We start from the raw sequence: 57,194 nt of genomic DNA, 5'->3' as shown, positions 1-57,194 counted from the left end.
CCTAACCCTAACCCTAACCCTAACCCTAACCCTAACCCTAACCCTAACCCTAACCCTAACCCTAACCCTAACCCTAACCCTAACCCTAACCCTAACCCTAACCTAACCCTAACCCTAACCCAAAAAATTTTATTAATTAATTAAATGCATTTTTTTTAATAAATGGGATTACCTTTTTAATTTTTCCGTTTTTTTTAATTTTTTTAATTTAATTTAATTAATTTAATTTAAAAGTTATTTAATTAATTAAAAAGCTTTAAAAATTAATTATATAAAATTAACCGTTTTTTTTTTTAAATTAAGTTTTAAATTTAATTTAAATTAAAAAATAAATTTTAAATTTAATTTAAATTAAAAAACAAGTTTTAAACTTAATTTAAATTAAAAAATAAATTTTAAATTTAATTTAAATTAAAAAATAAGTTTTAAATTTAATTTAAATTAAAAAATAAATTTTAAACTTAATTTAAATTAAAAAATAAATCTTAAATTTAACTTAAATTAAAAAATAAATTTTAAACTTAATTTAAATTAAAAAATAAATCTTAAACTTAACTTAAATTAAAAAATAAATCTTAAACTTAATTTAAATTAAAAAATAAATTTTAAACTTAATTTAAATTAAAAAATAAATTTTAAATTTAATTTATTTTATTTTATATTATATAATTAATTTAATATTTTTTAATTAATTAATTACTTTTTTAAAAATAATATTTAATTTATATAATATTTATTATAATTTAATTATAATTTAATTAAATTATAATTTTAATTATAAATTAATTATAATTTTAAAAATTTATTATATATAAATAAATTTTTTAAATTAATTTATTTATTATAATTATATATTTAATTAATGTTTAATTAATTTATTTTATTAAGTTTTTATTTTTAATAATTTATTTAAAAAACTTTTATATAACCACGTATTAACTTTATTTTAATTATTTTTAAATATTTTTTTAATATTTAACCGTGGTTTACGCGTAATTACTTATTTAAATTAATTTAAAAAACGTTAACTTAATTTTTTATATAATATATTTTTTAATTTTTAAACCTTTAAATAAATTTAAAAAATTTATTTTTAAATTAATTTAATAATTAATTTAATTATTAATAAATTAATTTTTAAAATAATTTTTTAATTAATTTAAAAATTAATTAAATAATTTTTTAATTAATCCTTAAATTAATTAAATAATCGGTTTAATAATTTTTAAATTAATTTAATAATTTATTAAATAATTTATAAATTAATTCTTAAATTAAATTTAAAATTTATTTTTAAATAAATTTTTTAATTAATTTTTAAATTAATTAAATAATTAATTAAATAATCCTTTAATTAAATAAATAATTAATTTAATAATTAATTTAATAATTAATTAAATAATTAATTTTAAAATTTTTACATTTAATAATTAAATTTATTTAAATATTTTATTTAATTAAATACGTATAATTACCCCCGTTAATTTTTAATATTAACCTTTAATTAATTATATTTTTTTTTTAATTTTATTAAATTTTTTTTTCCTTACTTATATTCGCTTTAATCCCACGTTAAATATTTAATTTATATTAATTATTTAATATTTTACGAATTATTAACTTTTTATTTAATTTAACCACGAATTTTTTAATTTAATTAATTATTTATTAATTACGTAATACGAACCATTTAAAAGTTTTAAATTATTAAAATAAAAAATTAATTATATAAAAAATTAATTTAATAATTTTTAAATTAAATCTTTAATTTAATTTATATTAAAAATTAAATCTTTAATTTAATTTATATTAAAAATTAAGTTTTTAATTTAATTTATATTAAAAATTAAATCTTTAATTTAATTTATATTAAAAATTATATTATATAATTAATTCATTATTTTTTAATTAATAAAACATTTTTTTAAAAAAAACGTAATACGTAAATAACATTTATTATAAATTAATTATAATTTAATTAAATTATAATTTTAATTATAAATTAATTATATTTAATTATAAAGTTTTTATTCGTAATAATTTATTTAATTAATTTTTATATAACTACGCATTAACCCCGTTTTAATTAATTATATTATATAATTATTATATAATTTTAATTATTTAATTATAAATTAATTTTAATTTAATTAAATTATAATTTTAATTATAAATTTATTATAATTTAATTAAATTATAAATTTAATATAAATTTAATTAAATTATAAATTTAATTAAATTATAAATTTAATTATAATTTAATTAAGTTATAATAAATTTATAATTAAAATTATAATTTAATTAAATTAACGGTAATTTTAATAAATTTTAAATTTAATATAAGTTTAACCGTAATTTAATTAATTAAAAATTAAATTTATATAAATTATTTTTTAAAACGTTAATTTTATTTAATTTAATTATGCACTTAATTAATAATTACGTAAAATAATTTGCCACGAATTTATTAAATTAAATTTTATTATTTTAAAATTATAATTAATTAAAACACCGGTTAATTTATATAATTAAACTTTTAAAAATTAATTTATTAAAAAATCCACCTTTTTTTATATTAATTATTTAAGCCACGCCCGTTCCGCGTTAACGTTTTAATTAATCGCTTTATTAATTATATAAACTTAAATTTTAAACTTTTAAAATAAAAAACTTATTTTTATATATTTAATTATCCTTAAATTAAAAACTTAATTTAATTTAAAAATTAAAAACTTAATTTAATTTAAAAATTAAAAACTTAATTTAATTTAAAAATTAAAAACTTAATTTAATTTAAAAGTTAAAAATTTAATTTAATTTAAAAATTAAAGATTTAATTTAACTTAAAAATTAAAAATTTAATTTAATTTAAAAATTAAAAATTTAATTTAATTTAAAAATTAAAAATTTAATTTAATTTAAAAATTAAAGTTATTATATTATAAAATTAATTAATTTTAATTTAATTAATTAATTAACTTTTAATATTATAAATAATTATTTATATTAATTATAATTTAATTAAATTATAAATTTAATTATAATTTAATTAAATTATAAATTTAATCGTAATTTAATTAAATTATAAATTTAATTATATTTTAATTAAATTATAAATTTAATCGCATTTTAATTAAATTATAAATTTAATCATAATTTAATTAAATTATAAATTTAATCGCATTTTAATTAAATTATAAATTTAATTATATTTTAATTAAATTATAAATTTAATCGTAATTTAATTAAATTATAAATTTAATTATATTTTAATTAAATTATAAATTTAATCGTATTTTAATTAAATTATAAATTAATTATTAATTAAAAATTATTTAATCGGATTATAAATTTAATTATAAATTAATTAATTTTAATTAATTAAAAACCGTTTTTACGTAAATTAATTTTTCGGAACGTTAATTTTATTAAAAAAAGTTATATATTTAATTAATAATTATATAAAATAATTTATTAAAATTTATTAAATTCGGTTTATTAAAAAAAATAATGCATTTAATTAACGGTAATTTATTAAAAATTCGTTGATTCGGGTTTATTAATCTACCTTTTATAATTAATTAACGTTTTTATAAATTAATTTATTAAAATTTTTTTAAATTAAATTAATTAATTTATTAAAATTTCGTTAAAATTTATATTACATAAGCCGGATTTTAACCGGATATATTTAAAGCTTTATTAAATTAAAGGTTTTAATTAATTAACCTTTTTTAATAAACCGTTATTTTAAAATTATTTATTTAAGTAATTTTTCGAAAAACTTCCTAAAGGAAAGAAAAAAATCAACGCCATAATAACCTTTCGTAAACTTAAAGCAAAGATGTTATATAACGCTACATTATCATCGACACACCTTACAACTCGTGGAACACTCTTATATGCTTATATCATTATTCCAACATCACCGATATCCATTTAACAATGACAGCGTGCTCCTAACGTCTTAAACTATCAATAACACGTTGTTCACTAACCATTAAAATACCCCCGGAACAATATACGACTTTGATGTTATTATAGCAGCGTCTACGTTTAGCAGAATCCATCTACACGTTTAACCATAGTTACAATGCTATATACCATCGCCGACATACCTCGTAAACGTCCTCGAGCTATCTCCATATTCCCGTACGATCTTTCTATAGTTCCAGCTTGGTTTAATGCCGATACTTATAATACCATGCCCACAAACGCTTAACAATACTTCTAGCTATGATCATAGACCTTATACCATTAATTGCATACCTTATAAACCCATGATAGCGGTTGTTGGACCATTTATGTGCTCCCGGGACAATGTCATACGCATCTAATAACGCCTAACATGACCACGTAGCACATAGCGTCGTATTTCTTCGCTAACATGCCTTATGACTCCATAACTATGTTTGCCCGACCATTTATGTGCCCCCGAGAAACACCATACGTTGCATCTGCGATTCCAATTTTGCTAATATCCTACAGCGATCAAACAGCGCTTAAAATACATTTGACCATCGTTACAAATGTCTACCACGATGCTCGCGGACTATTCCCGTGTTCCTGAAGCGATTAAATACGTTACTGCTGTTATTTAGCATTGCCTGTGTCCGACAACATCCAACAATGCCTTATGTGGTCTACGCAACACTGTTAGCTCTTGCAACTGTACAATGACGTCCTCAAGCCATTCTCATGTTCCGGTACAGTTCCTCTGCTGTTACGACTTCGTCTCTTCCTATTCGACAACGCCTATATTCAACAACGTCCCAAACCACCTCCAACGATACTTACATAGCTCATACAACGTCATATACCATCACCAACGTATATTATAACTCCATCACAACACTCTCAAGCCATTTGCCGTGCACTCCGCTCATATTCGACAGCGACTGTATCCAGCAACGCTCAACGATGCTTTCAGTCATAACTACATAGCTTATACCATCACCAACATACCATAACTCGTTGACAACGTTTCAAAGCCATTGTAATACGCTCCATATGCTCTCATCGTGGTTCTAGCACCTCTATCCAACTGTCCACATGCCCAATAGCGTCTAACGAGACATCTAAACGTAGTCATGTGGCCGACGCAACGTCTGATGTCATCTATAACAATGTCCACGTTCTCACTGAGGTATCTCATATGTTATTGTCATTATTATAGCGTCGCCGGTGCCCAACGATGCCTATGTTCAACAGCATCACACACTGCCATCACCATAACTACGTTCCCGAGCCGTTCCCCGTATGTTTCTGCACTTATCTGGCAGTCCCTATGCATAACAACGTCTATATCAGAGTGCTTTTCCATAGCAGAATTGGTGTCCGACAACGACTGTACCTAAAAGCTCTCAACAATGCGTCTGCTTGTAGTTACGTACCAAACCTTATACACTGTTTCCAGCATGCCGTATAACTCTATAAAACGTGGCTGAGTCACTTTATGTATGCTCCTCGTACGCTTCTATCGTTGTTCTGGCATCTGTTGCCAACAGTGCCTGTCCGACGGCGTTTATCCAACAGAATTTATGCTCGATGGCGTCCAGCAATGCGAATGACCACGGTTGCGCGACCCTCACGGCATTATGCACCGTAGCTGACGTGCGGGGATAACTCCACCGCTCCTGTGCGTCCCAAAAATGCGATACGTGGCCTGTCCGACTTCGTCTGTACCCTTCTGGGACACTAGAAGTGGTTAGCGACAGTGATGCGGCGTGATCCCTGATGATACGATTCGGTTTGACCCTTTATCTCCCTTGTGACGACATGCTGAGATCATTCTAACTATGCTGTGCCCATACGAACAAAATGTTTAAGAACGGTACGATGAGCGATGTGACGGGATTTCCGATGTTATTCGATTCATTTTAACCTATTATAACTCGCCAACGACGACAACATCACCAGATCATTGTGTCGTGCCCGTACACTCGCAGTGACCCGACAACATATGTCAAGACCATTATACACTTTCTCCATATGGTACATGCTTGTAGTCGTTGATAGTAACACGGCATGGCAATTGGAAACGCTGTTAGCGGGATTTTGATGCTATTTGACCTGATTTACACCTGATAGCTTGCCCAACGACGGGCAACAACTGCATAGCGTTGCGTATGGTACCGCTAATAAGCCAATCTTTATGTCTTGTCCTTCTTGCACTATATGCTGGTTGTTTGCGGTAGTTGTTACACGCGATAGCGAGCAGACATAATCTCGAAGCTGCTTGATTCGATCCGAGCCATTATATCTCACCCGAGAACATGCAACGACATAACAAGACCATTCTACGTCATACCCTGGCACTGCTAAGCTCCAGTGGCTGGTAGCACCGCGATACGGCGAGCGGAAATGGTTAAGGGGATTTAATGCTTTATAACTCGCCCTGCAACGTTGACAACGTCCAAGAGCTTCACAATGGCTGATTATATGTCTCCTATACGCCAACTGTAGTGGTTGGGGGTTCCAATGCTATTCAAGCCCTTACAAGTCACTCATCGATAATGTCGACCTGTGCCGATCCCACAGCATCCTATCTCGTACCCCCAGCGAGCCTGATTCCCCCCTATGCCTTATCTCGTACGCTGTCTGATCCTAGTGGTTGATAGCATCACGAAGTGTTGAGAAGATGGGTGATTCGGGACATTCCAGTGCTGTTTGAGCGAGAACGGGCCCCTACAACTCTCCCGACAGCGATGACGGCGGTTGACGACTCCATGGCGTCGTAACTACGGCGAACTTACCTCATTTTGCGTCTTATACCAGGTGTAACTTGTTCGTATTTATTAGAAGCATGATATATGAAGCTGCGACCTCGTTTTGGGGCCTGTGACGCTGATTAACTCACCTAGCAGTGACAACGACGTCCTATAATTTTATTGGACACTACCCACTACCTACAGAAAGTTCTATAACGTTTAATCTGACACTGTTTATCCGTGGAGATTAGTAGCACGATGTAATCAGCTAAAATATCATCATCAGGTATTATTCGACTTAATTCGCCGACTATAATAACGGTCTGTTTCCTAGTATCCTACATATCGTATATACTAGCTCTAGCGAGTTCACCACGCATTGTCCGGCACGTTTCTTGTTCGTAACAGTTAACAGCACGATGATACAAGCCGGGGCGTGGTTAGGGGTTTTCCGGTTCCATTCGATTCGATTCAAACCCCTACAACTCATCTAGCGACAACGGCAATGTGTAATAACTCCATGGCATCCCAGAGATCACCACCAGCAAGCTCAGTTGATTCCACACGCCGATCATAATGGTCTGGGGATTTCTAGCCTGCAGCTCATCCAATGACGATATGCGACAACTCCACAGCAACACCGTAAGCTACCGCCAATGAACTTCGTTAACTCGTGGCCTTGTTCTGTACACTGCTTCGCCGTAGTTTCTAGCGGTGGTTAGCAGCACAAGCGACCCAGAACGTCGCGAGGAGCCTACAACACTGTTCACCTCGATTTGGCGACCATATCGACGTGTCTGGCTAATTCTGCGGCGCTTGGGGCCGAAGGGGATGAGTACGGCGTTGTTTCGATCGCTTAGCATGCTATATGAGACTGTATGAGACGTTATTGTCCCTAATAACTAGATTATGGCACCCCTATGCATCCCTTGTCGTTTCTGTAACTGCTGCAGTGGTTTGGGAACTAAACGGCCTATGTACAGCACGGATGCGCCGACTTGTTTGACTGGATGTTCCCCAATCGTTCGGAACACGTTAGAGGGATCGTGGTGCGAGTTGAAGACGCCCCCAGGTGCCCGGAATAGCACGGACATCGGACTGGATCGGCCCCACCAACAGTCGGCGATGTGGGGTCAAATATGCGGGGAACGGGACCGGCGAGCAAGTGCCGGGATGCCAGTCGATACCGGCGAGGAGCGTACAATGACGGGAATGCTGTTTGAAGGCAGTACTTCATGTTGCTGGGCACAGAGACACCACGGACTATTCACGTAGTTCAAGAGGAGCTCTAGTAGAACTTGGAAGGCGGATATGGCCAGGATACTATGTCTGTGGGTTCAAACTCAGGTTTGTCGTCGACATCGAGCGTTGAAGGCGACTGGGGAAGCTTACGAGGCAAATTGACGTCGAATATATCACCCGGGGCCCTCATACTGCGGCGGATGATCATCACAGGTCCGATCCAAGGTGGTCCGGAGAGGCCAATGAGGGCCGGAAGGACATCGTGTGTGCGTTCCCACACCCTGTTCATGCGTGGAGTACATTTTAGAACGACAGCGTGCTTTCGGACGGACGGGGACTCGGTATAACTATGGAACAGTGACGACACATATGAATGCGGAGATAACAGATGACAATGTTGCGCGAGGAGCTCTAACCTAACTACATACACTTCCACACATTGATCTCTTAACCCATACCACATGTTAAACTCAGCTCCAAACGATCAGTATTTATATCATTGCTGCTGTCACGAGACGGAACCAAGAGGCTAGGGAAGAACGACGTTGCTGCGCGAAGGGCTCTAACTAACCCCTTCTAGGTAATGTGGTATACATATATGAACCTTTCTTTGTCTATAGCTAAAGGCCAGCTGCCAACAGGGCGGCCTCGTACAGGCCGACTCCCGATACCTCCGACTACTAGCTCTCGTGGAGGAATCTTCTGACACATGTAATAGTACCCGCTGATAGGTATATACCATACTTACCCGTATGTACTATATACGTCCTTCGGACGTAGACACGCTCATCATCATCTGCCAATTCATCTAACAGACCCAACCCCATCATCGCCACAAGCAACATGGATGCTACGGATACAACACACTGTTTAACCAAACAGCCGGCCAGCGAAGAGGTTGAGATCCCGCAGAGCGTCACCGGCGGCCCCTTAAGAAACAACTTCGTAGAAAATTATTACCTTACTGCTTTGCAGCTTAGCCTCCAGGGCTCCGAGTTGATGGCCCGCCACGCAAGACCTACCTAGTTAAGATCTTTGGCAATCTCGAACCAGAGGCCCTCAAGGATTACCTCGACCGAGTAGCTTGCTCCATTAGCCCTTACTTTCTTACCCACGCTCAAATTTGGAGACGGATCAGAAATGTCAGCAGTGCATGAATGAGGTAGAACAGCCACGATTTGACATGATGGCGCAGACAGAATATAAAAGTACACGATTCGTCCGGTCGAAAGTGTTCACGAGAAGGGAAAAGGTCAATATCACACGATGGGATAGCATTCGCAAAATTAAGAGTGGAGTTCGAATTTAGTAATGGTAATTATAACCTAAGCCCATCATCTAATACCTCTAGTGATCCCTTCCCGACCCACGACTAAGCGCCATTGTCTCTGTTGATCTTCGTCGCAGTCACAAATGCTGGTACAAACACTCCCCCATTCAAAGTCTTCCAAGCTTCAATCACATCCATGAGCTGCTCCTCCCCTTCGGCGACTATGCACATATAATCACATCGGATAGTAGTCTGGTTGGTAGTCTGGCCGTCGGCGGGAGCCTGGCTGGCGGCGGGCGTCTGGTCGTTTGAATCTCCGTCGGAAGGCATCGTAGTAGCAGTAGTGGTAGTAATAGTAGTTATTGTTGTTGTAGTTGTAGTTGTAGTTGTAGTCGTGTAGGGGATGTGTTTTGTGAGAGAAATTGAAGCTGTTGTTGTGAAGTTTTTAGCCATGAGCTTAGAGCGGAGAGTATGGTAGATAATCTGGATATGGACATCTTGCATTACCAGGCGTGCCTTCCTATCATATTGAGCACATTACGAGCACATTACATAATTATACCCAGAGTGGACTCAAATGTATTCTAGGCTTTACAGGGACCACTAGGTACCTAGGTATCCATGTAGTAGGAACGTTTGCACTCACCTAAGTTGGCACCCCTCATAAGCGCATCCAGTACCTATCATCGCGTTAGTACTCCACCACACAACCAGGTCTGGGAAACACATCATAGCGAGATTTACATTCCATATTCGATCTTCAATCTTCATTCATCAATTGTCAATCCTCATACCCAATTACTCCCAGGTAGGTTAAAAGTATATACTTGTCGGATCGATATATACGGATGCTTGTTCACATATTAGGAGACGTGGGCATTGGTGGTCATGATGTTGATTGTTAAGTCTATCTACATGTCTAAAATCAAATATCCGCTACAGTGCCAATAGAATCCCCATAATAGATATCGACTGCTCCTCGTATCCTGCGGAGAGTGTGAGTAAATGTGGTGGTGCGCGCTGTATCCGCGACGTAGTGAATGACTTCTACCTTCCTCTCCTAGCGGTCGTCCCGCTCCGTCTCAGCTCGAATCTGCTTAAGAACTACCGAGCAGCGCTCGGAAGTTCTTTCCACTTGGGCTTTCGCCGCAGAAGTCCAGGAAGCCAGGACCTCGTCGGCGATCGCGAGCCGGCCGGAGGGATTGTCTAGCGACGGGAGGCGAGTGTCGCCTTCCACTCTGTCGAGGGTGGCATAAGGCCAAGAGCTCGAGGGTACAAGGGAGATTGTTACCTCCCGGCCAAGGTGCCACAGTTCTAGAGTAGCTCTTCTGTTAGTGACTACTCACCACGACGGCGGCGAACTATGCGGCGCCGGAACCTTGTCAGCAACCATTCGTTCCAGTTGCAAAGTTATATACTTCCGCTGAATCTTGGATCCGTAAGTAGATCTCCTCTGCTTGTTCTCGCAGATAAGTCTCTGGATGATAGGGCGCGCCTTCGAATGACCCCGAAGAGATTAGCAAGGTCCATGGTAGAGGAAGAATAATCACTTACCATCTGCATGGTTTTGCGGATCCCTCATCCGCATGGTTCTGCGGATCTCTCATTCGCATGGTTCTGCGGATCTCTCATCCGCACTCCGCCGTAGGACCTTGGCGTTAAGTGATTTAGCCCCTCAATCAGGTCCCCTCGAACAGGTAGTGTGCTTTCCCCTCGATCTATCCGCCGGACGGCAAGGCCGACCAATATTACTGCCCCAATATCTGCCACTGTCCACGTGACTCCGAATTGATGTGTCACGACGAGCTCTCGATGAAGGAGGGGGCGGCCGTCGTCCCGTGGGGGAGGGCTGACGCTCTCGACGACCGGGCAGCGAGGGGGGAGCGGGGGGGAGGGGGGGGACGATTCTTCGTCTCGATGGCGAGCTAAGATCGAGTTGTAGCCCACCGCTGACCACGAAAACGTTAGCAAGGTCACTCGGCGAACTTGATTCACGGACATGGTTGAAGACTACTTACCACAACTTGACGGTTCGGTCGAAACTGCGACCATCTACGACGGCCCCTAGCAGCTCGTCGAGCTGTTGATTGCCTCTGCTAAGTACCTAGAGAAGGAAAGGTGCTGTTATGATGGACGGCCAAGGCCGCTGAAGTATGACAAGGTGTAAGGGGAGGATGTATGTTGAGAGTCTGACAAGGTGGAAAAAGTAGGATGCGTGTTGAGAAGAGAAGTTTGGAAATTGTCCTCGGCTGGTGGGCCTTATATAGTTTTTTGGCAGTCCGATTTGATCAGTACCTAGTCACCTAGCTGCTTAGGAGGGTTAGTCAAAAATTACGTGTCAAGTGATGAGTCAAACTCTCTCCGGAAGCTTAAAGCTGATCATACCTCTATGGATAACAAACTCTCGTAAACCTTGCATCGGCCGCGCTATCCTGTTGATGTATAGGCAGACGAGGCCGTTTTGATTACTATGTACACGTAGGTACGTTTGTCTGGCACTTGGCTCGTGCTAGAGGGTTATTGCAACATTGACTACTAGGTAGGTACGCATGGGTACGTTCGCCCGCCGCGTCATTTATTATATAAAGTTCGACGTTATATATCGAGTATAGGCAAAGGCGTATGGTGATGTGGCAGTATCGGCCAGGCTATTCTAACTCAAATGACCATGGTTCGCAACCGTGAGTAGGTAGTCGTAGTAAGTACTCGAGCTTTTTCTAGCTATGGCAGCGCGCACGTGGACACCCAGTCAGCCGCTCGGGGAGGACATGCGGGAAGGCGATGGGTGTGGAGAGACCTGTCGAGTGGTCTCGGAGTGTTTAGACTTAACTTATGACCACTGATCACCCGCGGCGAGCTGGGCGTAACTCGCCTCGAAGCGTAGCTGCCCCTCTCCTCGCAGCCTCTCCGTCGAACGCTTCGTTTGCGAACGGCGCGACGAACCAAGAGTCCTCTGTCGGTGTAGACGCAAATAATGAGCGTCATACTTGTTGTATCAGAAGGTTGAGTCTAGGAGTAGGTAGAGCTTCTCGGATTCTCAAGGAAGCATCTTCTTCAGAACAAGCTCGGACGTCGCCGAGTAATTTTTGACGCATCTCCTCAAGCTCGGCCTCTCGAGCTTGGAAGCTCTAAATACTAGGTAGGTACTATAGGCACCTACCTAGGCAGTAGGACCTATAAGTTGGTTTAATTATGGTGGATTAGTGGTTAAATTATAAAGCGCTTAGTGGATAATTACAGCGCGCTCCCACCAAATTTAGGGCTTTTCCAACTTCTACGACCATTGTACAGGTCTTAAAAAGATGACTAATAACCGCTAAAGATATGTTGTAGTCATATCAGCCACGTGAATGAAATCACGGGACCCATACAGCTTACAAACTCAAGAATATGCCGGACCCCTCCCACGCTAGAACCCCAACAACTTAATCCCCGACAGGCTATTGAATTGAATCAATTGTTTCTCACCCAAAACCTGTTCAATCAATAAAAACATGTATCGCTTAATAGCTAATTGAGTCAGCTATGTAAGGCCGTATTTGCATCTATTGTAATCCAACTTTGATTGAGCTAGTTCAATGGAGAGTTGAGTCTTTGTCGGTGCGTTGGTTTCGGGGCCTCCGGGGAAACTGTGCATTTATAAAGGCTCAAGGCCAGATTGATCTCGGAGAAATTGATTGAGTACTTAATTTTGTATGAATATTAGGTACCTAGTATAGGAACATGTACTGCTCGAACGGAATACAGCAACGCTGCTTTATATTTACATATTTTCCGATTTTTCAGTTTACTCGGAAACGTCCTATACAACTTGTGAGATAAAGAAAATAATAGAAAGTCAGAAATATACATCACTATGAAGTTCTCAATTTCGTCAGAGAATGAGGTTTAAAATTAAACACTTTGGGATAGCTCTGCCCAATCTCCTTTGTATAGCCAGTTTCTACCCTAAATTGTCGGCTTCACACATATCCTACAAGAACTAAACTAGTTTCATTCGGTTTGGCTTTCGTAGGTCTATCGATATATGTGAGATGACTATTTTTGTCGTATTAATTGATTGTGTGATAACAGTTTCAATGCGGGGGCATAGAGGTACAGTAGGGTCGTTCTAATTGAAACTTCAGTAGTACATCCAATCCCATTGCGATTTGAGTGCGGGGAGAAGTATCAAAAACTTTTGGCGGGGTACAGCGCGGGGTACAGAGCGGGGGAAGAATTCGTATCTCATTCGGCGCGGCCAGCATTACCACATGTAGGAATCTAAGATTGGTCATATATACGTTGTTAAAGTGAACAATGTTGGATGCAGTGAGCCCATTTTGCTTGCTCACATGTAGACCCGGGACAGCAGCTGAATTGGTGCTCACCAATAGTATATATACATCCATAGCTACGGCTACTGCTATGACGATCGCTGACTGATGTGTCAGGAAATTCTAGGTATGTGAAAGAAGCTCTCCACTGCTTCGCTAGCTAGTACCTTGCGGCAAAGTGTGATATCTCCACCATGGATGTCACTTATCCAAGTGACTACGACATGATGACCCATATCCTAGGGGCTATGTGTGTGCCGTCTCCGGATCTTGACTTGCTCCTCTCAGCTTCACCTCTGATATGAGAGCAATAATATGCATTTCTCCATCCTCCATCCCTTCCAGGGCAGGGATCCCATCTCTCCCATCCGCCCCTGCGAGGTAGATCCTGATGCCGCCTGTGATCAAAGTTATTGCCGTTTAGTTAACTGAGGTATCGGAATGTTAGCCAGCGGTCTCCGCATCGGTGCAGCCCGCAGTAGACGATGACTTACAACGGTGGCAGTGGATAACTTGAACTCCCGGCAATCCCATCGCCGTGTTATGTTGTTATACGACTGTCTCTCGTGGATATTACTTGCCTCGCGTCCATCGATAAGAAAATAAATATTCCTACTAAAGTAATAGTGGCACCGACCGCATGGTTCTTATAGCTCCAATCGTACTCTCTGGTAGCGAGGGAGCGCTCGTATATCACGCCAATATTGGCATCTTCCATACACGGGAAACGCCTGAATGAAGCCAGCGTCCTCTTCTGAATCAAGATGGATGATTATTGCTTTATATCAAAGTCGTGCTGCTTGCAAGCACCTTCAGAAAATAGGTTGTCTTGGTGAAGATTAGAACTGCGTGAACTTGCGCGGGAGATACGCGGTTTTAGCTACGCCCTATACGCCGGTATGGTGAGCAAATGAAAAAAAGTAAAATCAAGACGGCCATGACTGGAGCTGGAAGTTTGTCAAGTTCTTGATCGTTGTAGTTGATCGCTCTTGTCTGTCTAGGTACCTACCTATTTTATCCCACCAGTACGGTACGGGGGAGGGTTAATAGTCTTTATGCAGTATCTGCTTTTCATGTTGAGCTTATTTATATATATTTCATTTCATAGGAGTCTCGTGAATCGCATTCGAGCTTAATGGACAGAGCAGTGGGATACATATCGTATATGGGCTATCTTATATGGGGAATTTTATATGGGGTATGTGACAGAGACTGGACTGAGAACGTTCTAGACCATGCCGATATGTAAATCATCGCAGATAAATTGTCCCGTAGGGATCGTGGTTGACAGAGCGTGTTGAGATAGCGAGTGGCCGGGAGCTCATTTCCCGTATGCTAGGGACATCCATCGTCTGTACGGTCTACGAACCTGCATGCTTCTAGCAACTTGACCTCCTAATATAACGACTATGGTATCCATAGCATACGTATACTTCGAGGGACTAGCACTGCACGGTTTGCAGATAGCTACGTAGTACATAGTACATAGGACATAGTACACAGTCCATCGTCCATCGTTCATAGCCTAGAGTACACAGTATTCCGGATATCATCTCTAGGCTTCATGGTTAGGCACCTAGCTCATGTCGAATCTATCTGTCTATATGTTGTAGATGTCACACGGGCACAGGCGCCAAGAACCTGCGGGTAGGATGTCAGGGTCAGCTATGCAGTTAGCAAGTGCAGTTAGCAAGTATACGTCGGAAGCTCAATCAACATCCTAGGTCGACCACAGCTAACGGTTGAGTCCTTAGGCTTTCATCATGGCAGGGGTGCGGCTCTGTCATCGGCGCTTTGATATCTGCTGGTCGGGATGGCCATGCACTCGCCCAAGGTTCACTATGTCTAATATATCTGACAAGAGCGCTTGGCGCTATCAAGGTTGCCGCGCGACGAAACCGCAGCTCAACGCGACGCGCTTCACTTACGCCTCTTCCTGTCACACGAATGGGATGGAGTTAGTGACCTCGTCTCTTGGCTCGTCGCTCAATACCGACCAGCCGTCGAGGAGGGATGCAACATAAGCATCGAGTATATTATCACCAACCTCTTAATCCCGAGATTCTGGGATAATGATCGCGGCGGTGAGTCTGTTCTTTTCTTTTTTCTTTTTCTTTGGCCGATCTCCTTCCAATCTTCGTATCTTCACAATTGGCACTAACTCGAAATATCCGCAGCCGATCCGACGCAATGGAAATTGTAGGACATATCTAGGTTGTCGATAAGGTTTTCTAATATTGAGGTTATATAAGAACCTCTTAGCCCCAACGATGAGGAGGACCAGTGGGGCGCGGATGAGAGCCCCGGAGTGACGAGAGCCTTGCGTGCTATCTTGGTATCTGCGTTCCCTCTGACGCGGTCGCACAGCCGTCTGGTGCCCGACGAGCTTGTTCCACGCTACAGTGTGAACAACCCGTCGATTAAGCAGCTGGGGGGTTGACCGTACTCATGAGACGCTAACAGGTTCTTGCTAGGCTGCTCGCTCCATAACACAGAGGAGCACAGCCTCGAGTTTCCCGACCTGTCGGACAACCAGTTCTCGAACAGACTGGTGTCCGCGATCGACGGAAACGTCCAGTATAAGTACAAGCGTGGCCGCCTCGTTGATATGCGAGACGCGGCCGGGGGTAAGGAGGCCCCAAATATCGTCGTGCAGGGCCCTAGCTTCATGCACGGGTCTTTTCTGCAGGGGCATGTGATGGAGGACCTGCTAATTCCAACTTGGAAGCAGCAGAACTTGCCTGAGATCGTTGCCAAGTATATGCAATCCGGGACGCTCCACTACGGTGTGAGCGGTTATCCCCTGATGCGGGAGTTTGGTCGTCAAATCCCGGCCGAGAAGATCGAAGCTTTTGACGTCTGGGCCCGGGGTGCGAGGTCAACTCGGAATAGACACTCGCACCTCCACCCTCATCAATGTGCGGGACAACCATGACTTCTATGATAGAGAGCGAGAAGGGGGTCAGTTTCTCTTAGAATTGGCAACTAGAACGGTGTATCAGGTACGATGAGTTCGAACCACACTGGCCTTCTCATCGAAATGGCAAATTAAAAGGTGAAAATTTTCCTCGTCTTATAAAGGAGACCCCGGGCGCGGATAAAAAATTATTCTCATCTCCTCTCAACCTGATACAATCACTAACGTGGCGAAGCATACGGCATCAATTCCGATGCATCATCAGATGTCAATTTCTGCCCAGGCAACACGCCGGTTTCATTAGGAACGCCTACAAGGTAAATTTAACAGGGGATCGACATCTGTACGTTAGAAGAGCGATTTTAGATGTAGAATTGTCGTCAATGTCAAGTGTTGAGGGCGATCTAGGAGGTTGCAGGGGCAAAGTGATGTCCCAGACCAGGATGGGAAGGATATCGTATGGTGGTCCTGCATGTTCCCACACCCGGCATGGTTAGTTTGAGCGTCGTTTGCGATGTAGAGAGTGACAGCGTGTTTATGACGGTTAAGGACTGTCCAGGACTCTTGATAAGTTACAACGAAGGCATGTATATATGATATCACGATGGCACTCAACTGGATATAAGAGAATGAAGGTGTTGCGCGAGGAGCTCTAAACTAATTGTACAATAGGTATACAAACTTCCCATGTTGATCCTCATCAATGCTGCAACAAGGAAAGCATATAAAACTATTGCATTCTTTCGACGTACTCCTATCCTCTCTTCTGATAAGAAGAATATCCTCCCGCCATTCATCCGTTTCCGCTCCGGACTTCTTATATTGGTCGGACCGACCATTTAGAATAGGTTGCCAGCGACCTCCGGGTCGTAGATTGCCCAGTAGTGGCCCCCTGTAGAGGGTACGCAAGGCCTGTCGGCGCTTCGGATCGACCCCCTGGAGCATCTGGGGGAATATGTTGATCCCTGTGGCACCTGCGAGAAGGCATCGAACTAGTTCCATTAATTAGGTCGGCTTTTAGCTCAAGGTCGGGTAAAGCTTGGATGACTTGTGCTATACGGTCAGTAGGGTGAAAAATCCCTGGGCATACCAGGTCCCGGGGAGAGGGCTATCTGCCCTGATGTTCGGGCTTTGTTCGATTGTGCGAGTTACTGCTTGTCTCGATGGCTGTGAGGGTACTAACGCGTAGTGACACACCCTGAACTGCCTCGCACTGATCCCGTCCTTGGAATCCTTAAATTTGCCCAGGGTATTAGGTGTTGAGAATGAATGTTTCGGGGACCACCAACCTCCAAGATGGCGGTGGGTTGCCTTCGTTGGAATAGCAAATTCAACGTGTGTACTTCTATTCTAGAAGTATCCAGGAGATGGTGCATATATATGAAGCTGTTGAATTAGTATATCGGTAATCGGAAGGAACTAATGTGTCGTGTGGTTGTTGTCTTGGTGTTCAGAGGGTGAGAAAGGTTCCAAGTTTGATCTGTTGATGATTAGAAGATGATAATCGACAAGAAGAAGTTTTTCTGGGAGAGATGATATTGTACGAGTTGTGGGAGGGGTTTATATGCAACGTAGAGCCTACACCTTCCCGCCGCTCGGTGCAAGAGCCCGAAGGAGCCAGTCATCGCAGTGGGGTGCGTCGAGTGGGCCCTGAATCATCCAGCGAACTTTCCTTCGAATCTAATGCACGAGCAATGCATGATACGTCCGATATGACGCTATTCTGGCTGACTATTCCTGTCTTATAGATCCATGGATGATTTGGGGACTGGGCACGACCGGCTCTATCTTTGATATCGTTGGGACGTGACTGAATACATCACTAGCTCTCAGTTGACTTTGTGCGTCGTGTGCACGCCCAGTAACTATCACATATGGCGCATCACCACCTTCTTTAGCTCTCCATGGCAGGAATGGCCCTCCAGTGAAATGTCCAGTGAAACGTCCAATGCCTATTTCAGTTGTCCAGGACCTTCTGTAAGACCAAAACTCGCTATCAGCATTGTACGTCAACCATGAACGCATCGTGACGTTTCTATTCATCGCCTGATGGACCGTTGGTCGTGGGGTTCCAGGCTCTACGTCAGCGTCATTGATATTTTAGATCCCAATTGTTCCCCTACATTATTTAGAAACAGGTAGGTACCATTATATCCTCATTACTATATTTGCACAACTATACCTAGGTAACTATGCGATCCTACGCGCATATACACGCGACTATCAAATTAGACGCGACGGGCACAAGGAGGCCTATCCTGTACCTGGGAGGGGTCCATTACATTTATACCTAGGGAATAAATACTCTGACGCCCGCTCAGTACTTCTGAGCGGGCGCCAACAAGCTAAAAATGTGGCTATTCCAGGTCGTGGTCTCCATATAGTAGCTCATAAGACAGGTGCGGAAAATCTATACCATGACCTCGTACCTAGAACTACTACCTAGTAATTTAGGGGTGATAACTACCGTAATGAAGTAAATATCCTTTAAACTTAGGGAATTAAGTGCTGTACGGCAGCTACATTAGTAAAGCTAAAAAGCCTTCTTAGATATTTAAAGGCACACGAGCATGATGAATCATAGTATTCATGGGCACTTCACGTTTTAGTCATTGCATTGGAGGATATTGGTTATAGAGCAAGTTGTTTATTCATGGCAAGATCTGCCGGTCCGCGGGACACATCAAGTATAGCGCAACCATCGTTTCTCCCGTACCTCACTTCTGGTTCCCTTTACCTCGACCTGAGCGGTCGGCCACGCGTCTATGAGGGTGAGAGGGTCGATGGGGCGGATTGAGGAGAGAATTTCGAGGGGGGGCGAATCTCGGCTCGTGCAGGACTGCTTCTTGAACGGGCGGTCTCGCCGTGCCTACAATAGTCCTTCCGAGATAAGTAGTTCCGGCCTGAGAGCCGGAAGCCCGTCGTTCCGGCGTTCGGGAACGAGAGGCTCCTTCGTCGCCCCGATCGCGGTCGCGCTGGCGATAAACGTTGGGGATGCGATCGCTGGCATTGGAGATGCGACGATCGTCCGGGACGTCGCCCTGCGTGGGGCGGGTGAACACACGATACTCGCGGCCGCTGCTCGCGCGGCGGAGCTCTTATCCGGGACTTAGCTAATCCCGTGGTGGCGGGGAAGACTCGCGAGATCTCGGCAGGCCTCGCGCGGGGCTCTCTCTTCTGGCGCTACGCGGCTCGGAAGCGGAGGGGCTAGATGGGGGGCCGGGTGACTCTTGGGGTTCGGGCGCGAGCAAGTCACCGTAAACCCTCTCGACCAAGGCTCGGCTAGGCACCCAAGGTATCTCAGGGGCGGCGAACTTCCGGCCGGGATCGTAGCTAGAGCACCTGCCGTAGTAGAGGACGTAGCTGGCTCCAGGCTGCCCTAGATTGCCCAGGTACGCGGACGGGAGGTCTTCAGGTGTCGTGATGGCTTGGCCGTCGAGCGTGTACGTTCGGACCGTATCCTTCGCCTTCCCATTCGACAAGCAGACTATGGCTATCAAGCTGTAGTGCGTCAAGAACGAGCCGCTCGTCGTCATGGTGCCGGGTCTCTGTCCGAGACGGGCCATGTCGACGACGATCCTGCGGAGATCTTTATACGTCTTTGGATCGTTCTTGTCGACGTCGTAGCGAACCCGCAGCACCTCGGGGAGCGGGCGGTTGGATTGCAGGATGACCTCGTGGTCGTCGGTCTGGTCGTGGAAGCGGTCGAACCTGGCCGATATGATTCGGCCGAGATCCCCCGTGGAGTAGTGGGTGAGGCTGTGCTCGGCGAGCTCGCTCGGATTCTCCTCGACGCAGGGTTCCCACTCTGCGCTGCTGCTGTCGCGCACCTCCTGCTCTACGGCGAAGAGGAGGAAAGGGGCACGCTTCCATAGGGTCCGGTGCATGAGACGATGCTCCGAGAGGGCGGAGAAGGTCAGGTCCTTTCTCCGCAACTTCTCGCCTCCCTGGAAGGCCTTCAGGGCTAGATATCCAGCGGCGATGACGTCTCCTTCGCTGGCCTTTCGGAAGTTGCACATGGCCAGGTGAAGAAGCGGGTTCTCCTGCTCCTGCTGAGCGATCTCAGGGTCGGAGGAGGAGTCCCGATATTTCTCGGCAACGTGGCTGATGAGGCGGCGGATGACGATAATCAAAGCTTCTAGGCCGCTAGAATCGACCTTCTCATCATGCGGGATGGCTGATGAGGCCACGGGATTATACGTCGGGGGAAATTGGATCTGGAGCAAGCGGTCTTGCGCCAACTTGTCTCCGGCGAAGACGACTCGAAGATCGCTTAGCTTCTCCATCGCGTTTCCCTCGGTTGCGTTCTTCTTCTCTGATGTCATGGCGGCTGGTTGAGATGCTAGTCGCGGTGGTGGCAGCAGACGAGAAGATGTAGGTTGAAGAAGTTGGAATTGAGGAAGTTGGAATTGAGGAAGTTGGAAAAGTTCAAGAGGGGGTTTAAGAATTTGGAAAAATTTAAATAAGACGTGAGTGCACAAGGAAGGGAAGGAACTACGATCATATATCAATGTGGGTCTAGGCACGGCGCTATTCCTACAGGGCAAGAGGTGCTAAGAACCGCCATAAATATAGGGGGCTTCGGCGTATATTCCCGCTATAGTGTCGTGAATGGATCACAGGGCTATGTACTTATAAAGTCCACTAGGAACCGACCTCCCACGCCGCGCTCTAGATAGCTCGTTGCGACCGTCGTCTACAATTATGCGACATTACAAACATGATCACTCAACTTTCCTGACACCTGCTAACTTTATGGCTGTAACCTGTTAAATCAACATGAGTCAAGATAAATCATGCTTGGAGTTTATTGTCAAAGGAGCGCATCAAATCTTGTGCGTATGGTCATCTCTGAGCAGGATTGGGCTAATATATTTCTCTCAAGTTTATAGCCTAGAAGTATCCGAGGTAGCTTCGCATCGCGTTTACGACCCGGAACGGACGCCCATAGCTCGCCTACGCTGGAGTTAACTATCCTAAACTATAGTATATTGCGCCTCCATCACGCTATGATGGCTTCTGCTCGAGGTGGGTAATCTTCCAGCATGAAATTCAGTACCGATCTACCATAGATGGTTCGAGCGAACGATAGCTATGCCAGGGATTCTACGAAAAAAGAGAGTCGACGGTGGATTAGATGAGGTCACACAGTTAATATACTAGAACGCGTTCAAAATTGCTTATCAGGTTTCCATTTTCCATTTGAGCTTCAAGTCTCCCAACCGTGCGTATCCGCCTTCCCTATAGTACGTACGTCATGTTCTCAATGATCCAGAGGAAATCTCGCTCTCGCAGGTCTTCGAAGACGACGTCCAGGCCGTCACCCCTAGATCTTATCCTGTATCTGGTAGGCCAAGAGCACCAACCTCCCAAGTCGCTTCTCACTAGACGAGCTGTTCGATCGGCAGCGGAGAGGAGCATGGTGGCGTTTAGAGGGTCGGGTAGCTTCGCCAAGCACAGTCCATACCCTGGAAAGTACCGGGCCTCTGCCCTGTAAGCACTTAGGTCAGTTTCTTCCCCGTTGTCTTGGATAACGGTCCATCTGGCGACCAATCGATCTCCATCCTCGAGGATTTCGGCTAGCCGCGCCATACGCGTACCGCAGCGAGTGACGAGAGCCGCGGCGCAAGCTTCAACGGGCCTTACCCTGTCGGCGTCAGGGTTAGACAGTCATCCACGCATCGACTTGATGGCCTGCAGAAGCGCGGCGGAAGACAGCTCCAGTCCCTCGCTCGCGGTTGCTGTGGCGGCCCTGTCGAGGAAACGGTCGAATACCACCAGAACGACCTGAAGAGGAATGCTCCCCGCGGTCGCCAGCGTCTGGGTAAGCAGGCGCAACAGCCGAAGAGGACGCTTTGTCTCCATAGAAGAACCTTATAGGCGAGCCAGCATCCCGAGCAATCCGGTTGCCGCCTCCACGTCGCCGTTGAAGTTGTCATCCAAGGAGCCGGCTCCCCAGGGCAGCAGCAACGTCCAAGGAAACGCGGGACGAACCCCCTGGACCCAGAGGACGTCGCGGACGGTCTGGGAGAAGAAGCTCCAGGAGGGGAGAGCTCGGTGGATGGAGTCTCGGGAGCGCTTATACGAGCAGCCAGGCGTGGTATGAGCTGTACAGATGATGTTATAGTGGTCACTCTACAGGCTTATACTCATGGAATAATAGAAGCAGGTACTGAAAGAAGATATCGTTTATGTGCGAGCTTTAAGTTGATATTATAGCATTCGATCGGTTACTACCTTATTCCCTTGCTCCTACTTCATTCACAACTCTGTAGATGCGGAAACCGTACTTTTTTTTACCATCACTAGAAGGTTATTAGCGTTGGGAGCCTCTGTGTCATGATTCGACAAACCTTTGGAATAGCGCTCACATCTATGCTTGCTGAGTTGATGTTAAAGCTCACTGAGATCATTGTACGTAAGATGTACTTAATGGTCCTAATTCCCCTCCTGCGCTTCCGGCTCGCCTCCGATGATTCGGAAGACGAGGGATCTTTCACTGCCTACCGATTCGTGGAGTTCGACCTGGTAGCATTTCTCCATATTGTGCTCCAAGAAGATCCCGTTGCTTGGGATCGGAGACCGGTCGAAGGCGTGGCCATATTCTACTAGCTTCTGAAGAAGTACGACTGGGTAGGATCGGCCAACTAGAAGAAATCCCAAAGAAGCTGACGTCTGCGGGCGTCTTCCCAAATTCTCAGAATTAGTAATTTCGTTATCATGTGCTGGATGCGTATGTTGCATCCCGCTTTGGCGGTTGGTCTGTATTTAGCGACGAACCAACAGATTGTGTCCACGGCTGGTTGCCAGTCGCGTGACGGGAGACGTCTCTGGAGCGCGTCGCGCTTGGACTGAAAATTCGTCATGGGCGCATGCGAGGGCGTCGAGATGAAATCTCTGCCCGTCGTTCTCTGCTCTCAAGTCTTCATGCTCCAAGACAGATCCGCCTTGGGCTTTTTCGAGGTCTCGGATGGCAGTCTTGATCACCTCAGGAGCCTTCTCCTCTACCGAAGCGATGCGGCCTTCATCATATTCACCATGCTCATACGGGGTGGCGGAAATACTCTCGCCAGACATATCAGACATATCGAATTTGGCTAGGCGTAATTAGTACAACTTAATCGGGTCGGTCGCGGAGAAATGTGCGTGTTAACGAGTGACGATCTAAAACAAACGAAGAACGAAATAATTATAGTTGTATTTGTGCAAATTCACACGTGAATGATCTATCGCTATATCACGCCTACTACGTCATCCACTATAGCCATATGACTGGAATATGTTATTTCTGTTAGCTTTAGATGACTCATCTACCGCTACGGCACCCATGTTATTCACACAATCCCTCCTAGTGAATTCACGTCCTAATTCCTTCCCTTTTCATCAGGCTTTTTCGGAATCGAGACTGCACAAACACAAACTGACAAGCCGCAGATCAACAAACATGAGTTCCAACAGAAAACGTGATCGCGATGGGCAGCTTAGCTCTAAGAAGCCTAGGGGAGAAAAGCCCGGGGAAGAGAAGCCTGGAAGAGAGAAGCTGAATGTGCCTGCGCCGGCTGCTCTACATAGCCAGCCTAGCCAACTCGCCAGTTCTGCCAGATGTGGCGGCCTAACCGTCGACCAAGAACGCGGCCAGCGAGATGCTGCCGCACAGGGCAACCCCTTTACGGAGGGTACGAAACCGACGCTACCGATCAACCCATTTTCGCCGCGGGAGCCGCTGTCTTCTAAGCTTACTAGTTATCCTTGGGCAGAGGTTGGGAGACCGCCTGCGCTGAGCAACCCTTTTGCGGGAACTGCGAAACCGCCTCCTGGTAACCCTTTTGTAGAGGGTACCAGACCGGAGCCGCCAAGCAACCCTTTTGCCAAGCCGCCGCCTTCCCAGCCGAACAACCCTTTCGCAGAGGTTCCAAGACCGCAGTTTTACGAGCAGAGAGCCCCATTCGAGAAATCCGGCTTGTTTCCGCCGCCGGTCGACCCCGAAAAATGCGCCCTCCCCAAGATCGACTCCGACCGGAATGAGCCTGAACGGTCTCAGGGGGAGCTGAGACGGCAGAAGAAGCTGAGAATGCGCCTTCAGATGGAGAAGGTCTCGGTAGCCGCAGATATGGCGTTAAAGGCGATGAAACGCGTCGAGCACGAGATCGATCAAGAAAGCGGCGACGATTCTGCATCTCCGCGACCCGCCAACCCGTCTCCGTCCGGCTTCGAGGAGCTCGTGCAGGTTGTGATTTGCGGGAACTGTGGAAAGCCGAACCATAAGCTGCATATATGTCCAGGGCCGGTCGAAGCCGACGGTTGCGTGGCGGGCTGCCCGCTCCATAACACCAAGGAGCACAGCCTCGACGATTGCCGTCCAAGTTGGGATGTTCCGGAGGAGACAGTATTTAGAATACTGATCTCGCGCCGGGCCGGTCTTCCTCCGTTGAGAACGAGCCTAAGCTGGCCGCAGCTTGCTGTTGCGAACGCTGAGAAAGGGTTGCGTGCCATCCCGGTGGCTGCGTTCCCTTTGACGCGTTCGTTCAGCTGTCTGGTGCCTGACGAGCTTATTCAACGCTACAGCGTGAATAACCCGTCGGTAAAGCAACTGGGGGTCGATCCCCGCACGCACACGTACGCGGATCTGATCGAGAATATCGAGCCCTGGGTGGTGAGCGAGAGAGAAAAGCCGGTCAAGGAGGGAGAGTCAGAGAACGAGGAGCATTAGGCTCTGTCTCATAGAGTGAAAGGGGGACTGGGGAGGACGTGGGGACAATGAGTTCGGGACTTTGTGTGCTTTGTGCTTTATAATATGCTTTAATGGAGTTTGGCTTGGTTTCCTTGTTCGAATCCCCTCGCTATCCCTTGATGAGATATATGGACTCTATGGGTCGATGTGAAGTGCAAACTATCGCTAATGTTAGCTTCTATGCTTTTGACGTTGTTTTGAATGCCCTTCAGTAGTTTCCCTTCGTCGCAGCCTACTCACGGTGGTTCTACAATAGGTGGTAGAATGTAAGTCGACGTATCTAGCCCCATAGGAAGGCGGTGACGATGCCAGGATGATATATCAAAGTAGTGGTAGGCAAAGACGCATCATATGAGCTGTAAATCGTGACCTCATCATCACTGTAGCCCGAGACATACCTAATGATTATCTCGAACGGGCAGATGGCGGGGTTGCCCATATAAATGTACAAGCGCACTTCGTATTAGTATGTATTAGTATGTGGTTTTGGCTGATCCGCCCGTTAAATTGGCAATGTACAGAAGGACTAAAATTATTTCGCCCATAGTTTTATACTTATTTGCGATAGATCCGTCTATGATATAGAATCGTAGTAAGACGGCGCAGTCCCGGCAGGTACGCTTTTTTAATCGCGTACATCTCTCGATATTCGTCATCTAATCCGCACAGGAAGACTGCATTAGGTATCGTTCTGAGGCTGTTTTCGATTTAATATAAGGGGCATAGGAAGGGGGTTTTCACGTCGAGTGAATAAGGGATAAAGTAGCAGCTCTCTGCGCGCCTACTAAGTCGAAACAAACTTGACAAACCTACGCGCCCCTAAAACTGCGTACAGTTTTGGCTAAGTCCTTTTCCCATCAGGTTCGATGGCTACTGGAATGCTCGCTGGAACGATGTGCCCGCAGTTGGCGTGGATGGGGAAGCAATCGTATCACGCAATAGACTTCGTCCTTACCTCACACGATCTACGATGATGATTATGGTCACTAAGCCATGTGTTCGTAATCGGACTTCTTCGATTTACTGGTAATTACAACCATTCCATTCTTTCCTCCCACGCCTACTCACACCTATTCCTTCCGAGCCGATTATCGATTATCTGCGACATTATCGCGCGTCGGTCTAAGAGACGGGAAACCTCGAGGCACCTACGGTTCGGATTTGACAGCAGAGTTCCCACTAGGCGATCCGGAAACGAGATCAGCGAACTGTCGGTCTATCGCCTCGCTCATCTCGTTCCTCTTGAGTACTTTGATGCGGTACTCGCGCGGCACTCTGGGGCTCGCGAGCGCGCCGTAGTAAAGGAGGTAGCTGGCACCGGGCTCCCCTAGCAACTCCTTGTGCGTAGGCGGGAACTCTGCCGGCATGGAGATGACCTCCCCACCGTGCGCGTATGTGCGAACGGTATCCTTCTCCTTCCCATCTCGCGACAAGCGAACTTCCGCTATCAGACCGTAATGGGTCAAGCACGATCCCTTCTCCGCGAGCTCGTACCCTTGGGAGCCCTTCGTCATGTGTCTCATGTCCACGGTGATCGCTTGGAGATCGTGCATGGTCTTGGGTTCGCTCTTGTCCACGGTATAGTGGACGCGCAGCACGGACGGCATGTTCGAGGCCATCCAGCGCAGCATGCCGGGGTTGAAACGTCTCTCGACGGCCTCCGAGAGATTCCCCGTCTTGAATCGGACGAGAGAGCGAGCCGCGAGGCGTGCGAGCTCCTCCGGTTCCCCCGAGTAGTCATAAAAGTCCCACTCGTACTGGTCACCCATGCGGAAGAGGAACGTGGGTTGGTAGAGGAGGAAGCGTTCGCGGCTCCAGAACGTCTTCAGCATAAGCTGATGTTCTGAGAGGGCCATAAACGTCAGTTTATGAGCCTTCAGCTTCTCGCCGCCGTAGAACGCCTTTAAGGCGTGGTACCCCGCGACTCCCAGGTTTGTCTGGCTCTCATTGTCGAAGTGCGACATGGCCAAGCGGAGAAGCGGGTTAGCTTGCTCCTGCTGCGCGATCTCGGGGATAGAGGGGTCCGAATACTCCCCGCTTATGTGGCTGACGAGGCGGCGGATCACGACGATCAGGGCGTCCAGGCCGCTAGAGTTGACCCGCTCGTCCTCAGGGATGGCGGGGACGAGCGTGGGCGAATACATCGGAGGAAACTGTAACTCGAGCGCGCGGCTCCGTTGCAGTTCGTTTCCCGCAAACACGACTCTGAGGTCGCTGACCTTCTCCGTCTCCTCTCTCTTCACTGATGCCATCGTGGTCGGTTGAAGAGATGACGAATTTCAAGAATGTGTGATGCGATCTAGTCAGGATATAACATGAGCATAAGTGGTGACGAGAGCGGATGATTCCACATCAATACGTACCTTCTCTAATCTACTCAAATGAAATAAGTTGTTATATTTGTCTAGGTTTCTAAATCTCGGAGCAGTCAGAACAAATTCTATAGGAGGTACCTATGATATAGTACATATGCCTCATGGTGCAAGTAGCACCTTCCTACAAGATCTACGGCATATGTACCCCGCTACGCTACTGCTCCCCACACTGCGGGCCCTGCATGTCCCTGCAACACGTGGGCGTTGGATACTAGGATAAGGGGCAACTGGGGATCGTAAACTCTAAAAATAAACCCTGTGAGATCCATGGATGGAATCTACTTGCTAGGAAGGTACGAGTCGCACCGCGAGGGGCATATTGGAACAGGTTTCAATCTTCTATCTTCAATGCAAGCTTCAAAAATACTTGAACGTTCTATCCCCTTTAATAGTGATCTCCGTGTCGGATCGAAATTTTATGATTTAACTCGGTACCACGGTACGTACTACCTACTCGTTCAGCAAAATACCGGGCAGCGACGAATGACGTACATGTATCCAATATCATTTTTAACATTTTACGACTAATGACTCCAATGCCCTTCTGATTAAACTAAGCAACCTCGCCAAGTAGATAACTGTAACTGCATATGTAAAACACTGATATGTACTACGGCATCTTGGCGGGAACGTCGCTAGGAGGGATTCCGGCGAATGGTAGGAAGAATGGTCAGCGCTTAGGTAGATGGCATTCATAAGTAGTACGATAGTCCACAAGTAATACGATTGTTCACGGTAGATAGCAGGTCTTCGAATTACAAAAGCCAGAATGTTCTTTCCATTCCACATTATAGACCCGAAAGACCCCATAAACGCCCGGAACTACACGCCAAAAAAAAAAGAAATCCCTTTTTGAAAAAGGGGGGGAAACCCCAAGCTCGTTTCCGAGTCGGTCGCATGATATATCTGCTTGCTATAGCACAGCAGCGTGACGTATCTCTTGACGAGCGTAGCTTAGGGTGATTGGGGAGGACAAGATCCTAACTACTATAGGGACCCCTTCTCAAAGAGTAACGGGAAATCGGGATGGTCGTTCATCGTCATATCCCCGTCTGCGTCGGCTTAGAGCTCGGCCTTTACCTCGGTCTCTTCGCCTGCTTCCATGGCCACATCGCTGGGCGCCTTCTCGCTCTCCAGTAGAGAGTCAAGGTTCTCCCGCACATTGATGATGGTGGAGGTGCGAACGTCTATCCCCAGTTGACCTTGCGCCGGGGCCCAGACGTCAAAGGCCTCGATCTTCTCGGCCGGGATTTGAAGACTAAACCCCCGCGTCAGGGGAAAGCCGACCACGCCGAAGTGGATTTTATATTTGGCGAAAATCTCAGGCCAGCTATACTTGGTCCGTAAGGGAGGGACGTTGGCTCGACTCAGGACTAGCGCCCTGTAGAGCTCCGCCTCATCCTCGCCCTCGAAGCAAGAATCGAAGGAATGCTCCTTCGTATTGTGGCGCGGGCAGCCGGAGATGAAGCCGTCGGCGTCCACGGGCCCGGGACACTGCGACAGCTCGTGACCGGGCTTTTGGCAGTTCCCGCAAGTCTTTCGCTCCCCCAGGTAGCCCAGGGACAAGGCCCGGAGCTCTGCTGCAGTTCGGCGGGGAGGCGCGTTCAGCGAGGAATTTGCGAAGTCCAGGTTGGGACCGGGTGACGAGGGCCCAGGAACTTCGCGCGTCTCCGCGCCCTCCATAGGCACGTCCTCGGCATTGCCGCTGGTACGGGCGCCTTTGGGCTTTCTGCGACGGCGAGGGTTTCTCCTCTTCCTCTGCGGTCGAGGGAGCGTGGGTGGGGCCGGTGGGGGTTCCTCATCCGGCACGTCCGCCACGACCCCCATCTCCTTGACGTCCGCCGCAGACCCGAAGGGTGTCCTCCATGCGAGGAGGGTTCTAGCGCTTATCTTCTGCATCGTGACGACGGTCGCCGGTATCATACCACCGTTCTGCTCCTTCCAGGTTGGAATGAGCTGGCCTTCCAGTTCGCTCCCCTGCAGGAAGGTCCGGTGCAGGAAGCCAGGGTACTGTGAGGGTAGCGGGCGTTGCGCGAGCAGACCGGCGCGAGCAGAAGCGGGTTGGCCACCGCTTCCCCGTTGATCGAGTGGTGGACCACCACGGCTTTGTTGGCCGGCGGGTTGACCACCGCGACCTCGAGAGCCGAAGGACTGGCCACCACGGCCTCGAGGTCTCAGCACTTCCCGGTCGGGTCTTCCGTCACCCTCTTGCTCACCGCGTTTTCCGCCATTCTTCTTCCCCGGAGACATCTTTCTTCTTATCGCGATTAAAGAAAAAAAAACGGCTTGAACCTCGTTACGTTTGCTAATGCGGGCGCGGTCACGGTTCGTTCGGGGTTGGGAATGCGTTTTGTTTATGAGATGTGTGAAAGAGAAGGTTTTTTGTTGGGAAGTTGATTAGGTCATTTATTCGAGTGGTGGACGACGCGTAGATGTAGATGAGTCATCTCGTCTTCTTAGCTGCTACTGTTAGAATCTTCTCAGGGCTGTCCCCTATAGTTGATAGGGCCTTCATTCTTACTCGATAGTAATATCGAGTGTTAATTTAGCCATTTAGGGATACCTTACATTTTGACAGTCTAACGGGAAATAGAGAGATAATTATTCTATACATATACCTAGGTATCTAAGGACTAAGATTCTTCAGGCGTTCTACCTGCTTTGTACATCGTATTTAGGGGCTTGTAGATAACTGCAAACAGCTGACCGAGATGGTAAACTCTACCCGTGGAGTATATGCCTATGCTGTGGAAAACCCATACTATCACATACTACCTACCTGTTCCCTAGTGGGGCGTGGTATGATATAGGATCTCGTAATGCAAGTACGGAAAAGCTATACGGTGACCTTGTATCTAAAGCTAAGGTTAGGTCCTACAGTACTGTGAGAAGCTGAGTTCCAGGGACTACTAGTATGTTAGAACACTTACTGAGTATGTACCTACCTATTCCTAACGACCTCCAGGGCTATTATGTAGTATCCATAAACCCCATTCAACGCTCTTTAGTTGAGTACTGGATATAAGTCACTGCCTTATTGTGACTACAACCAGCCATCATATCATACTTCACTTATATCACAGGGTAATTTATACCTGACTCATCTTTTGTCTCCCACCCTGTAGTTACACCCCTAATCATAAGTACCTACACATGCCAGGTATGAGCACATCGTTTGTGCAGCGATTACTACATTCTTGGCGCGTCTACTGCCTTGTGACACCCTCTCTGCTCCATAATCATTACCTCTTACGATTTACGATCTACGGTGATGATGGTCACTAGGTAAGTCGTGTGGTCGTGGCGAGACTTCCTCGATCCATTAATAACTGCACCCGACCCATGTCCTATCCGGCCCATCCCTTTCTTACCAGGGAAACTCTCCATCTTCCCCCTCTTCGTCCGTATCCTCATCCTCTTCATCGCCCCACACTTCATCGATCCACTCTTCCTCGCCCTCGGGGCTCTCGCGAGGCTCGCGGCTGTGTACGACGTCCAAACGTCTGTCGTTCAATATCACCGCCGCTCGCAGCTCGTTCAGGTGCTCGAGTGTCTTCGGCTCGCCCTGGTCCCTCCTCGCGGCCTTGGCTATGCGCGAGACCAGCGAGACGGGAAGGAAGACCCACACGCCGGCACGCTTCACGGAGTCAGCTGCCCTGGTGAGGGTTGTTAGGTCACCCACCGTGACTTCGAAGACGGGTACTTCTTCGGGCCGGAACGGGGGGCCCGCGTTCTCGCGGAAGGCCATCTCCTCAATTCGGCGGAAGAGCGTCGAGATACACGAGATGGGGATGATGCCGTCGATGGCCAAGCGACCTAGGACTTCTCGGTGGACCTGAACTACGGACTTGGAGCCGTCCTGGGCCCGCATCCCATTGAGTAGTAGGTCGAGGAACTTCTCGGTGGTGCAGTTGCGCCAGGGGATCGGGCCGCGGTAGTCCGTGCGGCACACGGCGACGTACAGCATGGCCAGAGCCAGCAGGCTCGGCTGGAGGTTGAATGCGCCATGCAGCGCGACGTTGGCGAACCGCCTACAGAAGACCTTGGACCAGTTCGGGTCTTCGATGACGCGGCCGTCCTCGGTCTCGAAGCTCCCGCCGTAGCGGAGGTGGTTCTTCGGTGAGATGATGGAGGTCGGGAAGCAGGAGAAGAAGTGTATGATCGTCTTCCACAGGGGAAGCATGTCCTTGTGCTTCTTGACGTCGAGGTTGGCGAGCTTGTCTCGGAGCGGATCCGTCTCCCACTCGGCGAGCAGCGCTCTCTCGTCGGCCGGGGTCCAGTCCGAACCTCGGTACCGGAGCCCCCTGGCGATCATTCGACATCCGTCCATGTCGGTGATCGGGCGCTGCTTCTTCAACAGGTGCACTGCTTTCGCCTCAAAGTCTCCTAGCCGGCGCACGGCTACTAACGCGACGTTTTGCATTGTCTTGGAGAGTCTCTCGAAGTGCGCCTCCAAGACTCGTCGTTTGCCTCCCTCGTTATCCTCGTCGGCGTCGCCGTTAGGGTGTTGGATCACCCTTCCGCCGTTGTCGAGGTCGGCGTCGACGCTTCGCTCGGTCTCTTCGCCTTCCGACTCCGAGTGCTCGAAGTTGGCGACTTCGTCCTCCTTCTCCAGGCATTTAAGCGCGTTTTGCCTCGCTTTCGCGACGGCATCGTTTTTTTTTACCACGGGCATCTAGTAGAATCTTGTTAGCATAGGGTGTGCGGACGGGTGCGGCGCTCGGTTTGCGTTGGCGACGTAGGGTAGGGGGATGTTCAACGCGTTAGGATGGAGCTTGCGGAGAGAAGTTTAGTGTTGTTATTAATTTTGGAGGGAAGATGGAACTGGGGTTGGGACAGGATTGAGTATTGCCAGGTGCGGCGCTTGATTCACGTCGGCAACATAATGGGGGACGCTTACTGTGGTAAGATGGAACTGGCGGGGAGAAGTTCAATGTTGTTGTTGATTTTGGAAGGAAGATAAAATTAGGGTTGGAACGGTCAAGGTCGAGTATTGTCAGGTGCGGCTCGTCACCGTCCTTCATAACGGGCGACGTACGTAGGTACCTACCTACCTAAGTAAGGTACGTAGGTACACCCTCGCCACATAGACATCACGAGCTAACTATCGGGACTGGAAGGGACCTGGTATGTATCGCAATGTCAGATCTTCTCGCGAGGGTTGATTCCGAGAGCGAACTCCTGCCTACGAGATTGGCCTTGGTGCTTCCGCGACGCGGGAAGGACAGGATAGAAGGGATTCGGACATTGTTTCTAGTGACTAGGGCTAGGAGTCTACGATGAGGCTTACGAGGACCGGAGATAGTCAGGAGAACGGTTACGCGTGTAGATAGTATGCACGAGGAAGATATACGATTGATGATTGAAACCCGAGCAAACTTCCTCATTAGTCATATGAGAACAGGGGAAAAAAAAAAAGAAAAAAAGAAACCCACCCCAGAACCACAGCGAATCCCAGAAGCAAACTCCCAATTCCCTGGAACATCTCCATTCCCCCATTACCCCAACCAACACCCAGACCCAACCCAGACCCAACTCCCACACAACTCCCACACCCAACCCACTCAAGCTCACACACCCAACACCCACGCCCAACCCCGAAGAATTACTCCGCGTCGTCGCATTCGGCCGACGAGGCATCATCGTCTGGCGGATTGACGCCGTCCGATGGCGCGTCGTAATCGGCGCCTTGCATCGGAACATCGTTGTCGTCGCTGCTCATTGGAGCAGCGGGCTCGGGCCCCTTCTCGGTGACCATGAGCCTCTCACGGTTTAGGCGGACCAAGAAGGGGGAGGAGGTCATGGAGTCCACCCCCAGCTGGGGACCGGTGAGACTGGCGATGCCAAAGTCATATTTGTCGATGACCTGCTGGGAGATGGTCCTGCTGTAGCCGCGCGTGAGCGGGTAGCCCAGCGTGACGTAGACCTCATCGCCGTTGAAGGCGAAAGCCACCCAGCTGACACTGGTCCTCAAGGGGGGGAGCCACGCTCGTCTCTGGACTAGGTACTCGAAGTACCTAGGATCGTCCGAGGCCCAATCCCCCTCCACCCAGCACTGGTCAAACGAATGGTCCCTAGTGTTGTGGACCGGACAACCGACGACAAAGCCGTCGGCATCAACTGGCCCAGGACACTGGACCACCTCGTGGCCGGCCTTGCCACAGTTTGCACATGTGATAGGCAAGGCTTGCGGGGCAGGCGGGCCTTGCGGAAAGAAGCTCAGCTCATTGGGGTCTCGCGGGCGGTATTGGGGGGGGCGGTCGAAGCGCGGGCCGCCGGGAGGAACAGGAGGCAGGACGATTCTTGGGACGGGAGGAGGTTCCGCGGAAGCAGGACCTTCACCTTCGTCCTCACCTTCGCCTTCACTCAACTCCTCGACGCGAGACTCGACGCGAGACTCGGCTTTCCGCCTCTCCCTCCTCTCGAAGCGAGTCCGGTTCTTCTTCTTCCTCCTTGCCTTGGCTGCCGGGGCGAGGCTCGGCCGGGACTGCGGCTCAGGGTCCGGTTCGCTGGCCTGGGGAAGCAGCTTGGGTCGGGAACCTATTGCCCAGCGGCGATTTTTGTAGCGGTTCACCGTACGATCTAAGGTGTGCGTGGTGATGAAAGTAGGAGGAAGACGGCCGCGATTCTGGTGTCGCCAGATGGAAAGAAATTCACCCATCGTAACACGGGACATGGGCAAGGTGGTGGTCAAGGAACCATGGCCCTGGTGGATAATTCTGAGGGATTCCCCGGAGGTCGGGTGAGAGGAGACGAGCGATTGTGTGGGGGAGGGTTGGACACCGCCTCGACCACCTCGACCACGTCGTCCACTTCGTCCGCCCCGGATGGGTGGCTCGCCTTCCTGGTCTCTAGGACCGGAGGCTGGACCAGCACCACCAACATCATCATCGTCTGGGTTGGGGAGGGAGGGCTCACCTTCCTGGTCTTGAGGACCGACGGCTAGGCTACTACCACCGACACGACCTCGGCCACCTCGGCTACCTCGTGCGCGAAGACGGCCTCCTCGTCGGCGACGACTGGGAGCGCGAAAAGCTCCGCCTCGGTTAGGGTTGATTGGTTCGCCATCCTGATCTTGAAGACCTGCGGCTGGGCCACCATCACCAACACCGCCAACACCGCCTTCGTCGTCCCGGCCGGGCTCATCGTGCCAGCGGAATGCTTCGAGACCCTGGGCTTCGGCGATCTGGTCCGGACCTCTGTCCGAAGCATCTCGACTCGGCTGGCGCGGCGCCGGTGCTCGTTCGCCCTGCTCGCTACTCCACTTCTCCATGTGTTCTTCCATCGTATGTCCTTCCGGTTCACAGTTCAGAGCGAGATATCTTACAGACTTTCATGAGTATGCGCCGTTTCGAGGCAGTGGAAGTGCACTTACATGGATATGCGTTAGAAAATGTAGGAAGGTTGCTCTGGATTGGTGATGTGCGAGCACTGTAGGTTTTAGATTTTTTATTCATTTTCACACTGCCAGACACTCCTTCCTACTAACTACTGCTTAGGTACCTAGGTAGGTGACTAATCGCGCAAGCCTTCAAGTTTAGGAAGTAGGTAGGTACCGAGGATAGTACTCATTAGGTATCTTAGGTATGTACATTATGCGCCAGACCCTCCCTCCTCTAGCACTGCTGCAACTGCCTAGGCACCTTTTTTAAATACTATTTACATCAATCCATACCTCGTTACTGTTCCTCTATAGTTACAATGACCCAGAGATGCCCAGTTGTTGTAACTTGAGCACAACTAGATGGACGGGATGTACCCTAGGTACATAGGTACCTAGGTATCTATTTCGTGATGACGTTACCGATTCACAAGTTGGTCTAATAGCAATCTATATGAATGACCTAGGAGGCTGTACGCGTGTCCCACATGCTAATGCAAGAGCTCGATAGCTACCTTCGACGGGATTAAGCTGACGTAGAAACTATAGTCTGATGATCTTATGATCCCGCCATCATTCACGGGCTCCCTACGAGCATCTCCTTCCGTGTGCCCGCCCGCTCTATTCTCTCCGACTTGCCCCCAAGACTCCCGTCACCAAGTCGCCAGCTATTACTCGTAGGTGAAGAATAGAGCAATCACCTAATACGGATAATACGTTGCGTCCTTCATATGTAGCTCCAGTTCTAGATGAATGAAGAGACCTTCGAAGAAAGGACTCATCCGACGCTCCACTATTACTAGTCCTAAGACCCTGGAGGAATACTACACAATCCATCGATTGACACTGTGAAACAATACGCTTGTGAGCTCCTAGACGAGCCACTCATTCTATTCAGCTGAGCCCTTGACATCACTGCTGACAGTTTTCGTTGCATGAAGCTTAATCCCACGGGTGGCACGGGTATGTCGGCGTAGGACTATGAAGGTTCTGGTCACGGGATATTGAATTGACAACCTGAACGGTTTGAATTAGAAGATGAGATCTGCCGACGAGATAGATGTCAATAATTTGCATCGGATACGCATGATAAGAATATGTCTGGGTATGTAACGGAAGGGCGGCTGTGACGTGAGCAAGTGGGAAGAGGTTGGAAGATACCTGTAACCAACTAGGAATTGTGAGTGCTTTGGTACAATAGAAGGGCAAATGGTCAGTACTTGCCGATCTGGTTGTAAGAAGAATTACTATGAAGCCAAATGCTTGATTTACTTGCTCTACGTTATACAGAAAATCTCGTCTACATGTGTAGAGACTAGTAGTCTTGTCCCACGACATCACACCAGCCGGCGGCAGACGATAGTACCTTGCATTTGATCATTATTGATTGCCATTTTAGGAAGTGGATATCTCAATTTAAGAAATCTAATTGGTCAACCTAGTTCTGCATGAGCTCCAATGAGTCTGCTTACGTAAATGTTCGGGAAGTGCCGAAATAAAGGGGGGTTTTGTTGGAACTGTGCCAAAAGTGATTCTTATGACGATGGGAAGCTATAGTCATCATTTTAAATTGTTATGAAAACTCATTCATTCATTCGGTATCTTGATCTAAACTAGAGCAATATTTTTAGACGGCGTTCTTCCCCACTTTCCATTCCTCACGTCCATCTCCCTCTCCATCTTCCGGCACTTACTCATAGCAGTCTCCAGTAAAGTTCACGTCGCGGTTGATGACTGTGGCGGGTCTAATACTTGAGTTAGCTCGTCAGCTTCTACGTAAAGAGTGATATGGGGATAAGTACCTCCGAGCGGGTAGTAGCTGCGCTGGGCCCTGGTGAAATGGGCGCCTTCCTCGCTTCGGAAATTGTGGAAGAGGTGGCTGGGGAGGGTGGTGATGCCTCCGACGAAGTACTTGTTGTCGTACTCCAGCGTGTTATACACCGCGAAGCAGGTCTTCGCGTTCTCAACCTTTCGGAGGCGAAGGTAATCCGTAATCTCCAACTCGAAGGCGGAGAACTCTACACGGGACGCGAGATCGAGCAGTTGCAACTCCCCGGCCGAGCCGATGGCCACGGTTTGATAAATGTAGGATCGCATGAGCCGATCCTCGACCTGGAGAATCTCCTCGTCCGTGAGCTCGGTGTCGCGGATCTCGCGCTTGGGGGTTAACCCGAAGTGTTCGTCGAAGAGCTTGACTAGTTTGTGCGCCACCTTCATCATAGCGACGTTGGTCACGATTGGTCCATCGAACAACAGCGGCTCCACTCCGAGACTGGTCAAGGATCCGCGGGTAGCTAGCTTCTGGTACACCCCGAGAGCTATCCACGCAGCTCCCTTGTGGGCAAGCCTCGCTCCGACGCCGTCGCAAACGCCGCGAATTTCGTTCGCGGACGGGCGGCGTGCGACGTTATCGTTCCTCTGGCAGACGGCGGAGGCGCCCAGGACGAGGACGGAAGCCAGCCGGACGATGACCCTCTGCGCGTTCTTGCTCATGTCCTTGCAGTCGGGTATGGATGCTAGAAGGTTGGCCTCCTCGTATCGGAGCTGCCTGATGTTCGCGGCGAGCCGCTTCAGCTCGAGCATGCGTCGGCCCAAGGCGGTGGCCTGGCCTATCACCGTCGGGCCTGCCGGCTTGGCGATGCTGCCGGTGAGAAGGAGGCGATCGAAGGCGAGCGTCATGGCGAGGACGTCAGGCGGTGTTCTCACGGGCAGCAAGCCGGACGGCCGCGACGGCCACGCGTCCGCCAGGCTCAGAGCCGTCCACATGATGTCGGCGCTGTAGGCCTCGCCAGCAGGTTCCGAATCGCTGGGACGCACCGCGGATACGTCGTACGAGGCGTGGAAAATCGTGTTTTCCACAGGCACGCTTGACTTGACGAGCCAAGACTGCTCTCGGAGCACTTCCACCCGCGTCTTAGGCCTCGTGATCCAGACGATCTGACTCGTGCCGCGATCGAAGACACGCTCTTCGACGTCGGCCTTCGAGAAGAAGTGTCCGACTCTAGGCACGGGGAGCGAGAACCCTACACTGGGAAGTATCACCAGGCCAGGTGCGTCCTTGACGCCGTCCAACATATACGATCCTCGCACAGTCTGGGGAACCAACTGGCCGTAGTCGCCAGGGGCTGCTGACTCGTCGCTGTCATCGTCATCGTCATCGTCGCTGTCATCATCATCGTCATGGTATGCTACAAAGACTCTCGTTCCCTTGTCTTCTTCGGCGAGCTTCATCAGCTTCTTGACGTCGTGCTCCATACGATCGGCGCTGACACGCGCGACCGGGACGGCGACGTCGTCGCCGGCGATGGTGATCTCGATCGGGCTGTAGCCGATGACATTCGCCATGATATCCCATGCTCTCTGGGAGCGGAAGGGGGAGATGGTCAGGACGGCGCAGGAAGATCCTTCGACGTCGCGGCAAGAACGGGCCCATTCAAGGAGATGGCCGAGAAGCACCTCTCCGTCTGTGGTGGGATTGGTCTCCAGATCCACCAGGACCACGGCTCTTCTGCCAAACGGCAGCCGACTGTTTTGTCGGAAGGAGCCCAGCACTTCGTCAAAGCTCGCCACGCAAACGCACTGGTTTTCACCAGTGTACTCAGTGCGGGAAGTGGTGGGTGCTGGTAATCCACGGATTACGTAGCCGTGGAGTCCGAGTTTCTCGTGGCCGCCCAATAGGTCGGCCATATACGTGGCTTCCAGCCGCGTCGAAAGCAGATACGTCAGCGTCGTATCCTCGATGTCCATCACACGCTTAGCGATATGCGCCACCATTCCGGTGCTTTTGCCAGAGCCGTGGGGACCGACGACACATGCTGACGAAACGCCGCGCTTCTCTACTTGGCCGATAAATCGGCTGATCTCCTTCTTCACGCTTTTCCAGGACGCCATAATCACAGAGTTGTCGAATTTTGAATATTGGAATAATGTGCGAGTGAGGAAGAGAAATTATTATGGGTAGGTATGAGTATGAGTATGAGTATGGGTAAATGAGAGTGGAATTGGCAAGCTCCCAAGGAAAAGCATGCAAGTGCTAGGTAGGGTGGGAGGGAGGTATGTAATTGATTACCTCATATACCCAGTGGTCCGTGCAATATCACCAGGGCAGTCAGGTTTTTTCTTCCTAACTTTGAAGATTGAATTCAAAGGTTGAATGAACTATAACCAATTAACTTGGATCACATGTACCTAGGTCGAAGTGTTGTATCAATAATATATAGCCATTAGTGGTGGGTAACGGATGACAGGTGTAAGAGGTTCGGCTAATCCGCTAAGATCCTCATCAATGGCGACCAATGTATGTAGGTATGACTTGGAACGATTGATCAAGCGTCAAAGTCCCTTATCTCTAATAGATCTGGATCCGGGAACATATCATGATCTATTGAAAACACGACTACCTTTGGACCAATGTTGAGTCATGGTGAGCAAGTTAGATACATGCTACGAATGCCGCAGTTGGCGGAGGTCTTTAGAAGGTAGACTGATCAGCTGGTATGTTGAACCCCGAGAGGCACCAAGGTTTTGGCCTTCCAAAGGGTATTGTTATATCCCTTTAACCGGCAGTTATCGCCTACCAGTGATTAAGAGGCAAATACAGCTTCAAATAATCTATAGGACCAAACTTAGAATGCAGTAGCCAAGAATATGAACGGTTTATGATTTTACATGTGTTACTGCCATATGCTAGCTGTATCGGTAATATTTGGCCTAGAAGTAATGCTCCTAGTCGATCAGACCATGGTTGGTTAAATGCCCAGTATTTTGTCTTCGAATCCCTGGCTCCTGACGACTTCACGTATGAACCAAGCTGATAAAGATATCCGATAAATCAAATCTAATGTACCTATATATGATTGCCAAACTGTATCTGTCAGATCTCAAACAACGATTATGATGTAGGATATATCATCAGTGTCTGGTTCTGGTTGGCCGAAATCATCGCTTTCGTTTTAACGTATTGTTGGCACAGATGACGCATGACAAATATCTACCCACCTAGGTATGTGTCAGTAATAGGTCCCTAAGTCAAGCGTAAAGTGAGTGCAGAGGAGCGGCGTAGCCGCTGCTAGTATATAGCAAGTATGAGATGAACTAATAACGCTACTTCTTCTAGGGTTGAAGGGGGCTTCGCCCCCTTCTTATACCTTGCTAACTCGCGTTTGCCTAGCAAGAGGTCCGCAGGACCCCCTTCTAGGCCTACTCCACTTATGCCCCTGACAGTATGCTTGGTCTGGTTGAGGGGGTGGGTATTTAGTTGAGTATAAGACATTAGAGATATCCGTTGATGGCTCTCGTAATCCGCCTCTTCTCTCGAATGACCACCTAGGTTCAACCAGGGAAAATGGGGTGGAATATACTTAACGCGGACTTACATCACTGATAATGGACGCATTCCATTTTGTAGATCTGAACATTTCTAGTACATCAAACGCAAGGAGATGAATGTAAACCAGCGCAGATCTTATGCCACTGGCTGGTTGATAATGGGTACGATCTACTAGCAGCATGTCTACCCTCTAATGCCTGACTGCAATCGTTTGTGAGTTAGGGGAATACTTGTTGTCTTTTGGCGGCCCGGTAGCTAACTCGACTCAACCTTACTTGAGACGTCGGTAGTTGATAGCCTAACCTAGATAGGTTGCAGGGCTACTGACTGGTGACAGTTGATGTAACCGCAAAACTAGGTAATGACAAGGATGGAAATCGAACTCTTCGCTGTTGAGGAAGGGTGCTTATAGCTTAGTACCTCCCTATTCAGTCGCATGATGAAATTCTAGACCAAGGAGTACGGCGGTATGATATGAACCAAATAAAAGGCGTTTGTTTGATGCTAGAAAGGACGAAAGTTTGTATTGGAGCTTCGAAGAACGGCTCTACGTCTAATAGCAGGCACAATTGATATAAGAGGTTCACAAATAGAAGCCCAGAGTTACCCATTCCATCAATCACTAAAAGCGAAGCAGACCGAATTCTCAACTTCTCATGATATCGTCATCTCCCCACCCTCTCGACCCTCTCTCTCCCTAGAACGCCACCGAGCAAGACGACATAAGAGCCTACACGTCGCCGGCAGGGTTGAGGGTCTGAGATATGTACACGGGGCCTCGTCCGTCTCGGCGGAAACGTCCTCGGCGAGAACGCGACCCTCGTCTAGCGGAGTATGGTGGGATGGTAGCGGGTTCTGCAGATGCGAGACCTCGGCCATCTTCCTCCTCAACACACTCTATAGTACCACCAGAGCCTTCTGCGGCTTGCTCCCCGTCGCAACGAAGCTTTAGTTACGGTGGCTTGTGCATCATTCCCATGTATTCTCGTTGTACGCCGTAAGGGTGTATGGGCTGTAGTTGAAATTCTAACGAAGAGATTCGTGCACACGCCCAGCCATTCTCAAACTTGAGATTCTAAATCTCCAGTTTATTCTCCGTGAGATCCGTGAAGTTGCGGCCAACTCTTCCCCGAGAGAAGAGACTCTGGCCTCAAATCTAGAAATTATGTCCTTATCGCGCTCCAGGGCGTTATAGTACCGGTCACGCACTAACTTCGGTTCTGTGCCCACGCGCAGAAGCGGTTTTTCGTCGAGCTGCTGGTACTCTTACGAGGCCATCTTATAGTATTATAAGATGGAGTAGCGACTAAATGGAAGAAGTCGAGAAATCCTATGGTGTATTCTTTACTACCTACCTACCTACCAGTATTATTGTAGATAAGCGGTTACTGCGTAGGTAGTTACCTGTGCAGATAAATTATGTAGGCACTATATTGTCCCAACGGAAGCAAAGACTCAGCCCTACCAGCCCTACCTACCTACCTAGGTAGTACCTAATGGTGATGTCATGGCAATCACCATAGGGCTATCCGCTGAAATCTGTCGGTACTTAGTACGTACAACGGAAGATAACCCAGGGCTCAGCCCCTGAGGGACCCACTATATTTAGCCCATTCTAGCAGACCCATGTGGCCAACCGCCAATAGTCGGGGTTGGACGATAGCGCATCGTCCATGTTGCAGGGGCATAAACAGGTACTGACACCCTAATTGATTGGCCAATCGAAAGGGATTGTTAATTCCGGCCTCCGCTGCACCTGCTATATCTAGGCCGTTCGCTTCATAAATAGCGCTTACGACATCGTGCCAACTTTCATCGAGCTGCCTCGCAGTCGCTCAGCACTGTATCCTAGAGATTTGCCAGTTGCTGCGCCGTAGGCGTTGAATATATTACGTACTCATACTATTCCGCCATTTACTACGATTCACCATCCACATCATTACTACACCACTCACCATTCACAATTGACGATTCACAATTCACAATTCACAATTCACAATTCACAATTCACTGAGCATCTACAGAACGGACGAGATGGAAGAGAGCCGCCGTTCGCCCATGTCTGCTCTTTCTAACGAGCTCTTGCTGTCCATCTTCGAGTCCGGATTGCCGCCCTCGACCTTGCTTTGCTGCATGCTCTGCTGCAGACGATGGTCGTCCCTATCTTCTTCCGTGCTATACAATCACCTTGTCCTCACCGTTGACACCCTTTCGAGCTTCGTACGTTGTTCGTCAAAGTCGAGAGACGCTCTGGTTGAGACGCTCACCCTTCGCGTAAATCCCGCGCGATCTGCGGAGACGGAAGACGCGATCCGCCAGCTGCGATCCGATCTCCGCGAGCTTGCTCCGAGGGTCGGGAACATGGTCAATTTACGAGTGTTTTCTCTTTACGCGCCATCTAAGCTGCCTTCTAGTCGCTGGGTACCCGACGCGTCGATTGCTGCCGTCCTCGACAGCCTACCTCGAAGCTGCGTGGGTCTGGAACTTAGCGCCAGATACCTGCGCCATCCCGGCAGCGTCGAGGAGGACGAAGGCGTACACCTATGCGCTTCTATCCGCAAAATACTACCTAGGCTACGGTTTTTGCGCTTGAACTTATCTAGGTTATGCCCCGAAGCCTTTGGCATCGGGTTCGACCCTGCTAAGCAACCGGACCCTCCCGAGGCTTTCGAGCCGGTCGCGGCGCCGCATCTCGAGCAGTGTCTGATCAAGATAGCCGAACCCAAGTACACTTCGGGTCTTGACCGCTCCTGGGTATGCGGTTGTCCGGAGGCTGACGTCGTCGCCGTCCTGGTCAAGCATCTGCGAATTTTTAGAGACGCGAGCGACGCTTCGAAGCTCGAGAAATTGTGGATAGTAGACGCGTCGCCTATGACAGATCCTTATGCTACATTTCACGCGTTCGTCCGTCGCGACGTGCTCGCCGAGAAGAGTCTGCTTATTCCTTACAAGAACGTCGGTCTCCACAAATTCAACAAAGAGGGTATCTTCGTTCGCATGCCTGAGGAGGAGGGCGGCCAAGATCTCGTGTCGACGATCTACGGTGCGATGAGCTTGGCGGAGCAACGTGCCTGGGTGGAAACGACGGGCGGAACTCGAGTACCCGCCGCCGAAGTTTCTCAGAAGCGTCGTCTTACCCTTGCTGAGCCCGTCATGCGGACGGCTGACGAGTGGTTCGCGAAGACGAACATCTCGTGCATATTGTGGGCGGATGAGAAGAAGACGGGAGCGCGATTATTGGACGCTACGGAAGAAGGCCTGGCTGAAAATTCTATTGCGGTCTTACGAACCCCCGACGGCTGGACTCGTCATGCGGGTGGCTTTCTACAGAAACTGGAATAAAGATGATCATTTCTATCTAGTACCGTACGTCTGTCAACCACCGAGTGCCGATATTTCATAGCAAACTACCATCTACGGCATCTAGCAGGTTCTCGCGCGGCTGCTGCGTAAGCTTTGGACTTTTCATGCGCCGCTCCTCCGTCTAGCATCTCCCGCTCGCCAGCTATTCGCCGAATTACCTACGACGCGTAGCCCGTGACGTTGCAGGTCCCGTATGAAGCTTGACTATAGAATTCGTTAGTGATGTATTACGCGCCGTGCTAGATCAAGAAAGTCTTTATTTACCATCCTAGGATGTCCTGGCAAGAGTACGAGTCGGAGCCGCAATATCCTGCTGCGGAGCAGCAACCGCCGAACGAGGATCCGGCGCAGACGAGGCCGCCGGCGAAACCGCAAGTGCCGTCTTGGCTGACCGAGCCGGGTGTCGGGGTGGACGTCGGCGCGCTCGAAGTAGTCGTCGACGTGCCGCAGGGGCCACTTTGGCAGTCGGTTCCGCAGTAGTCGGTGCCGTTTCCGCAGCTGTGGGTTTGTGAGCCTTATTCCGGCGAAGGGCGATGCTGGGAGATATCTCAGCCACTTACTATCCGTACGCGCTACAGCAGAGTCCAAATTTAGGAGGGCATTCAACCCAGTCGTTCTGACTTCCGCATAAGCCGTCCGTGCTATAGGGGATCGGCGCTCCGTCGCACTGCATAGAGGGGTTAGAATGACGTCTCTACTATTCGCGGGTCTGATCTTACCGTGCCCTCCTGACAGTTTCCCATCCCGCAGTAATCGTCGCCCGTTCCGCAGCTACGGATGAGAGTTAGTCTTCGTAACGGCTGGGTTTCCACGTCGCTTACTATCCGCCTACGCCGCAGCAGTCGCCCCATTGGCTTCCGATGCAGGTGTTGGTCCAGTTCTGCTGAGCGCCGCAGAGCCCGCTCGACGAGATCGGCACGGGACTGCCCACCGCTGGCATATGTTAGCATGTCGGACGCGGCACATCTGGGTATTCTTATCTACCGGTTGCGATGCAATACGTGGATCCGGGATCGAAGTTCGTGCAGTTTTCGCCTATGCTCGGGTTGACCGACTCGAAAGCGTCGAGCGTCAGGTTGAACTCCTGGAGAACTTGGGCGCAGCTGCTCCAGAGGTTTGTCGTGTAGTTGAGGCGGCAGGTGAAGTTGCTAGCCACGGTCTGGCGCCGGCTCAGCTGGTTGTGTCTTTCGAGCAGCCCTAAACCCAAGTCCTCCAGCAGGGTCGCCGAAGCGATCGCTGCTAGGACGGTATAGAAATATATCTGAGCTAGCATGTTGATGGTAATTGCTGGCGACGGTGCTACGATGGACTGCGTGAATGAGCGAATCTCTGGGTGAGCTTAGAGAACTGCGACAGTTCTTAGTATCGTGTTAGTACGTGAGCCCGACTCCAACTCTTGAGTCCCGGAAGGAGGGAGCAGACGAAAGCTCGACCTGTCCCCTTTTCTCATATTGAAATTTTCTGCCGTCCATCTGCCCATCTTGCTCCGTCGATTCCAGCTTCTCCGTCGCCGTCACGCGACATGCTTTCAAGCTTCTGCGCCGCACGCCTACATGAGCCTGTCAGATCTTACCAGCTCATTTCAGCGGAATAGCCCTAGGCCTTCCAATCACGTTCCGATGCTGTGATATCGGCTTTACCAATCTTGATTTCGGGCGGTGAGTCTTTCAGCCCTCGATACCACTGAGTTATTAAACGCAGGCACCTCCGGCCCTACGGCTTTACTAGGTAAGCCGTGTGCGACAAAGTACGTTATGGGACGATAGCGGGCGAGCGTTTACCCCCGATGAACCCTTGACTAGCGTAGGAACACGCCTTATGCGGTTGGTCTGCCCTCGCCGCCCTCGGAGGGCTTCTAACCGTCCTCATTTGCCCCGCATAGGGCTAGAATAGGAACAGGAATAGTCTCCATTTTGGCAGTTGTGAGTCTTTAAAAATTTTGATCATTTCGCAGGGGTAATCTCACAATAGGATCGTGAAAGTAATAGCTTATATGGGCCGTTTATAAACCTATCCGCCTACCTGGTACAAGTGCCTAGGTAGGTACCTAGGTAAACGAGGAGCTCCACGGACGATAGGTGTACGTATCCAATTGCCTACCTGGTATTCATACAATATAAATACCTACCTAGGTAAGTACAATATCTAGTTCATGTGACCCGGGAGATCTCTAGGTACTGTAGCACCGAATGATGATTATTCACGTCTCTGGGCTACAGCGCTAATACACGCAGCGGCGCCCTCGGTAACGCATGCATCGTTAATCTCTTGCATGGCTTTTAATCGCGTGGTGGGCTCTAGGATTACTTCGGCCGATTCTACCGACCCCTGTCCGCCTCCCGGCTCCCCTGATTATGGAACGGTCTAGCTAGCGGCACAACTCAGCTGATGCACCACGGAATATACGGTAGCGTTGCGCTAACCTATTCTACTGGTCTTCCGTTACGATGGAGTTAATACCCTCAAGCCTTAGCTTGAACTTCAACCTAATGACTTCTAATGGTCCTATGAAAACCTACGTTGCAGCGGCAAAGTGCCAAGGATCCGGTTAGCCTCAAAACTCTGATGTAAGCTTTTAAGCGAATAAGACTAGTAGGGGATATGCCAAGTCTACGTGAAGGCGGACTTTTGCGGCGCGGCTCTATCATTGTAGGACTTAGGGTCGTCGTCTTGCGGAACCTGGGTTGGGAGGGGATGGCGGGAGGGATGAGAGATGTTCGATATAAGGAGGCCGCTGAGGCGGTTGACCGTATGGATCGTGGAACTAGTATAGCGATCAGGAATGCCGTCGCTTAAACGAAAAACGACGATGGCTTCGTCGAACCATTGCCGTTATGCTGTTCTTATTTTCCTGTTATGTCTCTCCGACTTAGTCCGGGGACAGTCCCCTATGTTGGTGTATAACTGCGCTAAGATGCCCTCGATCTGCCGCAACGTCCATCGGCGAAATCCCCTCCAAGTTGTTCAAGGCGTTGCCGGCGCCGGCAATCTGGGTGAGCTCGACCAAGGGCAGACGCCGGGAGGGCTGCCATATATCACATTAAACTAGGTACGTAGCCCCTGAGTCTCGATTACTACTTGGCATCAGTTTATTTAGGTAGTTTTAACGACTATGTACCTGCTAAGCTTTGGGACGGACCTAAACTAACCGTACTACAGTAAGCTACTATCTCATTACCTCTAGTATGGTACCACCTAGGTAGTAGATCAAATATTTAAATCAAATATTTGTTATGAACTCTACCTCCATACAACCTTGATACCGGACAGTTGTATTCACGATCAACAGTGATACCAGTGAGGCCAACAAAAATGCCCGCAGATCAGTCTCCTGTCCTAGCAACTGGCACAGGACACATACATGTCCGGAAGCCGACCAACCGCCAACAGTATACCAGGATGTCGCTTACAGCCATGGATATGCGGGTCAGAGATGGGTTCAGGTAAGTACCTAGTTCTACACGTTTTACACGTCTATCTCGGAGAACAGTTCCAGATATATCCAAGGCTTTGACTTGGAAGCCTTGATGTTACTAGGTTACGAAGATTGACTGGCGTATGTAGGCAAATGTAAACTTTGGCGATCCGGGCTACAATGTCATCGCAAATGCGGCTAATACGGGCCCTGGGGGAATGTTTTGGTCTTGCGACGAATGGCCTCCGGCAACGTATGATCATACACTCATGTGGACGAATTTCGCTAACTCTAACTAGTACTACGCAAGGCGGTGCGGGCTCGTCTACTTATTGCGCGCCTCAGAACTATAAATGTAGTTCGGTAATGAATGCTCTCGGCGCGGGAGTGAATTCGGAGCAGGTATGTAATTGTTAGGGTTGAGCCTTTGAATCGATCGACTGACAATCTTTAGGATATTCAAGGCAACATTCACAATACTTTGAGAAATCGGTTGACTGGCACGTTTGGCTCACCAGCAGCGAATACCGTCTACCAGTTTTATTTTAAGACCATGTGGAATGTAAGATAGCATTCCCCCCTAAATAGGTTTTTCGATCAGTTATTCGGAGACTTATGGCATATTTCATCGAATCTTTCATCGAACTAACGTCTTTTGATGTGCCATCACTAACTTCCGTGAGCATAGGACGAGGACGACGGGGTATCAGCCTACGTAGAGTTTACCGACAGCAACACGGGCGGCGAATTCTTGGACCCTTCGGCATATAAGCGAGACTTGGAACCGAAGTACAAGTACTTCGACATCATCTTCAATAACGGGACCATGTCATCCTACATGCGGCCGATGACGGAAACAGAGGTATTACAAACGCGTGGCCAAGCACTGTCGTACTATTCGTTCAATGAGACTAATGTCACCTAGATCGACGAGCAATATGATCATATTATGAGGCAGATCGCTGCTAGAAACGCCTCTAACCTCGTAGCGACCAACTTGTCGACGGTTCCCCCGGTCCAACAACGCTTCGAGCTGCTCTCTAAAGCCCCCCCGCTCCCGATAATGTCCATCACTCGTACTTTCATCGACAGACTTGCTAAAATCCAGGTAAGGCCGTACCTTAACCAGGTCCTTACTCTTTTCTCGGATGCGCTTGTTCCGACGACGACGACTTCCGCCCACCCGGAAACAGCCACGGCTTCGAACGGAAGCTCTATTCGCCGTGACTTTACTCCGATCAGCAATGTATTTAGTCGACAGAGTGACGTCGAGTGCAGTGCTGATAGTCCTTGCCCCGACGGTTCTTGCTGCAATAATAGCGGCGGTTGCGGCTACGGGCCGGAGAACTGCGGTGCTGGGAACTGTACGAACACATGTAAGTCTATTTATTATCGTGCTCTTTACTATATCTGTAGTGTGTTCTGGGCTCTATTCTGGGCTCTACTTTGGGCTCTATTCTAGGCTCTATTCTAGGCTCTATTACATGTCCCATAGTCTCTAGTCTATAGCGCCTCAAACACTTCACTTAACCGCTAATAACCATACAGGTAACGCTACGGCACTTTGTGGCCGCGACAGTCTAGGTGGGGACGTATCGTGCCCCCTGAACGTTTGTTGCAGCTACTACGGCTACTGCGGCGTAGGCACGGAATATTGCGACTCGCCCAATCCCGACGCCCCTTGCCAGGAAGGATTCGGTTCTTGCTCTGTCGTAGCTGCGCCGACGTGCGGTGGAAGTTCGGCTCTTGCGAGGTCGATCGGCTATTATCAGGTCTCCAACTCGTACTCGCGTCAGTGCCAGCGTATCACGCCTTCCCAAATCGACACGACCGGCCTCACGCATCTGAATCTGGCTTTTGCGAGTATCGACCCGAGCTCGTTCGAGGTCGTCCCGGTCGATAGTCGGGACGTACCTCTCTACACAGAGTTCACGGCCTTGAAGACGTCGACGCTCCAGACTTGGATCTCTATAGGGGGTTGGGACTTCAACGACCCGGGGCCGACGCAGACGACGTGGTCGGATCTCGCCGCCTCGGAGAGCACCCGCGCCACGTTCATATCGTCCCTCAAAGACTTCATGGACAAGTACGGATTCCAGGGAGTCGATATCGATTGGGAGTATCCCGGCGCCCCCGACAGGAACGGGAACGCCGACGACACTCAAAACTTCGTGTCGCTGCTTCAGGAGATGCGCTCGGCTTACGGGACCTCGTACGGCATAAGCGCTACCCTCCCGTCGAGCTATTGGTATCTGCGGTGGTTTGACCCGAAAGCGATGGAGCCCTACGTTGATTTCTTCGGCTTGATGACGTACGACCTCCACGGTCCTTGGGATGCCGACGTCAAGGACATCGGCAAGACGATAATCGGCCAGACCAACATCCCCGAGATCTACAATTGGACACTGCCCCTCTGGTATGATTCGGTAGACCCGTCGAAGATTAATATGGGTCTCGCCTACTACGGCCGGGGATACACGGTAGCGAACGTCGACTGCGTGGAGGTCGGATGCAAGTGGAGCGGCACGAGCCGAGCTGCTCCATGCACTGCGTTCGGCGGCGTCATGTCTCTAGAGGAGATCGAGTCTATAATGATTCCCGAGCTCGGTGTCGAGCCGATCCTCGACTCCGACGCCATGATGAAATACCTCGTCTGGAGCGATCAGTGGGTAGGCTACGACGACGCCGAGACTATCGCTTTGAAGAAAAGCTGGGCTAGCAGCCACTGCTTCGGCGGTACGATGATATGGAGCATCGACCTCTATTCCGGTTCTGGGAGCGGGAACACCCCCGACGGCGGCGGCGATTCTACGAGCGGCGATCCCGGAGCCGGGGGCGGTAACAGTGGGTCTTCGGAAGGTAGCGGCGGCGATTCGATCGTCTATATTGATCCGTCGATCTGGGGAGAGCCTAACCCCGTGATCAACTGCGAGCCTCCCTGCACCTTTATCCTGCCCCCTCTGCAACTTTCGTCGGCGACGACAATTACCTTCCCGCCGTACGTGACATCTCTCGACGTTGCTTGGAGCACCTCGACAGGCTGGACGCATATCATTCAAACGACGACCCTGACCATTCCGCCGGTCACTATCACCGAAATTCCTGTCTGGGAGTACACCGTCACCGACACTGTTACGGAAACTACCGTCTCTAAGACGTTCTACGTGACTAGTAGCATCTTGCCCCCGCCTTTCACGATCACCAACGACCCAAACCCCCTAAGCGAGCCAGGCGTCACTCACCCTCCGGTAACGAGAACTATCACGCCCCCGCCGTTCCCCTACTCTTTCACCCAACCGTCGAGTCAGACAACGACGTCTTCTTCGAGCACGGGTGTCGTCGCCGCGATATTTCCGATCGTGACGTACAAACCGGGAACGCCGGGCCCGATCTGCAAGTCCGGCTGCGGACTTCCGTGCTTGATCTTCTGCTCGTCGCCGTGTCTCCTCAACTGCGTCGACGGCGGAGGCGACTTCGTAGACCCGGAGGACCCAGATCCACCGGAGCGTCCGACCCCGACGGAGGTAAACGACCCGCTACCCACGGACGCTACGAAGGTGTCGCCGACGCCTGAACCTACCGACTCCGGGGGCGACGATCCGGAGGACCCCGAAGAGGAAGATGACGATGACGAGTGCGCGTACGAATTTAGCTTGGCGGCGCCGACTTACGTCGATCCCAACTTTGGCTCCTCCGGCACGCAGACCGTCTCTTCGGCCCAGCCGCCTGCTACGCCGGCACCGAAGCCGAATCCTACGCCGCCGTCGCCCAACCCGGCCACGGAGAGCCTACATTGCTTTAACAGCGGTGCGATGACGGGCCGTGGTAGCATGATAGACGCCGTGACGACGTTTTGTAATGATTACCTGGGCACCATCCTCGACGCGAGCGACGAGAACGCCGAGCATACGCTAAGTTTAGAGGACCACAATGCCGGCACGTGCTTTGGCGAGCTGGGCTGTATAGAGGTGTTGCACCTTAGTGTCACCGTGACGAACGGGTGCCGGTTCACGATCGATGGACCGAGCCCGGATCAAGAGTGTGGTAGGATATTTAGGGAAGCGATTGACAAATGCGATACTAGCAGTACTAGGTACAAGCAAGGTGGCACCATCACGAGCAATTGTGCCGTATGGGATATCGATCCGAATAATTGGTGGGGATAATTTGTGTGAAATCTGAGACATGTTAATTAAGATGTCATAGGACTTTCCTTCCTTACCCTAAAGAAAGAAGGATCTATTAATTGCAATAAAGAAGGGAGGATAAATAATTAATTAAAAGGGATAAAATAAAACTTTTTAATATTAAGATAATAAAAGAAAGATAATTTATTTTACTTTATAAAAATTTATTATTATAATTATTTATTTTTATTATTATTAATTATTTATTATTTATTATTACATTTATTTATAATTAAGATATAATATAATAATATTTTCCCGTTTAATAAAAATAATTTAAAATATTATTAACTATTTTTACTTATTTATTTATAAGAAAAGGTAAAAAAAACATTAAGTTATATAATATAAAAAAATAATTTATTAAAATAAATTTTTTAAAACATTTTATTAAGAATATTATTAATTTAGGATTTAAATTATAATTATTAAATAAATTAATTTTATAAAATAAAGATTTTTTATTAATTTAAATAACCCGTTTAGATAATGTATTTATTTTTAGTAATATTATATATTAAAAAGTTATAATATTTTTTAAGTTAAAAATTTAGGATAAATTATATTAGGAATATATAAATTAATTTTTCCCTTATTATTTTAGGGAAGGAAGTATAAACTTTTATAATTTTTAAGAAAAATACCTTTTAACTTTAATATTTAAACCTTTAACATTTTTTTATAATCTTTAAAATTTTATTATTTTTTTATTTTTACTACCTAATAAATATAATTTTAGTTAAATAAATTAATTATATTATATTTTTTTATTAATAAAATTATATATTTAATTATTAAAAGATTATTATTTTTTTTTTATAAATAAATTAAATAATTATTATAATATTTTTATTTTATTTTAAGATGTATTTTTTATAATAATAAATAATAATGTTTTATATTATTTACCGGTTTTTTTAAATTTTATTTATAATATATAAAACGGTTTATATTATTTATAAATGGATTTAATAATGTTAATTTATATAAGAAATATAAAAATAATATTATTTTTATTAATTTTATTATTAATTTTAATTTAAAATGTTAATTTAAAGTTTATTTAATTTTAATTATTTTTATTAATATTTTTATTAATGGAATTATTATTTTTATTTAATCTTTTATTATTATTAAAATTAATATTATTTTATTTAATATTTATTATAAAATTAATTAATGTTATGGCTGGATTATTTTAATTAAAAAGTGTATATTTATTTAAAGGTTTTATAAATATAGTTTATTTTATAAAGTTAATTATATTAATTTAAATAATTTATAAAAAGTTTATAATTAAATAATTAATAATATTAAAAGTTATTATTAATAATGTTTAAAATTAATAAAGTAAAGTTTTAAAAACTTTATATTTATTTAATAAAAACTATATTAATTAATTAATTATAAAAGTTAATAAAGAAATAAATAAAGAAATGGGTTTTTTTATTATTATTATTTGTTTTTGGAATGTTATAAAGAATTAAAACGTTAAATTATTACCCGAAGCGGTATAATAATAAATTAAATAAATATAGGAATTAAAAAATAAATTAATTTTAAATGAATAAGGTTTTTACTTTAAAATATTTATTGTTTATACTTTATACTTAATTTTAATATTTTTATTTTAATTAATTTTAAGTTAATATATTATAACTCCCATATTAATAATATTTATAATTTATTTATTAACTTTTTTTTAAATTTAAAACATAATATTAAATAAAATATGAAATTATAAAATAATATTAAACTTAACTTATATATAAGCTTTATATTTAATAACTTATATATTAAAAAATTATTATAAATTAATAATAATTTTATATTTATTTAAAATAATATTATATTAATTATTAAGTAATTATTATTTATTAATTTTTAATTATTATTTATTAATTTTTAACTATTATTTATTAATTTTTAATTATTATTTATTAACTTTTAGCTATTATTTATTAACTTTTAGCTATTATTCATTAATTTTTAATTATTATTTTTTAATATATGCCTTTTTAGGTATAATTAATTATTATTATTTATTATATAAATAATATTTATTTTTTATTTTATTTATTTAAAATAAATATTTAATATATAATAAAGTATTATTAAGATTATAATTATAATTATTTATTAATATAAGCGGTAGTAAAATAAATAAAAATTAATTTAAACTTAAATTATTTATATATAATAGTAAAAAGATTTTTATTATAAAATATATAGTTATAATTAATTATTTAATTTATTATAAAAGGGTAAATATTATTTTAAATGTTTTAAAATAAAATATTTTAATAAGAAAAATAAATAAGATAAGTTTTTTTAATTTATTATTTATTAATTTATAAGATTATATAATTATTAATTTTAAATTATAAAAGGATACTTTTTTTAAAAAATTTTAAAAAAATAAAAATAAAATATTATATAAAATTAATAAATTAAAATATTTATTTAATAATAAAAATATTTTATTTTTATATAATTATATTAATTAAAAGATTCAATTTTATAATAAAGTTAATAATAATAATAAAAATAATTAAATTTATTAAATAAAGTTTTATTTAAATTTATAATTAACTTAATATATTATATTTAAATTTAAAAAAAATATAATTTAAAATTTAAAATCTTAACTTATATAATTGAAATATACGGTATATGTTAAATATTAATAAAGTAAAATAATAAAAAATAATGAAGTGGTTTATATTATTTGCTTTAAAAAAGAATTAACTAAAATTAAAAATATTAAAAGTAAACGTGATAAATTTAATGTTTTAATAAATATTATATATTAAATACGTAATAATATAAAAAGTAAATTATAGAATTAAAACGTTAATAACTTAATAAAAGATAAAAATAAGGACTCGGATAAGAAATAATAAAATATTATAAATAAACCGGTTAATAAGGATAAAAATATTAAATTAAAAAAATTATAATAAAAAAAATTTTTTTATTAAAAATGTTATAATTTAATGTATAAAAAAAATTATTATAATAAAAAAAAAAAAGTTAAAACCTTTTTTATTAATAACACATTAATTATTTTAAACTTAAATATAAGGTTAAAAATAATGATATTTTAAGAAGATTTAAACTATATGGCATAAGATTTTACGTCCGATATAAACTCGGAAAATTAAAAATTAATAACCCGGGAAAAACCTTTAAATTATTAAGCTATAATTTAAAGCGGGGTTTTATATAAGAATTACCGGAGGAAATATTTATTATACCATTACTAAATAAATATAAAATTATTATAAAAAAATATAAAAGATTATAATAAAAAAATAAATAATTAAATAACTTATTACTAAAAGCGGAACTTAATTAAATTATTTATAAAAATAATAAAATAATTTTAAAAGGTTTAAATTTTTTAAGTAATAACGTTTAAAAACGGTAAAAAAATGTTATATATTTCTTTTTAATAAATAATAATTTATATTATTTTAAGTTTTTTAAATAATTTTAAATTATTATATTTATAAAAATAAGTTTTATAAATTTATTTATAAATATATATTTTTTATTAAAAATAATATTAAAAAACGTTTTAAATAAATATTATTTATTTATAGTAATGGAAAAATTTATTAACTTTTTTAATTTATTTAAGGTTAATGTTAAATTGGAGGTAATTAAAATTATTATTATTTTTATATAATATAAAATAAATAATAATAAGATTTAATAGGAAAATATTAAAATATATATTATCGATTTTTTATTTTATAAATTTCTTTTAAAAATATTTTTTTTAAAATTAAATTAATTATATATTTTTTAGGGTAAACGAAATAAAAATAATAAACTACGGATTAAAAATGGTAAAAATTTTATATTTATTACAAGTATAATTAAAAAAGTTGGTTCGGAAATACGTTATTATTTAAGTAATAATAAATATAATTATTTAACCAGGTTTTAATGTAAATATTAAAGTAAATTTCTTAAATATTCCAGTTTTTAAAAACGAATATTATATATATTTATAAATGTTTATTTTATTAAATGGCTTTATAATGGGAAGTTTTATTAATATAATAATAATAAGATAGGAACGTGTTTTTTTTTTTTTAAATTTAAGATTAAATTTTATTCGAATTAAATAAAGTTAATGTTTTAGAACATTTAAAAAAATATATATATAAATAATTATAAAAACCTTTATAATAACGGTTAAAGTATAATTAAATATAATATAAATAATTTCCTTTATAAAATTATTAAAATATAAGGATGTATTTAAAAAACTTAAAAACAAATAATACCTTAATAATTATTTTTATTATATATTAATATTAAAAAATATTAATTTAACGGATATAAATATTTCGAAAAATTAAAATAAATTAATATGCGAAAAAATTAAAAATATTATTATTAAATATATATACTTTTTCCACTTAAAACTTAAAAAATTTAATAATGGTATTAAAATATTAATATCCTTCCGAAAAAAAACCAATTTAATAAATTTTAAACAAAAGTTATATTATATATCTTAAAAAAATAAAACAATAATAAATAATATTTTAAATTTATTAAAAGAAATAAAAATAATAAAAAATATATTATTAATAACTAGTTTTCTAATATCTAATTTAACTTTCATTATTTAAAAAAATAAAAAACTAAAAATTATTATTAATTTATAATAAATTAATATAAAATTAATTTTTAATACTTACCTTTTATTAAAGCAGGATAATATTTTAAATTTAATATATAATTACATTATTTTTATAATAATAAATATAATAAAAAATTTTTTTTAATAAAATATAAAATAAGATAATAAATAAAAGATAACGTTTATTACATTATATAAAAGCTATAAATAATTAATAATAAACATAATAAGTTTAATAATTTTATCCGGTTTTTTTTAATATTAAATGGAAAAATTTTTAAAGTAATATTTATAATAATTTATACTTGTTTATATTAATAATATTATTATTTTTAATCGATTTATTAAAAAATATATAAAGTATTTAAACCTGGTATTAATAATTTTAAAAAAATTAAAAGTTTTAATATTATTAAAAAAATGTTATTTTATATAATTAAAATTAAAAACATTAAATTATTAAGTATCCTAACTCGGTTTATTTATAATAAAAAAAAAAATAAAGGTTATTTATAAATTAAAATTAGTTATATTAAAAGATCTTAAATATAATTTAAGGTTAATAAAATATTACTAAAATTTTATTATAAAATATTTTATAATAACGGAACTTTTATTTAAATTAAAAGTTTTAAATTATAAAAATAAGTTATTAAAAAATTTATAATATTTTAGTTATATTAAAAAAATTAAATTATTATTCTTATTAATAAAACTTAACATTTTAATAATAAAAGATTAAATTATAAAATATAATAAAAAAATTATATAATAATAAAAAATCTGGAAAAATATATAAAAAGTATAAATAAAATTAAAAAATAAATTTTATAAAGTAATTAAATTAGTTTTTCTTAACTATAAAAAGTTGTTTATATTATATATAAATGGTAGTATAAAAAAGTATAAAATAGGATTATATTAAATATAAAAAAAAAATATAAATCCGTTATTTTTCTTTTAAAAAATTTATTAAAATATAAAAAAAATTATTAATTAATAAAGTTAAAAACAAGATGTTTAATATAAGTATTTTAAACTTTATTATATATTTTGGATTATAATAAAATGTATATAATAATAAATTATATAATAATAAAGGATATTTTTAAAAAGGGTAATATTTTATAAGGATAAAGATAATTTATAATATGGTGTTTTTTTTTTAGCCGATATAAAAATTAGATTAAACTTATTTATAAATTAAAATGTTATTATATTAATATAAATATATTATTTTATATATATTTAAATCTAATAATTACTTAAGATATTTTAAATATAATAATTATTTACAT

The 57,194-nt window shown here is 44.3% G+C and overlaps 12 protein-coding genes across 12 annotated transcripts; 4 read left to right on the top strand and 8 right to left on the bottom strand.

The window, feature by feature from the left end:
• Positions 1–15,205: 15,205 nt before the first annotated feature.
• F4807DRAFT_462716 (uncharacterized protein) lies at positions 15,206–16,473 on the top strand (the record flags this gene model as incomplete). Its single annotated transcript, XM_048001868.1, has 6 exons — positions 15,206–15,231; positions 15,293–15,345; positions 15,401–15,622; positions 15,716–15,737; positions 15,801–15,940; positions 16,013–16,473. 6 exons carry the CDS (start codon positions 15,206–15,208, stop codon positions 16,471–16,473), a joined length of 924 nt encoding a protein of 307 aa, XP_047852082.1.
• A 2,699-nt stretch (positions 16,474–19,172) lies between these two features.
• On the bottom strand, positions 19,173–20,780 carry F4807DRAFT_462715 (uncharacterized protein; the record flags this gene model as incomplete). Its single annotated transcript, XM_048001867.1, has 2 exons — positions 19,173–19,552; positions 19,643–20,780. The coding sequence occupies 2 exons, from the start codon at positions 20,778–20,780 to the stop codon at positions 19,173–19,175; spliced, it is 1,518 nt and encodes a 505-aa protein (XP_047852081.1).
• Positions 20,781–21,696: 916 nt separating this feature from the next.
• On the bottom strand, positions 21,697–22,320 carry F4807DRAFT_462714 (uncharacterized protein; the record flags this gene model as incomplete). Its single annotated transcript, XM_048001866.1, has 2 exons — positions 21,697–22,102; positions 22,142–22,320. 2 exons carry the CDS (start codon positions 22,318–22,320, stop codon positions 21,697–21,699), a joined length of 585 nt encoding a protein of 194 aa, XP_047852080.1.
• Positions 22,321–23,899: 1,579 nt separating this feature from the next.
• Positions 23,900–25,165, top strand: F4807DRAFT_469354 (uncharacterized protein; the record flags this gene model as incomplete). Its single annotated transcript, XM_048002704.1, has 1 exon — positions 23,900–25,165. One exon carries the CDS (start codon positions 23,900–23,902, stop codon positions 25,163–25,165), a length of 1,266 nt encoding a protein of 421 aa, XP_047852079.1.
• Positions 25,166–26,243: 1,078 nt separating this feature from the next.
• On the bottom strand, positions 26,244–27,438 carry F4807DRAFT_469352 (uncharacterized protein; the record flags this gene model as incomplete). The annotated part of the gene is made up of 1 exon (XM_048002703.1): positions 26,244–27,438. The coding sequence occupies one exon, from the start codon at positions 27,436–27,438 to the stop codon at positions 26,335–26,337; it is 1,104 nt and encodes a 367-aa protein (XP_047852078.1). The 3' UTR covers positions 26,244–26,334.
• A 1,185-nt stretch (positions 27,439–28,623) lies between these two features.
• Positions 28,624–29,811, bottom strand: F4807DRAFT_462710 (uncharacterized protein; the record flags this gene model as incomplete). The annotated part of the gene is made up of 1 exon (XM_048001865.1): positions 28,624–29,811. The coding sequence occupies one exon, from the start codon at positions 29,809–29,811 to the stop codon at positions 28,624–28,626; it is 1,188 nt and encodes a 395-aa protein (XP_047852077.1).
• An 863-nt stretch (positions 29,812–30,674) lies between these two features.
• F4807DRAFT_435052 (uncharacterized protein) lies at positions 30,675–31,963 on the bottom strand. The gene has a single exon (XM_047998853.1). It carries the CDS (start codon positions 31,889–31,891, stop codon positions 30,929–30,931), a length of 963 nt encoding a protein of 320 aa, XP_047852076.1. The 5' UTR covers positions 31,892–31,963; the 3' UTR covers positions 30,675–30,928.
• A 1,203-nt stretch (positions 31,964–33,166) lies between these two features.
• On the bottom strand, positions 33,167–34,846 carry F4807DRAFT_469344 (uncharacterized protein; the record flags this gene model as incomplete). The annotated part of the gene is made up of 1 exon (XM_048002702.1): positions 33,167–34,846. One exon carries the CDS (start codon positions 34,844–34,846, stop codon positions 33,167–33,169), a length of 1,680 nt encoding a protein of 559 aa, XP_047852075.1.
• A 1,812-nt stretch (positions 34,847–36,658) lies between these two features.
• Positions 36,659–38,886, bottom strand: F4807DRAFT_469342 (uncharacterized protein; the record flags this gene model as incomplete). Its single annotated transcript, XM_048002701.1, has 1 exon — positions 36,659–38,886. The coding sequence occupies exon 1, from the start codon at positions 38,831–38,833 to the stop codon at positions 36,659–36,661; it is 2,175 nt and encodes a 724-aa protein (XP_047852074.1). The 5' UTR covers positions 38,834–38,886.
• Positions 38,887–42,080: 3,194 nt separating this feature from the next.
• On the top strand, positions 42,081–43,760 carry F4807DRAFT_181981 (uncharacterized protein). The gene has a single exon (XM_047993585.1). The coding sequence runs from the start codon at positions 42,306–42,308 to the stop codon at positions 43,611–43,613; it is 1,308 nt and encodes a 435-aa protein (XP_047852073.1). The 5' UTR covers positions 42,081–42,305; the 3' UTR covers positions 43,614–43,760.
• On the bottom strand, positions 43,703–45,610 carry F4807DRAFT_181989 (uncharacterized protein). The gene is made up of 6 exons (XM_047993586.1): positions 44,619–45,610; positions 44,456–44,567; positions 44,354–44,405; positions 44,195–44,301; positions 43,899–44,132; positions 43,703–43,838 (listed from the first exon to the last, which is right to left on the bottom strand). The coding sequence occupies exons 1-6, from the start codon at positions 44,905–44,907 to the stop codon at positions 43,793–43,795; spliced, it is 840 nt and encodes a 279-aa protein (XP_047852072.1). The 5' UTR covers positions 44,908–45,610; the 3' UTR covers positions 43,703–43,792.
• A 4,013-nt stretch (positions 45,611–49,623) lies between these two features.
• F4807DRAFT_435040 (glycosyl hydrolases family 18-domain-containing protein) lies at positions 49,624–51,369 on the top strand. The gene has a single exon (XM_047998852.1). It carries the CDS (start codon positions 49,641–49,643, stop codon positions 51,213–51,215), a length of 1,575 nt encoding a protein of 524 aa, XP_047852071.1. The 5' UTR covers positions 49,624–49,640; the 3' UTR covers positions 51,216–51,369.
• The last annotated feature ends 5,825 nt before the right edge of the window (positions 51,370–57,194 follow it).

The sequence above is a fragment of the Annulohypoxylon truncatum genome, assembly GCF_022578515.1.
Source record: "Annulohypoxylon truncatum strain CBS 140777 unplaced genomic scaffold F4807scaffold_27, whole genome shotgun sequence".
NCBI lineage: Eukaryota > Fungi > Ascomycota > Sordariomycetes > Xylariales > Hypoxylaceae > Annulohypoxylon > Annulohypoxylon truncatum.
Note: the sequence above shows the minus strand (reverse complement) of the source record. Positions and strands in the feature narration are given on the sequence as shown.

Bases quoted from the DNA above. Each gene is read 5' to 3' on its own strand.
- F4807DRAFT_435040 (XM_047998852.1), top strand. From the start codon at position 49,641: ATGATTCCCGAGCTCGGTGTCGAGCCGATCCTCGACTCCGACGCCATG.
- F4807DRAFT_181989 (XM_047993586.1), bottom strand. From the start codon at position 44,907: ATGCTAGCTCAGATATATTTCTATACCGTCCTAGCAGCGATCGCTTCG. The intron at 44,568-44,618 runs GTAGATAAGAAT...AACATATGCCAG, and splicing joins CACGTATTGCATCGCAACCG to CGGTGGGCAGTCCCGTGCCG. The intron at 44,406-44,455 runs GTAAGCGACGTG...TCTCATCCGTAG, and splicing joins TGCTGCGGCGTAGGCGGATA to CTGCGGAACGGGCGACGATT.
- F4807DRAFT_435052 (XM_047998853.1), bottom strand. From the start codon at position 31,891: ATGGACGGATGTCGAATGATCGCCAGGGGGCTCCGGTACCGAGGTTCG.
- F4807DRAFT_181981 (XM_047993585.1), top strand. From the start codon at position 42,306: ATGGAAGAGAGCCGCCGTTCGCCCATGTCTGCTCTTTCTAACGAGCTC.